The sequence below is a fragment of the Heloderma suspectum genome, chromosome 2, assembly GCF_057233095.1.
Source record: "Heloderma suspectum isolate Gila_16-S chromosome 2, 16-S_ref, whole genome shotgun sequence".
Taxonomy (NCBI): domain Eukaryota; kingdom Metazoa; phylum Chordata; class Lepidosauria; order Squamata; family Helodermatidae; genus Heloderma; species Heloderma suspectum.
The window spans coordinates 321,353,375-321,419,650 of record NC_139459.1 but is presented as its reverse complement, the minus strand read 5'-3'; the positions used below and the strand labels follow the sequence as shown (position 1 = coordinate 321,419,650).

General features: G+C 44.5%; 1 protein-coding gene and 2 long non-coding RNA genes across 5 annotated transcripts in view; 1 reads left to right on the top strand and 2 right to left on the bottom strand.

Annotated features, from left to right (window-relative positions):
- Positions 1-8,074: 8,074 nt before the first annotated feature.
- Positions 8,075-15,965, bottom strand: LOC146355003 (uncharacterized). Its single transcript, XR_014787439.1, has 3 exons — positions 15,683-15,965; positions 10,657-10,968; positions 8,075-9,005 (listed from the first exon to the last, which is right to left on the bottom strand). It is a non-coding gene; the product is annotated as an uncharacterized LOC146355003 (long non-coding RNA).
- Positions 15,966-16,158: 193 nt separating this feature from the next.
- On the top strand, positions 16,159-48,622 carry LOC146355002 (uncharacterized). Its single transcript, XR_014787438.1, has 4 exons — positions 16,159-16,246; positions 21,374-21,546; positions 40,288-40,490; positions 46,287-48,622. It is a non-coding gene; the product is annotated as an uncharacterized LOC146355002 (long non-coding RNA).
- Positions 48,623-60,735: 12,113 nt separating this feature from the next.
- The window catches only part of LOC146355001 (uncharacterized), a 13,059-nt gene continuing 7,518 nt past the window's right edge, over positions 60,736-66,276 (bottom strand). The window contains exons 2-4 of one of the 3 annotated variants that reach the window (XM_084832497.1): positions 65,259-65,350; positions 62,891-62,974; positions 60,736-61,844 (exon numbers count right to left, since the gene is read on the bottom strand). In XM_084832497.1, the coding sequence (XP_084688623.1) occupies positions 61,348-61,844; positions 62,891-62,954 (561 nt within the window). In that variant the 5' untranslated portion in view covers positions 62,955-62,974; positions 65,259-65,350 and the 3' untranslated portion in view covers positions 60,736-61,347. The remainder of the gene's footprint in view (positions 61,845-62,890; positions 62,975-65,258; positions 65,351-66,276) is intronic. The other 2 variants (XM_084832498.1, XM_084832496.1) reach the window with 2 other exon arrangements.

Genomic DNA, 66,276 nt, shown 5'->3' with positions numbered 1-66,276 from the left:
ACAATGGCTTGCGATTGGGTATATCACACATAGGCTATCACATTAGTCTGGATCAAATAATTTTTGTAGTCCTTTGAAAAAAGAGAGGTAGAAATGGGTTTTACTTAAGCAATTCACTCAACATTCCATGATGTATTGAATCAGAATGTTGCTTTCTAAGAGTTTAAGTAAAACTGTGGACTGCTTGTGACATTCAGCCCTGCCCTATCGAAGCTCAAATCTAAATTAGGGCAGTGTACTAGCAGAATTGCTGTTTTACATTTGAATATTTTTCTTATATGTCTACGTCTATGTCCAGTTTATTAAGCAAACCTTGCTTTATTTCTGTTTCTTTGTTTTGTCAAAGTATTTGGAATCTCTGATACCCACAAATGATTCAGCCTCTTGAAAATGTGATATATTTCATATAATACAGAGAAGAGATTAAAAGCTATGGTTGGAAACTGACCAGAATTGAATATGAAAGGTATATACGTATAGATGGAAATCTGGCTTGTCATTCCAAACATTACCTGCTGGAACTTAAAGAAAGGGGTGAGGTGGTAGCAGCTACACTGAATTTGGTGTTGTTTTGAAGCCTAGTTAACTTGTTGCCAGTTGTGAAAGGCGGATCATTGCAGCTCTGTTGATTTATATATGGAGCTTGGAGGCAAAGAGAAGATCTACGAGGAGTATAAAAATAATCAATACTCTTTGGCAATAAGGCACATGTGTTCAAAACTAGGGATGGACGAAAGGGACTTACCTTGTCCCGCAGCTTGCTTCGCGGTGGGGGGGAGGCGCTTCGGTTCTCCCCCCGAAGTTCAGGCAAGGAGGGGAGGCGCCCCGCCTCGCCCGGCCGAAATTCAGGCCGGGGAGGAGCGCCCCGTCTCCCCGGCCGTGAAAAAAAAGTAAAAACAAAACAAAACACACACACCCTTGATAGGCTACGTAACGATTTGCGTAGCCTATCACGGCTAGATTTCCAAAGTCAGCCGTGATAGGCTACATAAATCGTCATATAGCCTATCACGGGTGATTTTGGGGGAAAAAAAAGCGCGTACACAAATGGCAGCGCCCCATGGGCGCCGCCATTTGCGTTCCTTATTTTGGCACATCTAGTCTATGTAAAGATTTATGTAGACTACGGCGAAAATAAGGGCAACGCAAATAGTGTTCCCTTATTTTCGCCGTAGTCTACGTAAATCTTTACGCAGACTACCCCTGTCCAAATAAGGGACACAAATGGCGGCGCCCATGGGGCACTGCCATTTGTGTATGCTTTTTTTTTTCTTTCCCCAAAGTCACCTGTGATAGGCTACGTGACAATTTACATAGCCTATCATGGCTGACTTTGGAAATCTAGCCGTGATAGGCTACGTAAATCGTCACGTAGCCTATCACGGGTGTGTGTGTGTATTTTTTTACTGTACTTTTTTATTTTGTAATGGCGGCGGCGGCAGCTGGTTGGGAGACCGGCTGCTGCCCCCGCCCCTGCCGAACCGCCGCCGGGACCCGCTGCCGAGAGGGACATTCGCCGAAGGTAAGTCCCATCCCGGGGGGGGAGCAGGGGAATTTCCCAACACTTTCGGGGGGCCAAATGCGTCGGCACTCGGCCTCCCGAAGATTCGTGGAGAAATTCTCCGCCATCCCTATTCAAAACACAACATACTGCTGGAGTGTGTGCCTAAAAGAGTAATTGTTGTGAACCACCCAGAGAGCTTTGGCTATTGCGTGGTATAGAAATGTAATAAATCAATAATAAATAAATATAAGGAGTGAAGTCCAGAAATACTCATGTTCAGAGAAATATTTTTAGTAGATGCTCTGCATGACCATTCCCTTCGATTAGAGTGGATCAAACTGTTACATAAACATACCTCAATGAAGTTTCATTTTATAAAGTTTACTCTTTGGGTTATGATTGGAATTGAATGCGCAGTTTCTGGGGATATAGGTTTGAGAAGCGTGAACCTTTATTAAAAGGACACTTCTCAATTTAGGCTAAGTTAATCATAACCAGCAGAAAAATTAAATATAACCAACCTCATAAAAATGTGCCTTCAAGCAAGGCATGATGCTGAAGAAGCTGAAAAATGAAGCCCAGGTTACCAAGTACTTCCTGTACCATAAATCTTATTGTTATTCCCATACTTTGTTGTTGTCAACTTTCTACCTTAAAAGAATAAACTCTTAAAGGTGGGAAGAATTAAAGTGAAAGCTGAAACATCAGTAATGTTTTGTGTAATAGCTGTTGAAAATGTTCACCTGAATGACAAAACTTGAAACAAAGCTATGTCAGGAAATTAAGTATGGAAATTTCTGGTATTTAAAAGATTGATTAGCTGGCTAGATCTAAGGGGAGAGATGTACCCAAACATGTTTTGTTGCTCCTGGAAAGGAAATTAATGTTGAGTTTATTACAGGATGAACAACTTTTTGTTTTACTTTAGCAAAGAACCAGGTTGTGCATGGTTTATTAATTTATGCTTAAATTTTGTTTATATCACATTTTTCAGGTCATTCAGATTTGAAAATTGGAAATCACTTCCCAGAGTTGAGAATTTATTTTTTCATAATTAAGATTCTAACTCTGGCAATTTATTCAAGGGATAAGATATGAAATTCCACATTACAAATTGGATTATGTTCATTCAAAAACCTGACTCCAGGATTCACCAAAGGGTCTTGGTGTTATCTGTTGAGCTTGGGACAGTTGTACTAAATGAATTAATTTTTATGAGATTTTAAACTTTGAAAAACCATAATGTAACTGGAGGGCCACTATTTTTCTGTTTGAGATTCATCATCAGTCTTGCAGCCATTAAAAAATTTCCTACAAAACTGTGATGCATTGGATTAGTTACTGTTTTAATAGAGACTAGCATAACCATCTCCAGCAAAGGAGATTGTTACCTTGTTGTGGTGCTGGAGCTTGAGCACCTCAGTGATGCCAGGAGCTAAACCGTGAAGGGACACCCAAGACGGGAAGGTCATGGCAGAGAGGTCAGACTAAATACGATCCCTGGGGAAGGAAACGGCAACCCACTCCAGTATTCTTGCCATAAAAACTAGGAAGATGGTCAAAATGCTACTGGGGAGGAACAGAAGATAAGTTCAACTAGCCCCAGATGTGATGACGCAGCTAGCTCAAAGCCGAAAGGACGGCTAGCGGCCGATGGTGCTGGTGGTGAACAACGAATCCGATGTTCTAAAGATCAACACACCATAGGAACCTGGAATGTAAGATCTATGAGCCAGGGCAAATTGGATGTGGTTATTGGGGAGATGTCAAGATTAAATAAAGGCATTTTGGGTGTCAATGAACTGAAATGGACTGGAATGGGCCACTTCACATCAGATGACCACCAGGACAAGAGGACCACAGAAGAAATGGAGTAGCCTTCATAATTAATAATAAAGTGGCTAAAGCAGTGCTTGGATATAATCCAAAAAAAGCTTGAATGATCTCAATTCGAATTCAGGGTAAGCCATTTAACATCACAGTGATCCAAATATACACCCCAACCACAGATGCTGAAGGAGCAGAAGTAGATCAGTTCTATGAGGATCTGCAGCATCTACTGGATAATATGCCAAAAAGAGATGTTATTTTCATTACAGAAGACTGGGATGCTAACGTGGGTAGTCAAACGACACCTGGAATTACAGACAAGCATGGTCTGGGAGAACAAAATGCAGCAGGACATAGGCTGATAGAATTTTGTCAAGACAACTCACTGTTCATAACAAACACTTTCTTCCAACAACCTAAGAGACGACTTTATACATGGACTTCACCAGACGGTCGACACCGAAATCAGATTGACTACATCCTTTTTAGCCAAAGGTGGTGGACATCTATGCAGTCAGTAAAAACAAGACCTGGAGCTGATTGTAGTTCAGATCATGAACTTCTTATTGCACAATTTAGAATCAGACTAAAGAGAATAGGGAAGACCCACAGATCAGTTAGATATGAGCTCACGAATATTCCTCATGAATATGCAGTGGAGGTGAAGAATAGATTTAAGGGACTAGATTTAGTAGATAGGGTCCCGGAAGAACTATGGACAGAAGTTCGCAACATTGTTCAGGAGGTGGCAACAAAAAACGTCCCAAAGAAAAAGAAAAACAAGAAGGTAAGATGGCTGTCTGCTGAAACACTGGAAGTAGCCCAAGAAAGAAGGCAAGCAAAAGGCAACCGTGATAGGGGGAGATATGCCCAATTAAATGAAAAATTTCAGAGGTTAGCCAGAAGAGATAAGGAATTATTTTTAAACAAGCAATGCGCAGAAGCGGAAGAAGATAATAGAATAGGAAGGACAAGAGACCTCTTCCAGAAAATTAGCAACATCAGAAGTAAACAAAGATGGCAAGGACCTAACAGAACCAGAAGAGATCAAGAAAAGGTGGCAAGAATATGCAGAAGATCTGTATAGGAAGGATAATAATACTGGGGATAGATTTGATGGTGTGGTCAGTGAGCTAGAGCCAGACATCCTGAAGAATGAGGTTGAATGGGCTTCAAGAAGCATTGCTAATAACAAGGCAGCAGGAGATGATGGTATCCCAGCTGAACTGTTTAAAATCTTGCAAGATGATGCTGTCAAGGTGATGCATGCCATATGCCAGCAAATTTGGAAAGCCAAGAATGGCCATCAGATTGGAAAAGATCAACTTATATATCCCCATACCAAAAAAGGGAAGGACCAAAGAATGTTCAAACTATCGAACAGTGGCACTTATTTCACATGCCAGTAAGGTAATGCTCAAGATCTTGCAAGGTAGACTCCAGCAATTCATGGAATGAGAATTGCCAGATGTACAAGCTGGGTTTCGAAAAGGCAGAGGAACTAGAGACCAAATTGCCAATATCCGCTGGATAATGGAGAAAGCCAGGGAGTTTCAGAAAAACATCTATTTCTGTTTTATTGACTATTCTAAAGCCTTTGACTGTGTGGATCATAACAAATTGTGGCAAGTTCTTGGTGGTATGGGGATACCGAGTCATCTTGTCTGCCTCCTGAGGAATCTGTATAACGACCAAGTAGCAACGGTAAGCACAGATCACGGAACAATGGATGGTTTAAGATTGGGAAAGGAGTACAGCTGGGTTGTATACTTTCACCCTGCTTATTCAACCTGTACGCAGAACACATCATGCGACGTGCTGGGCTTGATGAATCCAAGGCTGGAGTTAAAATTGCTGGAAGAAACATTAACAATCTCAGATTTGCAGATGATACCACTTTGATGACTGAAAGAGAGAAGGAGCTGAGAAACCTTATGACGAAGGTGAAAGAAGAAAGTGCAAAAGCTGTGTTGCAGTTAAACCTCAAAAAAACCAAGATAATGGCAACCAGCTTGATTGATAACTGGCAAATAGAAGGAGAAAACGTGGAGGCAGTGACAGACTTTGTCTTTCTAGGTGCAAAGATTACTGTAGATGCTGACTGCAGCCAGGAAATCAGAAGATGTTTACTTCTTGGGAGGAGAGCAATGACAAATTTTGATAAAATAGTGAAGAGCAGAGACATCACACTGACAACAAAGGTCCGCATAGTTAAAGCAATGGTATTCCCCGGAGTAACCTATGGCTGTGAGAGCTGGACCATAAGGAAGGCTGAGCGAAGGAAGATAGATGCTTTTGAACTATGATGCTGGAGGAAAATTCTGAGAGTGCCTTGGACTTAGGGATGTACAAAACACTTACTTTGTTTCATGCTGGGCAATCTGCGGTGGGGGGGAGGCGCTCTGTCCCTCCCCCTGGAATCCTCCCCAATCAGCTCCGCTCTGCAGCGGCTCTGTGGAGCTTCCGGCTGGGGCCGGCCACAGCCAGAGTTCCGGCCGCGGCTGGGCTGTTGCAGCTGCAAATCGCAGCCATTGTAGTGGCCACCATTTGTGTCCTTGCAGCAGCCGTGATAGGCTACGTAAATACTTAAGTAGGCTATCATAGCAAAGAGCGAGGGCTCTTTGCCGTGATAGGCTACGTAAGTATCTATCATGGCTGCTGCAAGGACACAAATGGTGGCCGCTACAATGGCCGCCATTTGCGGCCACAGCAGCCCGGTAGCGGCCAACTGGGAGACCAGCTGGAGCGGCTGCAGCTGCCGCATCCACCACTGGAGCCACCGCCGCTGCCGCCGGAGCCACTGCCACCGCCACATCCGCTGCCAAGTAAGCTCCATCCTGGGGGGAATCCACAGGATGGTGGTGGGGGAGGCCGTTCCGCCACGGATTTCGGGGATTCTTTAGAATCCAGCCTCACTGGAGTCCATGGCGGAATTCTCTGACATCCCTACTTGGACTGCAAGAAGATCAAACCAGTCCATACTCCAGGAAATAAAGCCAGAATGCTCACTTGAGGGAATTATATTAAAGGCAAAACTGAAGTACTTTGGCCACATAATGAGAAGACAGGATACCCTGGAGAAGATGCTAATGCTAGGGAAAGTGGAAGGCAAAAGGAAGAGGGGCCGAACAAGGGCAAGGTGGATGGATGATATTCTGGAGGTGACAGACTTGACCCTTGCTGGGTCACCGCCACCGTCGCTGGGGGTGGCGACGGCCGACAGGAAGCTCTGGCGTGGGCTGGTCCATGAAGTCATTATGAGTTGGAAGCGACTGAACGAATAAACAACAACAAAAGCATAACCACTACTGGGAAAAAAAAAATCATATGGACAGTCCCAAGCATGAGTAAGAGGGCAATCCTATGGCCACTAGACAGTAGGGATGGTGGAGAATTCTGCCACGGATTTCAGTGAGGCCAAATGCACTGGCATTTGGCACCCGAAACCCGTGGCGGAATGGCCTCCCACCCCCGACCCCCTGCGGAATCCCCCCGGGACAAAGCTTACCTGGGGCGGATGTTCCGGCAGTGGTGGTTCCAGCGGTGGCGGCAGCTGGCCTCTTGGCCATTTGCGTCCGGCCAGGCTGCCGTGATAGGCTACGTAAGTATTTATGTAGCCTAACATGGCAAAGGCAGCCACGCAAATGGCGGCCACCACGCCATTTGCGTAGCTGCCTTTGCCGTGATAGGCTACGTAAATACTTACGTAGCCTATCACGGCAACAACAACAAAAAAACTGCGTACGCAAATGGAGGCGGCTATGGCGGCCGCCATTTGCGTTCCCTTTTTTTCGCTGTTTTAGCTTATTTATTAATAAATAAATAAAGACATAAATATTTATGTAAGCTATTACGGCGAAAAAAAGGGGAATGCAAATAGCGTAGTGGGAGCTATTTGCGTTCCCTTTTTTTCACTGTTTTAGCTTACGTAGATATTTACGTAGGCTAAAATGGCAAAAAAAAAAGAGGAACGCAAATAGCGCCCACTACGCTATTTGCGTTCCCCCTTTTTTCATAGTAATAGCTTATGTAAATATTTACATAGGCTAAAACAGCGAAAAAAAGGGAACGCAAATGGCGGCCAACGTAGCCGCCACCATTTGTGTATGCGGGTTTTTTTTTCTGGATGTCCGGCTGCGGGTGGCCCTGGCCAGCAGCTCCGCAGAATCTCTGCGGAGCGGAGCCGGCCGGATCAGGATTTCGGGGGGAGGTGCGGAGCGCCTTCCCCCCACCACGAATCACCCCGTTGAAAAGGTAAGTGACTTTCGTACATCCCTACTAGACAGTATCTAGAAGGCCACAGAATGTTTCAGTTTCTGGGAACCAAGCTCGCCTCCCCCTCCCCTGCCCCCTTGTAGCTGGTGTGGTTCTTGACGGTCTTCATGCTCTCAAATGGAGTGTGGAGAGGGCAAAAAGGGGGTGGTTCCGGGGAGGGGAGACCATGGAAGTCTCTTTACGAGGGTTCCTATGTGCCATGCAGCCTAACTTCCTGCTCCTATGCGCACCAGCTAGATGGTCGAAATCGTGCATCTAGCTGAAAATGCAGGGTGGCCAGAGCATGGAGGAGAGGATTCCCTCGGTGCTCTGCCCACCCTGCATTGGATAGGCATCAGCCTCTGGGTTTGGAGGCTGATGTCTATCTCCATAGGATTGTGCCCTAAACCTGTAGTCCTATACACACTTACTTGGCAGTAAATCTCATTGAACTCGTGTGGACTTATTTCTGAGTAGACATGCATAGGATTGCACTATTAGTTTATTTTTTCGATAAAAACATTGCTTATGTATCACTACACTACACCATCGGGTCAACAAAATTAAAGCGTCCTTTCTGATTAAATCCTGCCATTTCATTTTATTAAGTATTCGGCTTCACATCCACAGAAATCTGTGCATAAACTTCTATCAGTTTTATGGCATCAGGATTCCAACCTACTTGCTACTCATAATGTAACAATCCTCTTCTACCTTTTTCCAAACTTTGGCTCCTTTCAGAAGTGAACATGGAAATATTTATGGATATATAATCATTATGACCAGTAGCATAATCCCAAAGATTTGGACAAAGTAGTTTTTGCATTATCTGTCTGGAGATGTGGAAAGTCTTTTCAAACACTTTTCATGGTTGGAATCAAATCTCTTCAGATCCTTTTGACTGATTCTTTGATCACCATTTTTTTAAAAAAATGCCATGATACTGATGCATTTTATTTGTTTGATTTTCATCTGTTTTGTATTAACAACTGGAGAAAGCTGGAGCAAGACAAGGCGAATTTGCTGTATGATTTTGATCATGACTTGTGAGGGTTAGGAAGCAGATCCATCATACATGGGTGGTTAATTCAGCAGATCAGACAACATAAAGGCACATCTCTTGTTGTTGAAAGTGAGTTCAATTGCCATAGATTTCCAAGTGGATGAAGAAATGTAACTGTGTCCCTTTGCTGAAAGTAATATAGCGGCTCATTAGCAAAGATATCTGTGGGTGGCTTCAGTGAACTGTTCCCCCTTTCCTCTCTACCCCTTTTGTTATTCTTATTCATGGGGGCAGTAAGATTACCTCAGACACAGTCTGGAATATTCCCTGAGGGTTGCCTTGGGAAATGGGCACCTTTGTAAAAATAACAGGTGTATCTAGATAGTCTTGGTCATGATATCTTCAAAGGGTAACCTGCAAGGCAGAGAGGAAAAAATGACAAATCCTGGCTGCTGTAATTGTTTCCCTTCAATAAAAAAAGCATGGCTCGTCTATAGATTCTGTCTGGTATCTCTTTCCAAATTAGGGACTGGCCCTCTGTGCCTTATTATCTGATGTAGATAAAGCAGCCGTATCTTCAACTTCAAAGGACTGAGGGGGGAAAAGCTTTGGCACTGTCCATTTCAATTAATCACAAGAAACAAGCACTTAAGTGACTGGAAACATTTATGCTTATATATGAGAAGACTTCTTACAACTAAGCAATTTCCCCCCAAAATGCCAAGCCAGCATAAGTGCTTAGCAGAAATACTCCTTATCTTTTTATACACTTCTATTCTAACTTATCATCAGTAGCAAATAAATTGCTCATTTTAGAAGATTTATATTTAAATACCCCTCCTTGTCCCAGTATTATCCTTCATTTGCCTTTGAAAAAATATATAGAAAATGGCAGAACACAAAACTAGATTTTTTTTCCCCAGGAGAATCCATGTGCAGAGAATATAACTATGTATTGGCATAATACCTACACCCATGTTAAACTCTGGGGCAGACCAATTTGTGTCTGTGATCTGTTACCCTGTATCTAGTTGGTTTGCATTTACCTACGGCAACCAGGACAAATAATACGTCTATCATATTTCTTTCTATTATTTATAATATTTCTTTCTCTTTCACCCATGTTTACTCAACGTGTAAAAGGGTCACACCTACTGGCCCTGCCTGGGTGTTATTGTGGCTGCTGGCTCTGCCCCCAGCACCCACACTTTCAGCATTCATGTGAAAGAGATCTACACACACATATGGGGCCCTTTCACACTGATGCTGAACTGGCAGAGGTTGAGAGAAGGGGAGCATCAGTATACATGTGCAGATGATTTTTGCATATCACAATGTGTGTTTTATATGTGCTTGAGGCTCTAAGGACCAGGCTACATGTAACATGGAAAGATCTATCATTGGAGGTAGTTGTCGTCCTCTTCTTCCTCTTCTTCCTCTTCCTCCTCCTCCTCCTCCTTCTTCTTCTACTTCTACTTCTTCGTAACTTAAAAACAGTCACATGGGGCTCTAAACTGTGTGGTGAGAGCCAGTGTGGTGTAGTGGCGAGAGTGTTGGACTGGGAGCCAGGAGATTTGGGTTCTAGTCCCCACTCAGCCATGGAAGCTCACTGGGTGACTCTGGGCCAGTCACAGACTCTCAGCCCAACCTGCCTCACAGGGTTGTTGTTGTGAGGCTAAAATGCAGAGGAGGAGGATTATGTATGCCACCTTGGGTTCCTCGAAGAGGAAAAAAGGTGGGATATAAATGTAATAAACAAACAAACAAGCAAACTGGATTGGATAAGTAGTTCTGGGGGATGGAGTATTTAACCCTTTTCCCATGCTATTTTCCAAGTCTAACAGTGCAATCTTATGTTTACTCAGAAATCAGCCCCATTGAATACAGTGGGACTTACTCCCAGGTAACTGAGTATGGCTAATAGGAGGGTGGCTTAGAATGGAAAACCAGGGTTGACGATACTCCCTTCCCCAGCACTACTGCTCCAGTCCAATTCAGATACCTGCTCCTTTACCTACTAAAGTAAAACTTAATGTAAAAATGTTAAAAGTAAAAATTAATTTACTTTTTAAGTAAAAATTAAAGCATGGGGAGATCCAATCAGAAGTCTTCCACATCAGTAGGAGAAGCCCATTGTCTCCAAACTCTTGTTGGCTATATTTCTAGGGCTTTACACATTATGAGCTTCTCCACATCAGGCTTTACGTCCTGCAACTTTACTGGGGCTTCTGCTTCCAGATTGTTTGTGCGATTAACATCGGCTCCTTTATGCGCACTTCCACTCTCTTTTTCTTCCAGAGGTTGACTTGATCTTCAGGTTCTATATGTTACAGGAACTCTGGGGGAAAGCGACCATGTTGTACTTGAGTTCTTGGTTCTAAGGGAAGCAAAAGCAGAGTGTAGTCAAACGCGTACCCTGGATTTTAGGAAAGCTGATTTTAATAAACTCAGAACAATGATCAGAAAGGTCCCATGGCAAGTGACTCTAACGAGAAAAGGAGTCCAAGATGGGTGGAAGCTTTTAAAAAAGGAAATTCTCAAGGCACAATTACAAACAATTCCAACAAGAAGAAAAGGTGGAAGACAACAGAAGAAGCCAATGTGGCTTCACAAAAAGCTTAGAGATGACCTGAAAACAAAAATGCACACATATAGGATGTGGAAATAAGGCCAAGCAACAAAGGAAGAGTGCAGGCAGGTAGCACATAATTGCAGGGATGGCGTCAGGGAGGCTAAAGCTGAGAATGAGCTGAGGTTAGTGAGGGATGCTAAAAGCAACAAAAAGGCTTTCTTCAGCTACGTGCATAGTAAAAGGCAGAGGAAAGAAATGGTTGTTCAGATATTAAATAAGGATGGCAAAATGATAACAGATGGCAAAGAAAAGGCAGAGGTGCTCAATTCCTACTTTGGCTCAGTCTTCTCCCAAAAGAGGGTCTATGAGCCCCCTGGCAAAGGCGAAGTGCAGGCTGAAGGGGCAGGACTGCAGCTTGAGATCGATAGGCATATGGTCAAGGAACACCTAATTACTTTGAATGAGTTCATATCTCCAGGGCCAGATGAACTGCATCTTAGAGTAATAAAGGAACTGGCATAAGAACTCTCAGAACCACTGTCTATTCTCTTTGAGAAATCATGGAGGATGGGTGAAGTGCCAGATGACTGGAGGAGGGCTAATGTTGTCCCTATCTTCAAAAAGGGTAAAAAGGAGGAACCTGGGAATTACAGACCAGTCAATCTGACATCAATCCCTGGGAAAATTCTGGAGCAGATGATAAAGCAATCCATCAAGGTAAGCACCTTGAAAACAATGCAGTGATTACTTGAAGCCAACATGGATTTGTCAAGAACAAATCCTGCCAGAGGAAACTGATATCATTTTTTGATCAAGTAAACTCCCTTGTGGACTGTGGGAATGCTGTAGACATAATATACCTCGATGTCAGGAAAACGTTCGACAAAGTGCCCCATGATATCCTGATGAGCAAACTAGCTCAAAGTGAGCTAGATGAAACAACGATCTGGTGGATCAACAGTTGGGTACAGAATCGGACTCAAAGAGTGCTTATCAATGGGACCTTCTCAAACTGGGGCGAGGTAATGAGTGGGGTACCACAGGGCTCAGTCCTGGGACCAGTGCTCTTCAACATTTGTATTAATGACTTGGAGGAGGAGGTGCAGGGAATGCTGATCAAATTTGCAGATGACACAAAATTGGGTGGGATAATTAATACTTTGGAAGACAGAAACAATTCAAAGTGATCTTGATAGACTGGAGCGCTGGGCAGAAAACAACAGAATGACATTTAATAGTGATAAATGCCAAGTGCTGCACCTAGGAAAAAGAAACCAAAGGCACAGTTACAAGATGGGGGATAATGGTTCAACAACACTACAAGCGAGAAAGATATTGGAATTGTTGTCAATCACAAGGTGAATATGAGCCACCAATGTGATGTGGCTGCAAAAAAGGCAAATGCCATTTTGGGCTGTATTAATAGAAGCATAGCTTCCAAATCCTGGGAAGTACTAGTTCTCCTCTACTCAGTACTGGTTAGGCCTCATCTGGAGTACTGTGTCCAGTTCTGGGTCATCCAGCACTTTAAGAAGGATGCAGACAAACTGGAGAGGGTTCAGAGAAGGGCAACAAAGATGATCAGGGGACTGGAAACAAAGCCCTGTGAAGAGAGACTGAAAGAACTGGGCATGTTTAGCACTGAGAAGAGAAGACTGAAGGGAGATATGATAGTGCTCTTCAAGTACTTGAAAGGTTGTCACAGAGAGGAAGCCCAGGATCTCTTCTCAATCATCCCAGAGTGCAGGACACAGAATAATGGGCTCAAGTTACATGAAGCCAGATTCTGGCTGAACATCAGGAAAAACTTCCTGATTGTTAGAGCAATACGACAATAGAACCAGTTATCTAGGGAGATGGTGGTCTCTCCCACACTGGAGGCCTTCAAGACGAGGCTGGACAGCCATCTGCCAGGGATGCTCTGACTTGGATTCCTGGAGCAGGGGGTTGGACTTGATGACCTTGTAGGCCCCTTCCAACCCTACTATTCTATGATTCTGTGATTCTATGATTCATTATGCAGCCACTAGATGGTACTGCTGTTATAGCGCAACTCCCTCTTTACATGGACAAATTCAATTGTGTGTGTGTGTGTGTGTGTGTGGTTCAGCTCATTATCTCAGTTTCAAATAAAGCTGCAAAAATAGTCAGAAAGCATGGGAGAGGTGCTGGAGCTTGACAACATCATACAAAGGACCCACAAACGTCCGTGAGTAACCAATGTCAATTGCAGGATAAAAGCCCTGGAGAAGCTCTACATCAGTCAAATGCTAGCTGCTGAAAAATGCTTAGTTCTATGTGGGAAACTTCTAACTATGTGGAATCTCTTCATGTCTCACCACTCCATACATTCCTGCAGTGGCTAGCAGTGGTATGGAGACCTTTTGTGAGTACTTTTGGGCGGGCAGTGTCTCTATGCCAGCACTGGCCACCTCATGAATGTATAGCTCTAGCATGAAATGATGCCACATAATTCAGGGGATTCCCTATCTCTAGACATCTTCTGTTCAGCACGTGGCTGGTTTGCAATGGAAACAGGTCCCAAGAAAGACAGGCAGACAGACAGACAGACATGTTTGTTTATTATTATTTATCACATCTATATCCATCCTTTCCTCCAATTTGGTCAAGATGACTTACGTTGTGGTTTCCCCCCGTGCATCAACCCTGTGGATAGGCTAAGAATGGAAGTGACTGGCCCAGGGTCACCCAAGGGGATTCATGGCCACAAGCAGATTCACACACTGACATGCTTCTTCACATGCTAAAACTGATAGGCTTCATTTATGCTTCCGTAGACTAGTATTAGATCTGGAAAGCAAAAGGGGCTAACTAGCCTTACGCAGCCCTGGCTGGCTTCACAGTTTGCTAAAGGTTCCCACATTTCTATGCTGAGCCGAAAAGAAATGCTGTTTTACCCATTTGGAGGGTGATATACATAAGATACTTATTCCATACGTAAGGCATTTATTTAAGACAAGCTTTTTATGACTAAAGTCTTGGAACTGAATTAGGACAGAAGGGAAATGGCCATTGGCAGGTGGTACAGGGATCTTATGCACATGGCTAGAAGATTAGTTCATAACTGACCTGGCTGCATTAAGCATTAGAGGGAGAATACCATCATTTCACTACTGAACAATGAGGCCTTTTCCAGATTGTCAGAGGAAATATATTTTGGAACAGGGGTGTTCTGAGGAAATTGTTTCAAGATAACTATTATTTTTGAGGGAAAAACAAAATCTTTTGCTATGCATGTGCAGACAGGGCCTGAAAAGTATAGAGTGGCAACTCTAATGTGGATTTAGACAAAAACAATTACTTTAACAAAATAATTTGCATCATTAAATTCTGTTATGGGGCAGCTATATAAATACAGTAAGTATATAAATCATGTATCCAATAGAAAAATATTGCTTAATCTCACAGATGGTGCAAAAGATTTGAGATATAATCAATTATTCTTCAGACATCACTCTCTGAAAATGTATTCTTCAGATCTGGATATCACAATGTATGTGCTCAGCAGGGGAAAAAGGTGATCTGGGAAATCAGAAACGGTTCTGTTTGTCATGGGCAAGTCAGTGGGCTCCTTCACATGGAGCTTTTATCCTGCTATTGAGATGGCTCAATCACAGAAGTTTGCAGGCTCTTTAGATGATGCTGTGCGCCTCCAAGGCGTCTCCTGCACTAATTGTGCTTTGTTCCGTTTTTAAATAGATCGCAGATAATTAGCTATCAAATTACCCCATGAAATTGTGTTCCTCTTGAGTTTCCTCCGTGAAAAGAGGAAAAGCAGCAAGGACAGGAGTGAGATCAATGAAAGATATGGAAGACTCGGATATGGGGAGAAGGAGGGGGAAAGGGGAGGGGTTAAGGAAGCGGGTGAAAAAAGGGAGCCGTCGTGATCCTGCATTTAAAATGGAAGCAGAAAGTGCCATTTTAAATGCAGGATTTTAGGCTGGTGTAGAGATGCCCACTGTCTCATAAGGATTGAACTTAAAGCAGCACTTATCTTCTGCAGGGGTGAGTGCTTGAATTACAGAAGAAAAGGTGTGTGAGGATCTTTAATGAAATCTGATCACCCCCCCAACTCCCCAATTTTAGCCAAGTGCTGCTGCTTCCCCTGTAGTTTTCTAAAACCAGCCCAGATTCCTTCTGCCCCCCCCCCCCTACTTTGAGCATTACCTAGAGACCTGTGGATTCTGATCGTTTCCAGAGGTCTCTAGGGGATTTTCCTGGTCCCAGCTCCTGTCGATGTCTTAGCCAACTTCCAGAATGAAGAAATAAGTCAGACTGCAGACACAATTGCTTCTAAGTGTTCTCTCTCAAATAGTAGAGCTCACACAGCTCCTTGGTTTTCCAAGGTACTGGGGTCAATGAAATGGACTGAGTGCTGGCTAGAAGACACAAAGGTGAGAGGTGAAGATGAAGAACCTTACTTCTCTGCTACTACCACTGCAGCTGCAAGGTATCTTCCAGTAGAGCTGTTTTGAATAGGGATGTATGAACTATGTACCTTCTGTGCCGCTTGACTTCTGCACTTTGTGGCCAGTACTGTTCCACCGTTCACAAGCCCCCGGAATTCTCCTCTTTTTTTTCCGCTCCAAAAATTACGAAGTTAAATCCGTACTGACAACTGTAATTCCAGTGCCCAGCCATCTCCGTGAGTCTGCATAACTTCTATAAGAATTGCTATTTTTCGTAAATATTTATGTTTTCTTTTTAAATTGAAATCCTCCCTCTCCGTTTACTTTCAGCCAGAACACTTCCTCTTCCTAGGGGCTTCCCAAAAGAAGGCAGTCTTCGGTGTGCCTGAGCGATAAACTCTTTGTTTAAAGCAACACTGTTTTAAAGAAAGAAAAAACCTTGTAAAATGACCATGCTGGTCCTGGAGTGGCATGGTCATTTTAAAAGGTTTTTTCTTTCTTTAAAACAGCATTGCTTTAAACAAAGAGTGCATTGCTCAGGCACACCCAGCACAGCCTTCTTTTGGGAAGCCCCTAGAAGGAGGAAGTGTTTTGGCTGAAAGTAAATGGAGACGGAGGATTTCAATTTAAAAAGAATGCCCACAAACAAGGCGGTGAGCACAATTCATTTTTTTTAAAAAAACTTATGTATTTATTATCAGAATATACTACACTGCGTTTCTATTTACGAAAATTCCGTGAGTCTTTGCGGATGACGGAAAAAAAGCCACATGACTGCTGGCTCCGCAGGACCTCGTGGTGCCGTTCCGCAGAGGATTCCATGGCACGGACTGAAGGGAATCCGATCCCATTTCAGTCCGTGGCGGAATTCTCTGACATCCCTAGTTTTGAATGGTGAGCTGCCTATTCCATTCTGGGTAGCACTTGAGAGCTGAGCAGGATGAGGGGAGCCAGAAGCTGGGAACCAGGCTCTGTACCAGGGCATCAAAGCCAAGAAACAAAGGCCAGAGTCAGAGTGGAAGAACACACCTGAACACACTGAAAATTGTTGTTATTAAAGTCTGGGCCCAGATAGGAAGCATTTTATAGCCCATTCTGTCTGGCAGGGCCAAATTAACAGCCTGGGCAGAGCCAGTCCAAAACCTGAAAATCCTTCTCTGCTAAGGAAGATGTTTGAACCTGCAGTAACGGTGGCTCATCAGGTACACAGGGCAGGCCATACACAGGGTTTTAGCTTCTGAACACAGCAGGAAAGTTGGATAACTTGTTTCCCTCTTCAGTGAAAAGCAGATTTTGAACCACATAAATCCCAGCCCTAAGTCACAAACAGATGTTTCAAATTCTTTCCCTCTGACCATGGATGTGTTTGTACTTAATTCCTGGTGTTAGAATAGTGGAAGGTGAGTATGCTCCCTTTGTTTAGAAATGAGTCTGACACTGGATTGCTGGAAATTTGCACATTTTAAAAAGGGGAAGAGACATGATTTGGCCTAGGTTTATTCTCCTGCAAATCTTCACAATGTGAGATTTTCTGGAAGCCCTGTATAACCTGTCTTGAATATTGGAAAATACCCTAACAGATCATCCACTGGCTCTAGTAAATTCACTTAAAGGGTTATATTAAGCACAGTGTTGATTTCAACATGTGGAAATGATGTGTGACTCGGCACCATTTGCCGTTCTCATTAGCTGCCACTGCTTTTCCTTCCCATCCTTTTCCATCCAAGTTAAAACAGAGACAAGGGAGTTAACTGCCACAATCTGCCACAGCATCAGAAGATCAGATATATGATGGCCTTATTCCAGTAGAGCATGTATTAGTCTGAAAGTCCTGGAGAACATGAGCTCTGCCATAGACCATAATGGCTACTGAGAAGCTCCTTCAACAAATCCTGTGCCAGCTAATGAGTCTGAAAGTCTACAAAGGAAGCATCAGAAGGAGTCCTGTGGTATAGCAGGACACAACTCATTTGATGTAATATTATCTTTAACAAACGTTGGGTAGTTAAATTTAGATCCAGTGGAGAAACTGATGTGCTGACATTCGCTTTTTTCAGCCATCGTCTCATTTACTTTGCAAGCCTGGCAGGACTCCTTGCCAGTGAGGTGTGGCCAGAAACTCTGAAAAGCTTACAGCAATATTTTTAGATTTTGCATCAGATATACAGCAGCGCTAGATTAGTTAGGTCATTGAGAGCCAAAGACAAAGGAATAGATTTGGTGTATGAATTTGATTAACAATTAGTCCCTTCGAAAACTAAAGAAAACCGTTTGGTTAATTCATCCTGATAAATCTGCAAAAAAAACGAGGCAAAGCACTACTTGATTAATAGTGACTCAGATGACAATTAGGAGCATGAATATTGGTGGTTAGGCCTCAAACATTCTTCCCCATTGAGTATTAAGTAAAGCTGCTGAGCTTGCTGTAAGTAGGTCAACTCAGCATATGTTTTCTGATTGGGAACCAACATCTCAAATCGCTGTAAGATTGCAGGTCTTCGATATTTAAGTATGAAACTCACCGCCATGGTGATAGTTCAGAAGAGTCTGCACAACATAATCCGTAAGAGGCTTTTGGTGGGTTTGGGGGCAAAATGAAGGATTGGTCATTGTGAGTTGCTTCCCTTTATGTAGGCCAAACTAGATGTAATGGCAGAGAGGCATGGAAAACTCCATGGGGGTGTCTTTCCGTTGTGCAAATAGCAGTCATGTGTCTGTGTTTCAATTCAGATTAGGACCATAGTGCAGGGGGAGGGAGTTTAATTCCTTCCCCTGAGCCATTTGTTTGATGAAATGCTCCCCCCAGCTGCAGTTGGCCCCATGAGGGGAAATATATGCACAGGTATGTTTTCTTTAACCAGACAGCAGCTTTGGGTGATGGTGGTGGGTTCATCAGGAAAACGACTCAGGCGGGAAGAATTAAGAATCCTCCCTCTCATGACGGATTGGCCTCCCCTCTGCCCCGCCCCGTAGCTACTATTTGCAAATGTTTAATGAGACTGGAAAATTCTTCATACATTTCTGTCATCATGTTTTGTTTGGCCCTGAAACTTCTGTGGTACATACCTGGATCTGTTTTACTTTTAGATGATATTAATGCCTTAAACTAGGGCCAATTAATGCAGTAAAAAGCAGTGTTTTTTTAAACTAGGTAAATGCTAGCCCTAATTCACAAATAGAGATTCTGGAATTTCACAGTTTGGTTTTAATCTCCCTCTTCCTTTCTTTTTATACACAAACACAGAACAGTCTTACCATATGTATCTTCATAAGTATGTAGCATATATACTCAGCAGATTTGTTGGAGGGGAACCCATCCTGCCTTTTCCACCCACAACCCTGGGAAGCCCCACTTGCCCATGGAGGTGGTCCTGTACCTGTACCTCCCCGGTTAAGTGAGCATTTTCTCTCTGTGACTGTGGGTATGACTGTACTTGATGCCTGGTTTTGGAATATTGGAATTCCTGAGGAAGCATGATTTTCATATGCGAAAGAGCTATCAAAGATCAAACATTACAGTCAAATGTCACAGTCACTGAGGGCAGTATCCAATGGTGACATTCTGCAAACTCAAATAGCACTAGCGGAACTCTGCTGAATCTTTCCGTTGCACAAGTGGTTTCCCATTATTCTTGCTCAAGCAGTTGTGCAAGCAGTTGTGCAACTGGGGCAAAGCAGTTGAGCAATGGGGTGCACAACAAGTTGCACAATGAATTGCACAAGCATAATGCAAACCCGCTTGCACAACCACACTTGTGCAACCGTAAAGTTATGATTGTGCTAGTCCAGAAGCTAATTTCCGCTAGCGCAACGTCACTTGTACTAATGGAATGACACAGTTGGATACTTCCCTGAGTAATAAACATTTTGGTTTCATTCATCTAACTCAGCCTTCCCCAACCTGGTGATCTTCAAATGTGTTGGACTGCAACTCTCATGATCCCAACCCAGCACAGCCAATGACCCCGTCCAACATATCTGGGTTGAGGGAGGCAGATCTAGCTTATGCATTCGTATAATCACTTTATCACGTTAGTTATACTAAAAACCAATATAGGTAATAGCCACCATTAGATTGTTGAGAAGGCAAGTGCAACTCAGATTTCTCACTGCCTAATCCTGCCTTCTGACCTGGAAGCCCTTAACTCTAATCTTAGATATGGGGGGGGGGGGGGCTGATTGGGTTTACTCAGGGATGTGGGAAATGCATATGTATTCTATTATTTGTTCATATTTCTGGAACTGAGCCCTATTTTTAATCCATCCATCCATCCATTTAGATCCCTGCTTTCTGCCAGAAATGGTGCTCATGGCAGCTAACAATAATAAAATACAGATAAAAACAAAATCTTGATTAAAACATAAAAACAAAGCAATAAAAAACACAGCAATAAAAAGAAATAACAAGCACACAGCCAGTTTAAATCGCGTTCAGTAACAAACCAGCTTACATGCCAAAAGCCTTCCTGAATAGAAATGTATTTGCCACCTGTCGAAAGAACAAAGAGGGAGCTAACCTAGCCACCCTTGGCAGGGAGTTCTAGAGCCTGGGATCAGCCACTCAGAAGGCCCTGTCTTGCATCCCCACCAAATATGCCTCTGATGGTGGCGGGACTAAGAGAAAGACCTCGCCAGAAGATCTTTAAACCTCATATGGAAGAATACTTAGCTTTGCATGCCATTCATTATTTCATTTATATCCAGCCTTCCTGCCAAGGAGCACAAGACAATGTACATCATTCTCCACCGTCCCCTGATTTCTGTCCTTAGAGCAACAGAGGAAGGTTAGGCTGAAAGGTAGTGGCTGGTCCAAGGTAGTGGCTGGTCGAAGGTAGGGGTGTATTGGGGACCGCGGTGGCTTAGTGGTTAAGATGCTGAACTGCAGACCTGAGTGTCGGCAGGACAGCAGTTCGAGACCCGAGTTCCGCATGACTGAGTGAGCTCCCATCTACAGTTCCAGCTCCTGCCAACCTAGCAGTTCAAAAGCAAGAAATTGCAAGTAGATAAATAGGTACCGCTTCGGCGGGAAAGGTAACAGCGTTCCGTGCACCTCACGCCGTTCAGTCATGCCGGCCACATGACCATGGAAGTGTCTTCGGACAATGCTGGCTCTTCGGCTTAGAAATGGAGATGAGCACCACCCCCTAGAGTCAGACACGACTGGCTGGGGCCACCTTTACCTTTTTAGGGGTGTATTAGAAGTTTGCATCAGTTTGCTTTTGACCAGACTTTACCCAGTTCACACCTCCTGGAACTGAATGCGAACCTGACCACAATCTGCGGTCAAAGTCCGCAGTAACCCCCACCAACCCCCCAGGCTTTCTCTGTCCTTAAAATACCTCCCAACTGAATCCCCAGCAAGTCACTTACTGCTTTGTTTTAGCCTTCTTCTCCCCTCTCCATTGGAAACTTGCTGGCTACCACTGAGGTTGTGTAGTGGCTGCACATGCTCAAACCATTCCTCCAGACAGTGGTATTATTATCACTTGGTAGGGAAGGCAGGGTGTCTGAGAGCACCACTCTCCCTGCCTCCCAAATTTGGGCATACTTGGGTCTCCTGTGCCTGTACAGGTGGAAGATTTACACTGAGAACGTGGGCATCCACTAAGGCGCACAGAGCCAACAGGCTTTGTTACATTTAAAAACAAAGACAAAAAAACCTCTGCCAGCAGTCCGTTCCAGAAAGCAGTCACCGTTTTATCCATTCAGCAGTAAAAAAAGTAAGTGTGTGTATCAATCCTTTTCTCTCTTTCTCCCTCCTGCAATTTCATTTCCCCTAGTTTCCCTTTTCTGTGCAATAGGGGATGCTGCGATAGCAGACTGAGTGTTTTTGTGCTGCTGTTTGGATTCTCCCCTCTGCACTCTTGCATGCTGATGGGAGATGGGAGCTGTTCCCTGCTGGGGAGAGGGGGCAGCGGGATGAAGCTGCAGAATGAGTTTCTCCTGCTTACTGGTGAGTTTACATGCTGCTCATGCTTACTTCTGTGTTGGCTCGCAGAGGCTTGGTATTTGGGATGGTATTTGAAAGTGCTGCTGAGCGATTCAGTCCTGTGTACTTCTGATCTGACATGCCCAGACTTGTACTGCTTACTTGTGAGTAGGCCTACAAGTGGGAAGAACATTTTGGCCCTGCCCACTCTGCCTTTGGCACCACCCACAGATGGAATATGATCCCTGAGAGCTTTTCCAGAATGGATTTCTGTCCTTGGATTGAAAAAGGTTCCCCACCCCTATTGTAAGGGTGGTGGTGGTGGTGGTGGTGGTGATGGAAGGAGAACCCGGTGGTTTTCTGCTTCAAACACCCTTTTCTCCCTTTTTGTGTGTGCTCAAAACACCCCTTTCAAGGTTGAGATTTGCTGATTAGCTTCATATCAAAGACCTGGCAAGCTATGCTTCTGAAAGTCCTGAAGCCAAGCTCCTAGTTCAAGGAGTGGGATGTCTAACTGGAGGTTCCGGATGGCTGTAAAGGGTGGTGGAGGCCACGCAGCCTTTCTCTTAGCACAGAACAAGGTGTGACAGCACCCAACTCTTCCACACCTAGGTAGAACGCTGATTCATCACAGATGCTAGGTAGAAGAACGCTGATTCATCACAGATGCTATGTAATTGCAATGCATTGCTTAAGTGTCCTTTGGGTCTTTGCAAGTGAGAAGGATGGGGGAGAAAACTAAATTTAGTTAGCTCCGCCTACTGCGACTCCTTGGCTTTGCATACCTGTAGCTGCCCTGCCCTGCCCTCCACCCCACCAACACCACTGGGCACCAGCCACCCCTGGCATTTCTGACACGAGATACCAGGACCAGATCCAAAGTCTCAGTGTGGTGCAGTGATTAGAGTGATGGACGATAACTGGGTAGACACAGGTTTAAACCCCTGTTTAGCAATAAAGCTCACTGGGCAGTGCAGTGAGACCTGCCTTAGTCTCTCACAACCTAACCTACCTCATAATGTTGTTCTCAGGATAGAACGGGGGAAGGACCGCTATTCTGCCCTGAGTTTCTTGGAGGGAGAGTGAGAATAAAATTCAATTATTTGAAGAAAGGCAATAGTAAATACAAGGCAAGGTGACTTTCATTTAACATTGGGATGCCAAACAAAACTTTAACCGTTATTATAAGCCAAACTTTCATAGCACAGAAATTAACATTAAAAATGCTTTCTCGAAATTAAAATAATGCTGGACACTTATTCTGCCAGAAAAGGACGGGTAATCATTTAGGAGACAATGCAGTTTTCCTCCACAACTCCTCCTCCCACACTGCATATGAGATGTTTAAAATTAGACTTTATTTAGAAGTATACATTGGTTACCCACAAACACCGTTCGTGGAGAAAAATCAGATCTAACAAAAGGTTTCACTTAACTAATTGCATTTACTGAAATATTCAGGGTGCTACATCTTTTATCTTCACAAAACTTCCTTAAATACAGTGTTCTTGGTGAAAGCTCCAGGGTGGCCACTGTAATGTCCTTGTTCTGGTCTATGGACGACTTGAATCTTGAGGTTTGCCAATGAGTGCACCTGACTCATGACAATGTGGATCCCTTCATGATTTGTTAATAGGCCGTATGTTACTGGCATATCATTGTACTTTGGTCCGCACCTGTGTTTAAACAGGTGTACAGAGACGTTTTTGTGTTCATATTTCATTTTGCACCAATTTGCAATTGGCAGTATTGCAACTGAAACTCTCCCCACGACCTGAGTTCGATCCCAGCAGAAGCTGGGTCCCAGGTAGCCGGCTCAGGTCGACTCAGCCTTCCATCCTTCCGAGGTCGGTGAAATGAGGACCCAGCTTGCTGGGGGAAAGGTAGTCACGACTGGGGAAGGCAATGGCAAACCACCCCGCTACAGTCTGCCATGAAAACGCTAGCGAAAGTGGCGTCCCTCTAGGAGTCAGCAATGACTCGGTGCTTGCACAAGAGGAACCTTTCCTTTCCTTAATTAAAGTTGACATTTTTGATATTACAAATAAAACTTTATAGTGCCGTGTTTTAGATGATAGACTATTTTTTAAGCTTTATGGACATAAATAAACTCCCGACTTTGAACTATAGTGAAATCCGTTGTTGTTTGTGGAATCCGCGTGACAAGAGCTTTCCAAAGAAGTGTGTTTCATGAGAATCAGTCAACAGGAAGGCAGTCAAAAAGGGATGACCAACTAACTCCCAGCTTTAAATTATATATATAAGAGGTTTTGATACATCGCTCAAAGCCTTGTTTGTCCCTTTGTGTATGTGTGGCTGCAGACCTGCCCTTGTACAAGAGCTGAGAATGCATACTTTTAGCACAACACATGGACAGGAATGTGTCCATAATTAAGAGATCCATGTACCTAGGAAAGGTGCTTTGGCAGGTCTTTGGGTTTCTCCTCCTCAAGTGAAATGCCAGGAAAATATTCACCAGTTTTTAGACTGAGAAATGCTTCTAATTTGCAGTGGTACAGCTTGAGTCAAAATGTATCAGGTTAGCAAATTACGGTGATTTGATTGAAAAACTGTGCATAGCTTGGCCACTGGAGGGCAGCAACAGACAATACAACAAGGCCAGTACCCCCCCCCCCTTAAAATCCTCCTTCCATATTACTATAAAACGATCTGCTCATGCCGAGCTACTGCAAATATCTCCTCCCTGTGCAGATTAAACTGAATCTGCCTAGCCTTGCATAATTTGGAAATTCAAAAGACCAATTTCTGAGTGTAATTGAAAAGCACATTTCAGGATTATTCGCTGAATCAATAGTTCCAGCTAGAGTTCATATTAATCTATATACTGTTCAACAAGATAACAAGGGAGAGTAATATTTACTCAATATTCCAACAGTCCTATTTAAAAAAAAAGTTAGTAGTGTAGTGTGCATGTGCACACACACATGCACCTGACTATTAGAGTTATATGACTGGCATGTGCACATGAAAATTTTTGCTATGGATGGGTGGACTGCTGAGCATTTACTCTGAGAGAAATGTTTAGTGCTAATGAGTAAGTCATTTATTAGTGAGCTATTCAGGTATCATGGCTGCACAGGTAGCAGGTAGCACTAGCAGTAGACTAGTGTACCACACTGCTTAGAAAGGAGTGCACAAGCTTTTTGGCCCTGAGAGCCACACATTTGGGCACACACACATATTCATATGCGCACACGTGCACATACACCAGCATTCGGATAAAGATTGCTCTTTCCTTTCTTCTAGCAGAGCAAGAACACAGCAATTTGTATGAGGATCTCTGAGGAAGGGAGTCTACAGGTCATGGGGAAATCAGCAACAGGGTGTGTGTGTTCAGGGTGTCCATGGGGGCCTTAGTAAATGCCCCCTGGGGGGGCGTGTTGCATGTGTCTCCTGGGTAGCAGGTTTTGCATTCTTGGCTTAGAATGTTGGGATTAGTCATGTAACAGCCAAGTTCCAGTTCCTGCTCTGTCACAAAGCTCACTGGGCAACTCACTATTTTTCTACCTAACCCACCTCGAAGGGTTGATATGGGGATAAATGAGATAAGAATGGGAACTCCCTTAGTACAATCTGAGTCTTAGGGGATCTCCACATGGAGCTTTTATCCTGACCTGAGAACGAGATCGGTTACTCATGGAAGTTTATGGGTCCTTTACATGGTGTCATCACCCTCCAGGGCCTCTCCCATGCTTTGTGACCATTTCTGTGGCTTTATTTGCAACAGTGATAATGAGCTGTCAAAAAACTGCAGTTTGAATCAATTTGAATCTAAGTGTGTAATGATGGAGTTGCGCTGTAACAGCAGCACCATCTAGTGACTCTATAATGAAACATATAGAACTGGCAGATAAAGGCAATCCCGGGGGGGGGGGGGAGAAGAAGTGTGTGTGAAGGACAGGTGATGGCAAAGCACCAGCAGACTGCGCACCTGACCTTTGCACATGGATTAGAAAGTCTGACAAGATCTCACATGTGCAACTGCCTTTCCAGGCTCTCAAACTTATCAAGAGACTCCTCAGCGCATGCAGTTTTACACGTGGAACTCTTTTCAGTCCTTACAATGAACACGATGACAATGGGGTAGGACCTGCTGCTGCCGCCTGCCAGACCGTATCGTCAGATCTCCAAGGCATGTTCATTAGTCATGTGAAGAAAACCTGAAAAAAGATTCTGTTTCTATGATAACTCTTAGAATAAGGTTACCTGTTAGTTGACCTTCGATTAGATGAGGAAGGCTTTCTTTGTCTTTATATCCAGGCTGGGGATAATGTTGTGTCCATGAGCCTGGGACCCTTGGAATTAAGAATCTGGATTCATACAAAATTTAGGAGACGGGTAGTTTATTTATTGTTCCTTCCTTGCAGATTGGCCCTTGCCTTGCCAGTGTACTGTAAATCCTGGGGTTCATAGCCCAGGGCATTCAGAAATCCTGGCCTGGCTCACGGAATGGGCCTACCACACAGATACTATGAGCCAGTCTCTTCAGCATCACTCAGCGGGTGTTCTGTCCCCCTTCTGGGCATCCTCACTGAGTTGTCCAACAGGTTTCACGCTTCGCTGAGTATTGTGGCATGGTTCTCAGCTCAAAGTGTCAAAACGCATTTGAGATTAGAAATGGGCCTTTTGAGATAACATACTATTAAAAGTGCATTTTTTGAAAGCACGTAAAAATTCACATTTAAATGCAGATATCTACATGCAATTTTTTGTGGAAATTAATTCCTCCACATGAATAGATGAATGCAGAAGGAATGGACTTGTGAGTAAGGACATGTGAAAGTGGCACCAGCTGAAAATAGATTCGACTCAATGGGACTTAATTCTGACTAGTTATGCCTAGCACTGCATGGCAGTTCTTCCATCCCTTGCCACTGAGCAGTGTGCACCTCACTTGTGCAGAGCAGTCTGATTAGGGATGGGAGGCTCATGGCATATGGCACGTTTCTATATCAAAGCCTCCATCTGCCCTGGAACTGGTAAATCACAGGACTGCGAACTTGATGTCACTGTGTGTCATAGCCTGTTTTGGTTACAATCTAAAACAGAGATGATTTAAATTAGCCGAATGCTGTACTGAACTGCAGCCTTTGCATACAGTCTTCCACATGTGTTTTAGATATGTTTTTGCCCCATTTCTCTATCTCTGTATGGTGCCTTACCTCACTGTGCTCTGCTGTTCTTGAGCAGTTTCCCAGCCTGGCTCCAATACCAGAAGTAACCGAGGCAGGGAGAAAAAGTCTTTAAACTGACAGAGCCCAGTGAAAGAAAGCAGGGAGGGGGGCAGATTTTGCTCTCCTCCTCTCCACACTCTTTTTTGTGTGAAGAGATGGCCTCTCCATCCTCACTTTATTTGTGAATGAGATAAACGCATATTTAACAAATACACAGTTCCCCCCACATCAAGTGCAAGGCACACATTATTCCAGAATATAGTGGTCCCACCCTCAAAGGCAGCCTGAACATAATATTAAATAAATGAGTGGTTCTGTCTATCTATCTATCTATCTATCTATCTATCTATCTATCTATCCCAAAAGGCAAGGCAAAACCAAACCATGATTCTTCCTTGTCTATCTTGAGCAGCTTATCCCGGCAGCTGCCAGATAAGTTGGTGCTCAGTTGAATTCCTCCTAGGTCTAAAGTCTGGGCCAGTGACATAACTGTCAATTTCTTTATGAAGGATGCCAGAGATAAAAATCTTAATTGGTGACATTTTACCATTTCCTGGGGGAAAAACAGTGGGGCAGATTGCTCAATCCCAAAACATACTTTCAATTACCAAAGGGACAATGACCTCTCTTCTCTGCAGCTGTTACAGAGACACAGCTTTGGTGGACAAATTAGCTTTGGGAGCTAATTTCTAGTAAGATTAGCTTCTATTTTAAGATATCACAGACGTTCAGAGTTATGACCTATTACAGGAGACACTGCTCCCACCGCAGTTCTGAAAGGTTCCCTCTCCCTCATAGGTACGCTTGAGGAATTTGGGGCTGTCCACACTTGGAGTAAAATTATCTGGTCTGCAGCTCCCAATTTAACATGCATTTGACTATGGTATGCTCCAGAATCTGTACTCTTGCCAAACGCTGTCATATACCAATAGGGGCACTCATTTCTCTACCCCCCATACAATGCCTCAGGTAGCCTTCCAGGGACACTGTACATTTTCTGTACAATGCCTGTGGAATGGATTCTCTGTCTCTCTCTCTGTCTCTGTCTGTCTGTCTGTCTGTCTCTGTCTCTCTCTCTCTCTAAATTTGTATACCACCCAATAGCTGAAGCTGTCTGGGCAGTTCACAAAAATTAATATCATGACATACTGCCTCTCTCAGGGGCATTTTCAGATTCATTTTCAACGTGAACGGCAGGAGCTATGCTTTGTAGCTAGTCCAAGTGGCTAGAAACTGTAAAAGAAAGGAGGGGTAAAAAAACGACAACCCAAAAGGCACCCCTCAGATCATCTTGTCAACTTGTGATTTTTTAAAAAGAGAATTTTGTGGGGATTTTAAAAAAAAATCTACACATGCACTTCAAAACGTTATGGAACAGACTTTGGTATGTACAGAATTAAGACTGATCTGTCCATCTCAAGTCTCTTCTTCCCTCCATTGCTCAGTCTACCAGCTCACATCGCCTTGTATTGTAGCACCCATTCAAGCTCCCATATGATTTCTTCTGGCTTTCAGCATAACTCTGTCTGCACTGGTTAGATGAAGGATTGTTTCCTTATGCCATCCCTTACACAGAGACTGGTTTTTCTCAACCCTGAATGTGCTTATCTATGATAAGGTATGTTTTTAGCTATATGCAGAGTACATCATGAGAAATGCCGGGTTGGATGAATCAGAGGTCGGAATTAAGATTGCTGGGAGAATTATCAACAACCTCCGATATGCAGACGATACCACCCTAATGGCAGAAAGCGAAGAGGATCTCAAGAGCCTCTTGTTGAGGGTGAAAGAGGAGAGTGCAAAAGCTGGTTTGAAACTCAACATTAAAAAAACTCAGATCATGTCATCTGGCCCCATCACTTCCTGGCATATAGAAGGGGAAGAAATGGAAGCAGTGACAGATTTTACTTTCTTGGGCTCTAAGATCACCGCAGACGGTGACTGTAGCCATGAAATTAAAAGACGCTTGCTCCTTGGGAGGAAAGCTATGGCCAACCTAGACAGCATAGTAAGAAGCAGAGACATCACCTTGCCGACAAAGGTCCGTCTAATCAAAGCTATGGTTTTCCCAGTAGTAATGTATGGCTGTGAGAGCTGGACTATAAGGAAGGCTGAGCGCCGAAGAATCGATGCTTTCGAACTGTGGTGCTGGAGAAGACTCTTAACGAGTGCCCTGGACTGCAAGGAGGTCAAATCAGTCCATCCTAAAGGAAATCAACCCTGAGTGCTCATTGGAAGGACAGATAATGAAGCTGAAGCTCCAATATTTTGGCCACCTAATGTGAAGAGAAAACTCCCTGGAAAAGACCCTGATGCTGGGAAAGACTGAAGGCAAAAGGAGAAGGGGACGGCAGAGGATGAGATGGCTAGATAGCATCACGGATGCAATGAATATGAACTTGAGCACGCTCCGGGAGAGAGCGCAGGACAGGAAGGCCTGGCGTGCTATGGTCCGTGGGGTCATGAAGAGTCGGACACGACTGAACGACTGAACAACAACAACAACAATGTTTTTAGCTCTGTCATGATTCAGTGCCCTAGGCGTGTGCGGTGGTACCTGGACCACTTCAACTGGCTCACATGATGGAATGCTACCCCCCCCACACACAAATAACCCACTCAACAAAGAAAACTAAATGTAAAATTGAAGGGTTCTAGACTAGCCTTCTCCATGGCATTCCAGTTTTTAAAGTGCAGGAGCTGGGGATTTGTGTTTTTCTTTTTTACTTGGAGGAATATTTAATCAGGTGAGACTCCAACTGCCGTTTGAAGTGGTACATTTCAGACATAGGTTTATCTCTCCAACTACTGCTTAATATCAGGCACCACTGCTTTCAATACCGATGTGTGCATGCACAAGTTTACAAGGATACAAGTCTGGCTACTCGAAGACACAGCTACCAGGGTAGGGAGTTTCCAAACCACCTGCCCTGGTAGGCTTTCTGTAAAATCTCTACTTCCAGTATGCTTACTGTGCTGCTTGTAAGACTCAGGTGAATCCAGATATTTAAAGTGACTCAACTTCTCTCTCTCTCTCTCTCTCTCTCTCTCTCTCTGCCCTCTATAAGGTTTCAGGCAACTTTTGTCACCAGTATATAATGGGTTCTGTTCTGTGAAACGGGATCACACACACTGGCCCTGCCTCCAGTTTTTGCACATCGAGCAGGTCGGAAAGGGTTTCTGTGCGTCTGCAGCTATACATACATAGCCTCTTCCACACGACTGGAAACGCTGCACGATCAGGGATGCCAGACGCATGGAAGGGTCTGCACGTGTGCTTCCGATAAATGCACCTGCAGATCATCTTCTGAATGTGCATGTAACTGACTCCTTTGTCACAACCGCTTCACTGGCTGGTCTGTATCTGGGCACAATTCAAAGGCTGCTCCCAGGCACTGGAACTGAAGGAGGCTCAGTTGACCCCCTTTCCGTTGTCCTTCTGCTGGCAGGCAAAGATGTTGGTTGGTCACTGTGTGAGCAGAAGACTGGACTAGATGGATCCTTAGTCTGATCCACCATGGCTCTTCTTATGATGTTTTTATTCAGGCAGGCCTTTGGCACGCAAGCCTGTCTGCTGCTGAAGGGGGTCTCATTGGGTTGGATGGATGCTGTTTATTTCCTTTGTTGTTGTGCTTTTAATTGTGTTTTTAACTTATTTGTTTTATGTTATTTTTTATTAAGTCCAATTAAAATCTTTAATATTATCGAGCACCATTTTTTGGTGGAAAGGTGGGATATAACTCTAATAAATAATTTTTTAAAATGCATTTCAGAAACTTAACTTGGGTAAATGGAACTCTTTCATGAAGTGCACAAGACAATGCAGGAATGGTCAGGAAGGTAGCTACTCCAAAGGTACTTGTAAGCATTTCTAAAAATACTTCCCTCCGACAAGTCACTCCTTCACGTGCAAATAATTTTTTTATTGAGAAGATACTAAATCTTCCACCAGTTATGAATTGGATTTTGGAAGGGTTGAAAATTCCATTTATCACTGGCCTAGTTCATGGACCCCTTTTTTGCTATGCTGAAGGAGAAAGCAAAGGTAGCCAAGGAGGCATTTTAAAAGAATGTCTTGGGAAACCTTATTAATGAATGCAGCTTTGCGTTTTCATTCCCCTGTTTTCTTTTCTGCATAATGCTCCCTAGTTTGGAGAAAAGCAAATGTGTATGGGAGATACTTCTTAAAAAAAAATTTTTTTTTTAAGCTTCCTTTTCTTCAGTTTCCCACAGTCCATGACAGTGGTACTTTTTCTCTTATACTGAAAAAACAGACATATAATGTAGAAAAATTAATCACATGATTATCTGATTGTCTGCATGGCAGGGAACAATGTAGAGAAAAACAATGGGAAAACAAATGTACAAGGCAGTCCATTATTTCAAATTGAGATTATTAAAATGGTTGCTTCAATACTTATTTGGTTTCCAGAAATGCTTTTGCAGTTTCAGCTGCCACGTCTCCAAACTGAGTCTCCATATGATTACTGAGTAACCTGGAACATGCATATATGCATAATAAGCATGTATGTCAAATTCTCACAATGCTTCCCACCTCTTTGAGGAGCAAGGATTGCCTGAATTGGGCACATGAGTACACAGATATACAAGTGCGTGTGCAGAGGTATCCACATGATACAAGTGATTCCATTGCCCAGTCTTGTGGTCAGCAAGTATAGGAATAAATCTCATTAGGATTTATCCAACATTAGTCCTACTTAGAGTAGACCCATTGAAATGAATGGGACTTAAGTTTGACTAACATTGGATACAACCCATTGAAATCTATGTCCAAGAAAATTTCCCCAAATCTCTTTCTACAGATACTCATTCCCACCCACAGAATCACATAAACCAGTATTAGCTGTCTTCCCCTTGTTTTTAGTATGATACAAATCTATAACAGCCGTTTGAGCTTTATGGGTTTCTTTGTTTGTTTTCAAAGAATAAAAATGTTTTCATAAGTTACACATCCCTTGTCATGTTGTTAAAACTCTTGTCAAAAACATGTTAAGCACAATGACAGATCTTCCAATGTGCGGTTCCGCAAAGTGAGATTTCTTTTGTTCACCCACTTTAAGTTGATTGGAATTTAATCTGTTGCCCTATGTATCTTACTAACCTGTTCTCAGGGTTTCTTGTTTTGTTCCCTCCCTGTGTTTGAAAGTCTGTTTTGTCTTATTGAAATGGAAACTGTGGCTTGAAATGATAGAAGTGCATCATCCAGAATATGAATGCATCTATCTCTATACACGCACATACACACAGGCACATTCATTTTCTCCCCAACATTTCCCCCAATATCAAACAAAGGCTTCCTTGCTGCAGATGCATGGATGGCAGGGGGAGGAGCAAGCAGGCAGGCATGATTGACATTGGGAGCAGGGCCTTGCTGCCATGGCCCCGCTCCCTGCTCATGTGTTGATTCAACATGTGAGGGTTTGTTCTGAAGGCATCTTTTGTCTCATGAAATCATGATATTGGGATTCCAGCACACAGTTCAGTCCTGGGCAGACCAATCCTGTGGTCTCTAGGTGGACATCCCAGGGGCTGTAGGATACTATGGATTCCACCTCTCCCTCCAAGAGGCCAGAGACACACCTACAGCCTCGGGAAGGGGAAATCCAGGCGGGGGTGTCCCCTCCGCAGCAGCTGCTGAAAGCTCTCAAGCGGCTCCTCTTCTGCAACAATAACTTTGGAAAAGGGTCGGGACAGGGGAAAAGGGGGCGGGATGGTGGGCAGTGAGAGCAGTGGGAAGGAGAGACATGGATCTGCTGGAGCCAAGAGCCTCTCCACTCCCATACCTGCCCACTGAGAGGTAAGCCAGCTACATGGGCTCAGGGCCCCATCTAGCTGAAGGTAACAAATTCAGAGGAATGGGAGGCCATAAAAGCCTCCCTCCCTCCCTGGCTCGTGCTGGCAGGGCGCTGGATAGATGGAATGCTCTGAAGGCAGAGCCCTCTATCTCTCAAGAGGGCTAAGTGACATCCCATTGATTTCAATGGGACTTCTGCGTATGGACGTGGCTCTGGACTGAGCTCCACGATAGCTTGATGTTTGTTTACAGAGGAGATATGACTGGGAGGCAACATCCATTGCAGGCCATGTTCACCCTGGTCTACAAATGGAGGCTCCAGAAACCATCAAGCTGGAACACACGCTTGCTGGGCAGCTTTTCCCCAGGTCTCGTTTCTCGAGTTTGGCACAACCCATATCAAAGCATTTTCCCTTCCAGCCTCTGTCTGAAGCCCTGCGTATAGCTTTTGGTGGATCAGCCTCCCCTGCCATGCCTCTCTTTGCCCTGTTGCTGCAGGTACTTTCTCCTGGCCTATCTCCTTACCGAAAGTGAGCCAGGCTGGCTTACCTGCATACAAGAGACATAAAAGTAGCTGAGGAACTTCCACACTCACAATCACCAGGCTAGATAATGTAACCTTGGAAAGGTGTGTATGTGTGTGTGCGCGTGCGCGTGCGCGTGCGCGTGGGGGGGGGGGAGATCAAGAACACTGATGATTTTCAAATGAAAAGTTGGGCTTTGAAATGATTTCTGCCAAAGTTCAACAGCCAAGGTTAATTCATCAATGTCAAGGCAATGATGGAGTAAAGTGGAAATTTCAGGTGAGAAAATGAAAACTGAAGGAAATGAAGAAAAGAGGAGAACTAGTCAGAAGATGAATGACAGAACAACATAAATATTACAATGTCAAAAAGAATGCAGACCGATTTAACACATAAGTGGGACTGAATATTGTAATGGCTAGGAAAACAAATAATGTAAGGTCATACCCTTCTTCTATTATACTAGAAAAGGAGTGGTAGTGAGTACAGTTTCCCATTGAAATGTCTAGCTCCATATGCACTTCAGTTGCACTTATATTATAATGTCTAAAATATAAAGAGAACCAAATATATATTACACCACACCACCTTATACCTGGGCGCGCGCGCGCACACACACACACACACACACGACAAGCCCATTAGAAAAATGTTACAAGATGCCCAGAATAGGTCTTTAGCAAATTTCCAGTGGGACAACAAATAACAGCCATACTAACATAGCACACAGACAAGACATTCAGAAGGAAATTTTCATTTCAGTTTCGAGGTTGTCACGGAAGATGGAGGAGAATGTAGCCTCTGGGCAGTATCCAACACTGCTGCTCCGTGAACACAGTCGATGTAATGCTAGCGTCAGTGACCTCTAGCACTATGCAATAGTGTAAACTGGCATGACAGGTTCTCTGCGGGTTTTATGATATTGTGGAATTAATACCAGTTTGTGCTATTGGACTAGCTCTAGAGGTTGCTTTCGCTAGCGCTATGTCAATGGCGTGAGTGGAGCAGTGGTGTTGAATACTGCCCACTGTTTCATCCTGAACTTCTGGGGATAGCAGTGCATCTTGGAAAATGCAAGGCTACTAATGTGGCTGACCAGGCAGACTAAGGCTTGCCAATTATAATTTTTATCAGACTTACCTAATTTTATCTTCCTTTCACTCAGCTCTATAGAGACCTACAAAATGTTGAGACAGTGCAAATAACCACGTTTTGATCATAGAGATGGACAGATCTAGTGTGCCATAGATAGAAAGATAGATAGATAGATAGATAGATAGATAGATAGAGGTGTCAAGATCCCCCCTGCCCCGAAAAGCCAGAATGAGCTCCTGCATCTGTATCCCAGTTCCATCCCAGGCTCCCTGAACAACAGGCTGTGCCATCATGCAGTGGAAGCTGGTGGCTCCAATGTTTCAGTCAGAATCCACTCTGAAGGAGTGATCCAAGGTGTGAAGCTCCTTTAGAATTCTGACTGAAACTCAGAGCGGATTTACCACCCCACTGACATCAGAGCCACCAGCCTCCATCGGTGCGATGCCTACACTGCATGTGCAGTGTGCTTCTGCAATCTTCACTGAAGCGTTCCAGACTATGGCATTTCCCAGCTGGGTTCTCTTGAGTCCCCCTCCCAGTCTGGTGTGGCTTCTTAAAAAACAAACAAACCCCAAACCCATTACAATAACTTCCATACGTTTATAAAAAAAAGAATGAAGATGGTGCACGAAGTTAAGAAAATAAACATAGTGCATGAATAATGAAAATAAATAAATAACACCAATGAATGCTAAATGTTAATGTAAATTTGGCAACTTTGAGGATTCTACGGTTCTGTAGACGTAACAGATGTTTTTGAATAAGTAACTGAGAGGCCAAAAGCACAAAAGTGATGTGTATCATACAGAATGAAGAAATTGTAGTAACTTGCCAAAATGAAAGAGAGTCAAGGAGAAATATTAAAACTCATAGAGCAGAGACCATAAATCAGATTCAGTGAAATCTAATAATAGCCTAGTAAGCAAGTACAGTTTTTTTTAAAGGTGCATTATGATGGGGCTATCCTTAATCACCTTCCCAGCTCTGGCCTTGGACCATTTTATATTTGAAGTAAAAAGTCAAAATCACCCCCTCCCCCTTACAGTGGACTAGAGCTTGTTTTTAAACATGTCACACAGAGTCTGATATTAGAAGCAGGAAAATGGTGCTGACTCTGGACTCTGCTACCTAAAGTGGTTTCTTCCGGTTGTTTCATAAGACTGGCCCTGCACCTTGGTCCTGCTTTCTAATGGATCCTCCATGCACAACTCCACAATGTCAACTCTAGGTTTGAGGGTTCCCTTGGCAAAGTGCCCTGTGTATATTTGAACCATCTCCCTAGCTCTGGGGCCACCTGGTGGAAGTGGTGGTCAATTAACCTCAATTTTAAAGTTTCCACAATAAACTCATGTAGCACTGCTGTGTGGGAAATATGGCAGCTCATAGCTACTCACTACTCACTGCAGAGTGCCTAGTCAATGCTGGTGGACCCTGCCAGGGTGCTGTGCCCCCAGCTGCTGCATAAGGGTACTAGGTTCAGACTAGGGATGGTGCAGGTGCCCGACTGGATCTGTGAGTCTGGAGGACTCCCCCCCTACCCACACCCCTGAGCCGTGCCCATTTAGCCCCTGTCTCTGCTCGACCCCCCTACACTTGCCAAACTGTTGGCACTCACCTGAGACCTGTCCTCAAGCACTGCGCTCACCTTTTTGCAAAAAAATGGCAATTGTGTATATGTGCACATGTAGCTGTATGCAAAATGGTGCTGTGAATTGCCCATATACGCACGATTATAGGCGTAAATGGCCCATTTATGCCTGTAAACTTGCGTATATGGGCGATTCATGGTGCCTTTTGGGTGTAGTTAGATGTGTGCATATATGGAATCACCTTTCCCCCCCCCCCTTTTTTTTTTTTTTTTGCAAAATGGTGATAGTGATGCTGGAGGACAGGTCCTGGGTGAGTGCAGGCAGCTCAGTGAGTGGCAGCAAGCTTGAGTGTGGGTCTGGGGCTACGCAAGCAGAGGGCAGGGGCTGGGCGGGTGCCTGGAGAACCAGACAGGGGGGTGCCCGTCCATCCCTAGTTCATATATCAGCCTACTATTAGTTCATTTTGTCTTGATGATAGTATACCCTAAACTAGCCTTCCCCAAACTGATGCCCTCCAGATGTTTTGAACTACAACTCCCAGCATTCCTGACCATTGACCATGTTGGCTGAAGCTGTTGGGAGTGGAAATCCAAAACATCTGGAGGGCATCAGCTTGGGGAAGGCTGCCTTAAACACAGAGCAAGAACAACAAAGCAGGGAACAGACCAATAATAATTCCTGGTCCCAATCCACTGCTTGCTTAAATGTGTCCATACTATCTAAGCAGAAATTCAAATTACTTGTTTGTAGGGATGGCTAAATAAGCAATTTTCACAATCGGTCAGATCCTCCGAAAACCAATTTGAAGCTCATTTCACTTTGTTCCCATGTTCATTTCCACATTTTTCATTTAGGTCAAATGGGAAAAGTGCACATTTTGAACAGGAACATGGTAATTTTTAAGAGAGCGTACCAAAACTGTGCACTTCCCCCCATAGAATAAAGTGTAAAAAATAGCATTTTAAAAAATTGTGCACTTTTAAAAGTGAGCATTTAAAAATAACAACACATTTTTTTCCAAACGGAAGTTTGGGACTTTTGGAGCACATGCTCTCCTGCTTGCGTTTACGTTCAGGGTTGTGATCGTGGCATGTTTGCTTGATGTGCAAACATTAACGAAATTCTTGCACATCCCTGCTTGTATTTGAAGGTTTCCTAGCAATGGCTTCAGCCCTAAGATAAGTAAACAGGAGTAAGGAAATATTTATGTTTACATCCTCTCCTCCCCTCTGCAGTTGCCTTGAGCAAGCCAAAAGCCTGTCTGGAGCGTCAACCAACAATGCAGGATGGAGAGCAGGCGTGGGAGGAGTGCTGGGGAAGGGGAGGAATCACCCCAGATAAATGCTGTAAATGAAATCTATAAATAAAGCAATCAAATAAAAAGCGAAAAGGTCCACATTTGGACAAGTATACCCTTTTCTGTTGGTGGATGATTCCTTATGTCGTCATGTGCCTGATATTGAGACCCATTCTTATAAATTGGCTCAACATGAAACTTCTGCCCAGACAATGTGAATCGAGTGAGTTTGCTGGGCTTACGGTGGCAGGGCGTTTGCTTGTTTGTTATGACATTATAACCCACCTTTCTGGCATGGCACTCAAGGAGACATACATAGTTCTCCCTATTTTATCCTCACAAAAAACCCTGTGAGTTAGGGGTAGGCCGAGAGAGGATGACTGGCCCAAGGCCACCCAAGGAGCTTCATGGCCGAGTCTGTTAAACCCATAAGATTGGGTTGAGTGAAAATTGACACCAGGAGGGTGTGGTGAAAGTGTTGGGCTAGGACCAGGGAGATCCAGGTTCAAATCCCTGCCCAGTTATGAAGGGCTAAACACTATCTCTTCTCATCGTAAAATCTACCTCACAGGATTGTTGAGAGGATACTGTGGGAAGTGAGGAGAACCATGTACTTCTTGGAGGGAGAATGGAATACACACACAGACACACACACACACACACACATTTTATCGGTCTACTTTACTTTTCAGTTTTATCTACAGCCTTCTATCACATACTTTACTTTGTTCCCTCTACTTAAGCCCTGACTTTTGCACTTTGATTTTAACCTTTATACCTGCATCCTGCTGCATCATAAACCTAAGACATTTAACTTCATACACTTCTCGCAGTGGTTTATTTCTTCCCTTTAGACCTTTCCTCCTCTCTCTTCTCCCATACAAATAATATATTCTGTCTTCTCTGTATTGATTCTTAGCCCATTCTATTCTATTACCCTGAGACTCCTCTTTATGTACACCACAGCACACAATATCATCTGCAAATAACATCCCTGCCATAAGCACAGCACACCCATTATTGTGTGGAATGAGAATGGGCAAGGTTTAGTGACTAAGGGCACAATGCTATGCATGTTTAGACAGAAAAAAGTCCTACAGCTCCCAGCATGCCCCAGCCAGCATGTCTGGCTGGAGGATGCTGGAAGCTGTAGGACTTTTTTTTCTAGCTAAACATACATAGCATTGTGCCCTAAAGCATCTCACCCAATGATATTTTGAAGCAAAATGGAGCAGAGAAGTCAACCTGAGAGAAGTATTTTGGACTTTCATGAGGTGTTGTGTCTTGTGATGCCTGGATCTGAAATCAGAACTGATGCCTGGTTCTGAAATCCCTGTATTTTGCCTTTCATGTTTAAATGATTTCATATTAGTGCTGCTTACGTGATACATTACAGAATGGAATTTTCTCATAACACTGAGTTATTATTTTTTCCAAAGTTCCCAGCTATGATTTGGGGAATAATATATTTCCTTCAAAACTGGATGCTACCTGCTTCTCTTTTGTAGCTCTCTTGCATTGGACTATTTTCACCTCTTGGCCACGGATCACTGGGATTATGAATAAAAGTACTTTTGATACTGTTCCATGCTATGTTTAGGATTATTTATTCATTTCACCCTGCCTCACAGTGGTCATACCTACATAGAATTATGTATGTATGTCACAGTGACATACATAGAAGTATCCCACTTAGTACTCACAACAACCTGTGAAGGCTAAGAGATAACGACTTCCAAAAGTCTACTCAGTAAATGTGAACCTATAAAGTTGCCTTATACCCAATTAGACATTAGTTCATCTAGCCCGGTAATATCCACTGTAACTTGCAGCAGCCCACCGCCTTGCTCTCTGAAATCCTGCTAGGGACTGAAGCTGCATTTGCGGTGCATGCGAACCATTAGTTCTTCTACCACCAACCTACTGCCTTTCCCATAATGGCTCATGGCTGAGCCAGGATCTCAACCTAAGTTCACATTCAGCATTCTACCCAAGAAAACACAGCAGTCCTTATGCTTCATTGTGACAGCTAATTGGATCACCGGCTGTCTGATGTTGTAATTACCTTGGTACACCTTTCATTACAACAGTCCTTGATCTGGGATTGTTGTTGTTGTTGTTGTTGTTGGATGTAGAAAGATATAGCTAAGGACAAATTCCATATCTATTTACCCGTTAAAGCTGATTTAGCTCAGCTTTTCTGTTTTCCTCCAAAACAAAGGGTGCAATTTGAGCTTCTAAAGTTCCTGTCACATGGGCTTCTGTTGGATTTTCTTCACTGTCTGTGCAGGGTTGGCAGAAAGAAACAAAGAACGCACAAAAAAACCCTGTCAAATGATCAGATTTAGTACATTTGTCCTGCCCTTAACCCACAATATACTCAGAACTTTGAATTACACTAAATTCTACCTCTCACACCTGGAAAGACTATTTGCTGATGATAACAGGCTCTGTTATAGTGCTATGTTCTCTATCTTAAATTGTACTAGCTTTTCACCAGGAATTTCCTCTCTGAGGGAAACTTCATACAGTGAGTCTGGATGCATTCTGCCTCCAATTTATTGCTGCCTCTAATCTCTCTTTTTAAAGAGTTTTACTGTCTTATTTTTGGGCCAGGGAATGGGAGAAAAGTGAACTCTTTTTACAAAGGAAAAAGAAAAAGAATGAAAAAAAAATCCCCAAAGTATGGCACACAAATCATCATAGAAATCAATAAAACTAATCTGACGTTCATGCTAAAACATTTTAAGCACCTGGCAAGGATGTGAACCATGGAAAACTAGACCTCAAGAGTCCAGAATTAACTAGGATTCAAAATGAAGTAATCGCATGGCTATATCAAAGTCGTCAATTCCTTTTAGAGCTAGTTCTGATTTAGGACTTTCGATACGTCAGTGTCAACTATATATGCTTGCCTCCAATGCAGGCAAAATAGTTAAATGTCAGCATCACTTGCTATCTATTGCTCTAGCTGGTGTGGCATGGGGAGGGAGCAAAATGGGAAAGGATGCCGTGGCAGTTGCCATTAGGCATTGCAGCTTGACTGGGCTGCAAAGCAGCCTTTGGGTAATCTGGCGAAAGCTGCAAGAAGTGACAGCAGCTTGTCAGGCTGTTTAAGTGGGGTGCTTTTTTGGCTCATCTCGCATCTAAATTTAGATGTTCAAAAGTGACTTGGCTCCCTTTTCTCCTGAAATGTTCCATCTGCAGCCTGCTGTGCAAGTTTTTCTCTCATTCCCATTTTTTTCCCCAGACAGGAAAATGGGGCCAGAGCAAAGCGTGAGAGGGACGATGACGAATGGTAATAAAAAGCATAGTCACCGTATGTGCTTCTGAAATTCAATTACTGCCTGTGCTCCCTTCTCATATAACCACAGTTAAATCTGGCATAGTTTGACAGCAACTGTTCAAGAAGTTGGCTCCCTGAATCATAACGTTTTTGGCCTGAATATTTGGGTAAGTTGGAAATGTTTCCCTTCATGTTTTAGCTCAGTAATAACACCACTTTTGATATTACTGTTAACGGAAGAATTAAAGATGGAAACAGGGATGTTTGGAATTACGTCAACACATTTAGCTACAGAGAAGGTAAGAGGAAATTAGGTGAGCAGGAAAAAATACTGCCTAGTGTGGTAACCCATCTTCTCATGGACTTTGTCACTGACAGCATGTTATAAAATAGTGCTCTAAACTTTAAGTGCTCATTACAGATTGTTATAACAGTCTGCAATGAGCCTCATTTACCATGTATGAAAATGTTTTGTATCTTTTGTTATTCACTGGCACCCTAATTTATATTAGCCAAGCTGGACAACATTACAAAAATAGGTCATACGCCTGTTTGTCCAATTTCATTGCTTATTTTTAGTATTCCTATAGTTAAATAAATACATACAATAATCAAGGACATATTTCCTAAGTCACTTGAAGTCCTGAGTTTTAAGATAAGAATTCTAAGAGGAGTTGCCAAGCTCCTGTGAGTAGTAATGTGATGGTTAATTTGGAGAATCCTTTGGATACTTCCAGTTCCTCTAACTTGCAGCTGCATCTGGTGAGATGCCTTTGCATTTTCCACTCAAGTAGATCTAGACAGAATTTCCTGTGGTCCACCTGTTTCCTGGCCGCAGTGGCTTAGTGGTTAAGACGCTGAACTGCAGACTGGAAGGTCGGCAGGTCAGCAGTTCGAGACCCGACTGCTGCGTGACGGAGTGAGCTCCTGTCTTCAGTCCCAGCTTCTGCCAATCTAGCAGTTTGAAAGCAAGAAATTGCAAGTAGATAAATAGGTACCGCCTCGGCGGGAAAGGTAACAGCGTTCCATGCACCTCGGTGTTCAGTCATGCCGGCCACATGACCATGGAAGCATCTTCGGACAGCGCTGGCTCTTTGGCTTAGAAACGGGGATGAGCACCGCACCCTAGAGTCGGACACGACTGGTTGGGGACACCTTTACCTTTACCACCTGTTTCCTATTTAGGCTGAGTATCTAACTACTAAATCTTTGTTAATGTAGTAATTTTAGTTTTTTTCTCTTCAAGTTATCTACTGTCCTAAATGTATTTAATGCTTCTGCTAGCTATTTGGTATTGAGTATCCAACTTTTCAGCTGCATTTTAGTTCATGAAAACAAGTTTCTTTAAGGTTTTTAAATATTACATTTTTCATACGTAAGATTTTAAAATTATTGTTACCTTTAGCACTTCAATTTAAGTTATCAAAACTTTTAAAAGTCTATTGCATTGTCTCAGGCTTTACCAGTGTTGATTTAGTGAACAGTTACCAGCACTTCAGCTGGGATTACTTAGCCTTGTTGTTGTTGTCCACTCGTTAAGTTGTGTCCGACTCTTCGTGACCCCATGGACCATAGCACGCCAGGCCTCCCTGTCCTCTGCTCTCTCCTGGAGCGTGCTCAAGTTCATATTCATTGCATCATCGGTGATGCTATCTAGCCATCTCATCCTCTGCTGTCCCCTTCTCCTTTTGCCTTCAATCTTTCCCAGCATCAGGGTCTTTTCCAGGGAGTTTTCTCTTCGCATTAGGTGGCCAAAATATTTGAGCTTCAGCTTCAGTATCTGTCCTTCCAATGAGCGGTCAGGGTTGATTTCCTTTAGGATTGACTGATTTGACCTCCTTGCATAGGGGACTCATAAGAGTCTTCTCCAGCACCAGATTTTATTTGAAAGTCAAATAAAACCGGTCCTCAAATTCTGAAGATTGATGGGGGCGAGGGGAATGTGGGTAGGGACAAAACTATGGTCTCTCCAATTCCAGTTCAATGTCAGCTCTGACTTAATTTTACTGAATGGAGCCTTTGCACATTTTTTATATGCCAGCGTTGCACGATCTGGTGTGACCTGGCATACATCATGGCAACTATATTCTTAAAAATCTTCAAGAGCCATCCATGCCACTTTAAAGATCTATGAAAAAAGGGTCAGAACTAACGCAACTGAATCAGTTAGCAGACTCCAGATGGGATACAGTGTTCCGGCCTACATCAGAAGATGGACTGTGGTTTGAAACATAAATTCAGCACTTTCAAAGCAAAGTCAAATGCTTTCGGAGCTCAAAAGATGGCTAGAACCAGATTTTGCTATGAAATTTGTAGTGCTGTGCTGAACCCTGCCCCGTATTTTGAGGATTTTCTCTCTCCCTGAGAGAAAGGCATTATTTTTTCTGCCTCTTTTGCAGGGAGGAGGAGAATTTTGGAGAATTTTCTCCTTGGGGAGTGGGACAGGGTTTCCACCTACCTTTTTAAGTTTGGGAGGTGGCTGAAGGATCTTCCTGTGTTCTTGGTTTTTTATTTAAAAACACCCCCAGCATGAGAGGCTTCTCCAGCCCAGCAGGAGGAATATTTTAGTGTTGCTGCACTGATCTCTCCCCCAACCCTCTGCTTTCCATTCATGATCTCGAAATTATTTACATCAACTTGCCTTTTATATGCAATGGATTGCTGTTGTGCATTCAAAAAACTGTTTTGTGTGTTGCTGTGTTGATTCCCCCCCTTTGTTTCATTCCAAACATATTTCTCAAGGCATCCTTTCAAAGCTATGCTACTGAAAGCCCTGGGGCCAAAGTCCTTGTTCGAGGAGGGATGTGCCTAAGGAGAGGATTGGGGTGGTTGTAAGGGGTGGAGAAAGGCCACCCCTTTTATCCCAGCACAGCACCCAACCCTTCAGTACCAAGGCAAGACTTTTTTCTTCAGTTTAGTTAGATGCTACCTAATTGTAATGCACTGCTTAAGTGTTATGTGCATTGCAAAGGAGAAGAATGGAGAGGAAACAAGATCCGTTGGTGCAGCAAAAGGAAGTCACATGGTGTCATTCACTTTTGGTTGTATATTCCAGCAGTCAACTCGGTCTACCCCTTGGCTTCACTTACAATTAGCTGCCCTGTCCTCTGACCTGCTAGTCCCAATGGGCACAAGTCACCACTGACAGAAAGAAAAGACAAAACTACCTTTCTCTTGTGGGTCTTTCTGCACTTATTTGACATGTTCCTTTTTGTTTTCCTTTGGCTGTTGAGCTCTATGTTTGCCATTTAGGCCACAATATGCTCCTTCAAGTACAGTCATGCTTGTTCCTTTCCTCACAGCTCTTGATCCAAATCATCCTAAGCCTGAAGCAACCCTTTTTATACTGTGAAAGATATGACATTAAATCAGGATCTGTTGTAAGAAATGTGTTATCTTGTAGTTATCCCATAGTACGTGCAGTCAATATCGCTGGACACATGTTTTTGAACTAGACTGTCTACTTCCTATGAAATTTTCCCATCTGCTGCTGCCTCTGATTAATCCGACCCCCCTCTACTGAATAATGAAACCAGCAGGCATTACTTGGCCATTTGTTTAAAAGCAGCAGTTGTTTCTTCTTGTAGCCTGACCATGTTGTCTAACATGATTCATGCAAGATGCAAACAAAAATGGAGAGGTCAGGAAAAGCAAAACATCAGAAGAAAATATGTATGTGTAATCCTATCTTCAGTTGATGCAGCAAAAGGAACTCACACTGTGGCCATTCACTTTTGGCTGTATATTCCAGCAGGTTATTAGCCAGGGAGCTGGTAAATCTAGTGCCAGAGGAGTGAGGACATGAAGCAGTGATTCGTATGCTATCTAGTCTTTTTATTTTGGCAAGTTATATGAAAGACAGATTGTTTCATTAGTCTGTAAAAAGTCAGGAAATATACTTATACATACACCCTCCTCCTCTCAAAAAGGGATGTGCAAAAATCTACTTCTTTGAATATTTCTGCTTTACTGCATGCTGAGTACACTTGTGCATATATGATTCTCACAACGGAGATCTGAATCTTTCCTGTGCATTGCATGGAAGTTACGAATCCATAGCTGGGTTATTTGTGCGTAATATCCCATTAAACAGTCATAACACAGCAGTATAATACAGATAAGAACATAAGAAGAGCCATGCTGGGTCAGATCAAAGGTCCATCATGTCCAGCATTCTGTTCACACAGCGGTCCATAGGAAACCCACAAGTTATGACTGCTATAGACTCCTCCTGCTCACAGTCCCTAGCAACTGGTGTTCAGAGGCATATTGCCTCTGATACTGGAGGTAGCATATCAGTCATGACTAGTAGCCACTGGTAGCCTTCTCCTCCATGCATTTGTCTAATCCCCTTTTAAAGCCATCCAAATTGGTGGCATTATTACATCTTGTGGTAGTGAATTCTACAGTTTAACTACATGCTGTGTGAAGAAATACTTCCTTTATCTGTCCTGAATCTCCAACCAATCAGCTACATGGGATGACCCCGGGTTCTAGTATTATGTGAGAAGGAGAAAAATGTCTCCCAGTCCACTTTTTCTACACCATGAATAATTCTGTAAACCTCTATCATGTCTCCCCTCACTCTCCTTTTTTCTAAGCTAAACAGTTCCAGACATAACCTTTCCTCATAGGGGAGTTGCTCCAGTCCTTTGATCATTTTAGTGAATCAGCTCTGAAGCACAGTTTCACATCATGTGTGCTATTAGCTTTATTGCACAGCAACTTGGCCATTTGGTCATCGTTTTTATTTCCCATGACTCTGATGACAGTATTTTGAAACCTACTGCCTGTTCAGGAAACTTATTCATAACACTGAATATGTGGCCTTCTCACTTGGAGCAGAAAATCACAGACATTCATGTTATCCCTAACTCTGGGATATCCTTGCATTCACCACAGGAAACAAGCCAAATGAATTGCCCAGTCTGTGTAGGTCCTCATCAGCAGGATGAACCAGTGGAAGACTACCAGACATGCTTTGCCATAGATTCACCTTTCCTTCAGCTAATGGGGAATGTTTTCCTGCAACCCCCAACTCAGATCCTGAAAGGAAAAAGGAAAAAAGGCTAACTAGTTGAAATTCCTGTTGTGAGACAGAAAAATCCACAAATCAGGCCACCGTTGATCAACTTTCACAATCCAGATTGTAGTGTGCTACAAGCAGATGCTAGATGTTATGAACATTCTTGTAGAAGTCCAACCATACTGTAGGAGAAAACAGCAGCAGAAACAACAACACTCGGGTCACTAACCAGTCTAACTTGGGAAAACATTCTATTCTGACAGATTAGGTTACCCTTAATTGCTAATCAATTAGGTTACCCTTAAGGAAATGTTACTAGGTGCAACTATGTGTCCTCCGCCATGTTGTCTCTAGCTGTGACAATCCTTGATATTCTAGAAGAAATGGAACCCACTGCTAAAGTCATATGCTCACCCTGACCCAATGGTCCACACCGTCGGAATAGAATAGAAAGTGTCAGGAGTGGCACTAGATGTGCGATAAACTCATTTTTCTTTTTCTTTTTTTAAATTGAAGTTATTTATATCCCATCTTTTAAAATAAAACACTTTTCCAAGCACTTACAACTTTAAAATTGTGTATCAATAATACAACCAAAAGTTTTAAAAAATCATTTGGGGGTCAGTGGTAAAATACAGCAGCAATATATATAACCAGCATAAAATTTACTCATAAAGGCCTTGCTGAATAAAAAAGCTTTCAATGCCCACTTAAAGACAAGAAAAGTGGGGACATGATGTAACTTCCTGGGAAGTGAGTTACATAACCATGGGGCCATGACAGAAAAGGCCCTCACCCTGCCAATCTAACTGTACTGGTTTGAGGGGCTGGGGTAGCATTGGGTTACCAGGTGGTAGGAGGAGAAGTATTCAAAAAGCTCTTTGATCAGAAGACACAAATAAAGCTATTTTTTTTCATTTTTGTTTTGTGAATACAGGTCCAATGATGTTGCACTATTGTTAGTACATATCTGCTTATTCTCATCTACATCATAGGAACATAGAAAGCTCCTTTTCATTGAGGCAGACCGTTGGTCTATCTAGCCCAGTATTGTCGACTGACTGGCAGCAGCTTCCCAGGGTTTCAGGCAGGACATTTTTCAGCCCTATCTGGAGATGCTGGGGATGGAACCTGGGACCTTCTGCATGCAAAGCGGATGTTCTACCACTGAGCCACAGCCCCTCGTGGCCGCCTGGATGGACATGCTATGTTATGTCTACACAGTTCATATCACCTGGATCTTGTGTGTGAATTGAGAAGCCACCACTTTAAGGCCTAGAAGTTCGCTCAGCTCTAAGGCCAGTGGAATGATGTGAGCATAGAGCCTTTTGCCCATGATTCTGCTTGATGTGAATGAGAACAGTTGGCTGAATGGCTTGAGGGAAAACAAAACACAACATAATCAAGGCATTGATCATTTCCCCTGCTGCCTGGAGACAATGTTGTGATGACTATACATGGAAAACAGCTCCAGGCAAAGACCAGCATAAAAACTCCTAACTAGATCAGAGGTCTATTTAGGAGGTAATTATTGCCAATTGACAGAAGTAGACTGAAAATACAAAGGTTCCCTGTTGTCCAACAGTGTTGATCCCTCACCACCCCAGCCCTGGAATTAATCAAACACTCCCCCCCCCCCATGAAATTATGTTGCTGAATGTGCTGCTTTGTCCATGAATAATGAATTATATGCCATCGTTTGGATAGAAATCTCAGGATGAAGATACAGGCAGAGGCACATTGCAGTGGAGATCCAAGTGGAATGCTTTCATCTCCAGTTCAGTGTTATTAAGCAGCACATGTAAAATGTGACCTCGTGTGTTGAGAGGAGGTCATGTGATTCTGTCTGTCTCCCAATCAAGTGGGAGGTTCCTGATCCCCTGTGCATTTATATTTATATTTATTTGAGGGATGGAAACCTATTGTGGCAGTTCATTGCACTATGCCTCCCTAGGATCTGTTTAACCCCCATGCTGTCATCTCTCTTGACATTGCATCTCCTACCCATCCATATATATATATATATACAAAATCAGTTTTATGTCTGAAGGGTCCAGTATTTCCCACCCTGTCACTATTGTACGCCATCCAGAGCACTTGGGTTATTGGGTAGTTTAAATATATAATACATTCATAAATATATGTACATGCTCATTGTCAGTGTCTTCCAATCGAGTCTTGTTCATAGATGTTACATGTTGATAACATGCAATGTGTGACCTATTCATACAATTTAGCCTAGACATGATGAAGAGAGAGAAAAAAATCCTTACTTCAGCCTTTCCCAACCTGGTGGTTCCCTCCGCAAGTGTTGGACTACAACTCCTAGCATCCCTCAGTCAACCAAGTTGTATTCTAATACATCTGGAGAGCATCACATTGGGGAAGGGTGCCTTATTTCCTACAAGTGTATACATGTCAGTTCCTGTCTTGAGATGTAGCTCTGGAAGTATGGGTGTTGGGAGAGTAGAGCCTGCATGGCTTGGGAGTGGGGCCAGCAGGTATAATTTTGCGCCCCTTTCCATATGTAGACTAAAAACATGGAGGGGATCATCTGAACAGCCCTATGGTCTTAATTTTTTTTTAAATCCTTGGGTAGAATACAACTAAAGTCTACTTCAAGTAGACCTATTTAAATGAATGGGACTTAAGTTAGTCATGACTAACTTAAGTCCATTCATTTAAATGGGTCTATTCTAAGTAGGACTTTAGTTAAATTCTACCCCTTGTCACCATGATCAAAAACATAGAAGAGACTACCTGAGAGACATCCTTTGTTCTTAACTTTTAAAAAATCATTGTTACCATGTTGAAAAATATAAAACTAAAGTTCTTTGGGAATCAGATTTTCATCCTCTTGAAAAAGATGTATACTAAAAACAACACATTTTGACTTGGTACTAGTTTCTGACCGTTTCATGCCATAGGAACATGAAACAGATTTTCTGTGGAAACTAACCAGTTTTGGTCCTGTTAGCTGCCTGGATGGGAAGCCATGTCCTGCTGCGAGGACTGTGGAGGAAAAGAAAAATGGTCATAAATAAACGTTTCTGTATGTCTCCAGAAAAATTAAATCAATAGAAAAAATAATAAATATATATGAAATATTAATTTCAGTTGATCAAACTGTATAAACCTGGATGAAAAAGGGCCTTTCCGACTGAGCTCCCAGACTTTGACTGGAGCCTTTTTTGTTATTGTTTAAGCTTGTAATTTGGCTTCATCTCTACCAAAAATAAAAGTGTCATTGATCTCAATGACAAATTGAATCTTAGTGGCTGAAAATATACACCTTGGAGACGTGAGTGTGTGTGTGTGTGTGTGTGTGCGCGCGCGCGTTTCATTGGAACGATGACCTTGCCTCTATTGTAAATCATCAAGGACCAGGGCTTTCTGACTCTTGTTAAGAGCTACAAAAAATGTTATTATTGTAGAAATGCAGACTGTTTTGAAGATGAAAGAACCTTAAGGGCAGAACTTCTCAGTTTCATTAGGCTCACATTGGGATAAATTTAATTTTCTGTTTGTTCAGTAGTATGTATTGCACTTCTCCCTGAGGTATGCTCTGAAATGAGTAGCACTGGAGAATATGCTTTCTGTGTTGAAAGGAACATTCTTTTCTTAAGAATCGTGTGTGCGATCTGATTAACTGCCATGACAAAAGTGTCATTCATCTTAGTGGAACCCATTATACCTAGATCCCAAAATGAATCTTAAGCTTTGACTCCAGTTCTTAGTGCTACATTAACAATGCATTTCAGAGGTATTTCAGTCCCTCCTGAGCCAGCAGTGCACGATGCGCTGCTGTGGAATGTCACAGTAAGAGAATGATTTCAGTTATATACGCAGTGAACAAAACCATGGTCATTGATCCGTCTATCACTATTTCCAATTCCTGCATAACCAACCACAGATTCTGTCCCACCACAAGGTCTATTGAGGTGATAATTAGGGAGGCAGATTACACAATATTGCCATTTTTGGCTGGATGATGGGGACTGTTGGACTTCTGTAAACATGCACAGGATTACACTTTTACTCACCCCACAGAACTGATATTGCATTCCTACATTTGCAATGCTGTGGCCACCGGTATGTGCATGCACAGTTCCTTGCTGACGTATTTTACTTACTTACTTACTTACTTATTTATTTATTTATTTATTTATTTATTCTATTTATGTATTGCACAAATCCCACCTTTTTTCCTCATGCAAGGAACCCAAGGCGGCTTACATTATCCTCTTCCTCTCCATTTAACTCTCACAACAACAACCCTGTGGGGTAGGTTGGGTCTTTCTGACTGGCCCAAAGTCACCCAGTGAGCTTCCATGGCTGAGTGGACTATACCCAGAGATCTCCAAGCTCCCCGTTCAAGTCAACTGCTTATCAGTTGACTTGAGTGCCAATTTCTTGGTAGAAAGGTGGGGTGCAAAAATTCAGACATCACGAAATAAATAAGGATGACATGCACACACAGAGGCTGGTCCTGCTGCTGGTGGTGTCAGTCCTTCTCTGGGCACTGCACAGAGACCGGCGGCAGCAGCAGCAGCAGCAGCAGCAGCAGCATTTCACTGGAAATGGACAGTGTGTCAGTGTGTGTATCATTTGTAGCCAGGGCTGCATAATCCTATGCATGTTGTTGTACAGGAAAAAGGAATACAGTTCCCAGCATCCCTTCAACCAGCCAAAGTGGCTGGAAGATGATGGGAGTTGTAGGACCTTTTTCTGTCCAAACCAGCATAGGATTGCATGCTAAATGTCAGAATTTGTTTGTTTCCACATGACTGAGACCACAATGAGATAGCTTTATTTTTAGGTGGGGTGGCTGCAAAAAGGGCCAGGGCTGGAGGGACATGGGATGGAATAATAATAATAATAATAAGACTGGTGGTAGTGTCCAAGAGCTTTTGAACTGTGGTGCTGGAGAAGACTCTTATGAGTAGGGGTGGCGGAGAATTCCGCCATGGATTCCAGTGAGGCTGGATTCTTTACAATCTGGCCCCCCGGAATCCATGGCGGAACGGCCTCCTGCCCCCCGCCCCCCGCGGAATCCCCCCGGGACGGCACTTACCTGGGGCAGATGCGGTGGATTCAACAACAGCGGCTCCGGCGGTTGGTCTCCTGGCCGGCCGTGGCAGGGCTGCCGCAGCCGCCATTGCCGTCCTTGGACAGTGATAGGCTATGTAAGAATTTAGGTAGCCTATCACGGCTAACGTAAAAAAAAAAAACCCGCAGCGTACGCAAATGGCGGTGGCTACGGTGGCCGCCATTTACATTCCCTATTTTTTGCCGACTTGTCTTACGTAAATATTTATGTAAGACAAAATGGCGAAAAAAAGGGGAATGCAAATAGCGTAGTGGACGCTAGTGGACGTTCCTTTATTTTTCGCTGTTCTAGCCTACGTATATTTAAATTCTTACGTAGCCTATCATGGCTGTCTGGCTAGACGCAAATGGCGGCCGCTACAGCATTTGCGTCCGCACCAAACGTTACAGCATTTGCGTCCGCACCAGGCTGTCCACAGCCAGAAATCTGGCTGCGGACTGCCCTGGCCGGCTGCTCCGCGGCCTGGCCACGGAGTGGAGCCAGCTGTCGAGGATTCCGGGGGGGAGGAGCGGATTGCCTCCCCCCCATCGAGGATTCTGGGGGGAGGGATGGAGCGCCTCCCCCCCACTGCGAAAGATTCCACAAAAAGGTTAGTGACTTTCATACATCCCTACTTACGAGTCCCCTGGACTGCAAGGAGGTCAGATCAGTCCATCCTAAAGGAAATCAACCCTGAGTGCTCACTGGAAGGACAGATACTGAAGCTGAAGCTCCAATATTTTGGCCACCTAATGCGAAGAGAAAACTCTCTGGAAAAGACCCTGATGGGAAAGATCGAAGGCAAAAGGAGAAGGGAACGGCAGAGGATGAGATGGCTAGATAGCGTCACCGATGCAATGAATATGAACTTGAGCACGCTCCGGGAGAGAGCGCAGGACAGGAAGGCCTGGCGTGCTGTGGTCCATGGGGTCACGAAGAGTCGGACACGACTGAACGACTGAACAACAACAACAGTGTCCAGGAGGAGTGGCAGACCGTACATATCATTGTTTTCATATTCATTCAAGCTTGATGATGGGATAAATATAACTTACCAGGCAGGCATATGCCTCTGAGAAAATGCAGGCTTCTCTTCCGTGAGCCACACTGTCCTGACCCTCCAGTAGTATGGTGGTGGGTTTTGCAATGGTGCCCTTCATCCAGCCCTTCATTAATAAAGGAGCGCTTCAGGACTTTCCACTTGCAGTGCAATTGCCCCGTGGTGCACACATGCCTCACCTGCTCCATGCACCTCCTGATGCGCTCCCAATATGCTTCATTGCGGCAGGAGCTGCTCCCAAAGAGCACTGCCACCGCCTCACTATTTTAAATATTTATTATAAGGGCCTTGGTTTCCTCCCGCCCCCACCTCCTCCCTAGCACTGCTCTTTCTGCAGCCATTATGAGCAGACGACACTTCAAGAAAAACCAGACAGACAGCAGAACTGCAACCACAACAACCAGACCACCACCACCACCACACACACGCACACCACATTCTGTAAGTTACCAGGAAGTTTACGACAGATTTTGCAGAAGCGGAGCTGGAGCCCCATTATTTTTTTAATTTTTTTTTGCGAGACTCTGGTTTTTCTGAGGTTAACAAGAGCAGTAAACACAAGGAACATAAACAAGAAATACGCAGAAATTAATAAAATCACAGTCCGTGTCCGAGAAAACAAGACAGCGCTGGAGTGCACAGAGGGCAGGAAAAAATACGTAAACAATTACGAAAATAGCAGGAAAAATTCCCACCAAGGGAAAAAATACATAAACAATCACAGCAATGGCAAGTCTGGCGGAAGTCACATGGGAGGGGATTCCCACCACTGGGGAAAACGTAAACAGTTACATGGAGAGTTCTTGCCATGAGAAAAATATGTAAACATTTACAAAAAATAGTCTTTTTCCGGAAGTTACGTGGACTGGCAGAGACAGACGGCTGCTGGCGTGAAGGATTTTTTCGGCGGTTGGTATGTATTTATCTACACAATTTCCGGAGCGGAAAAAACCCGGAGAATTCTGGGGGCTTGCGGAACGAGGCACAGGATGCAAACTGCGGAAGTCAAGAGGGATGGTAGGAGCACAGTTCGTACATCCCTAATTCCGGCTTCCGGCTGAACATCAGGAGAAACTTCCTGACTGTTAGAGCAATATGACAATGGAACCAATGACCTAGGGAGGCGGTGGGCTCTCCCACACTGGAGGCATTCAAGACGAGGCTGGACAGCCATCTGTCGGGGATGCTCTGACTTGGATTCCTGCATTGAGCAGCGGGTTGGACTCAATGGCCTTGTAGGCCCCTTCCAACCCTACTGTTCTATGATTCTATGAAGATGTTGTAGCCCAGTGCCAATTTTGTCAGGTTTTGGTAGGAATATACACCCTGGTACAGAGAGAAGGTGGGGGGAACACTTATTTTAGTTTAGCATGGCATTTTGTTTTGTAACAAAGGTAAAGATACAGAAAACTAAAAGAACAAGAACACTGTTGAAAAGAAAAAGGAAACTCACTGATTAATCTTGTCAGACAAATAAAGTAAAATAATCTAAGAAGAAACTCACTAATTATTGAGAGAGTTTTGATGTGCAAATTATGTAGCCAAATAGTAGCAAACAATATATTACAAATATGTATTCCATTGGAATGTGATCAGAAGCTTTAAGGGCTTCCACACAGGAGATAAACAGAAACTACAGTGCCATAGTATCTTTTCAATAATTGGTATCCCTTGCTTATTGCACTTGCCAAGTAACTTTGTACATAATCATGGTCTTCCAAATATTGCTTGGGAGATTTCCAGTTACATGCTATCGTGGGAGAGATACCAAAGTATCAGGCCTGAACCAAAGTCTCCAAGATGGAAAAATACAGAGAATATTGTAAGGGAGTAGCTGAGGAAAACAAGACACAAGGAACTGGGCAAGAGGGTAGAATAAACTTTCTTGCACACAAATAAAGCAGGCTCCAACTCCTATCTCATGAGGGCATGGGCAAAAACCCATCACCAACTGAGATAAGGTACTGCCTAGATTTGCAGATAATTGTGTCCCAGCTGTTTAGGAGTGCATTCACAGTTAGGGAGCACTGATGCATACATGAGCACCCCCAACCCTAATGGATATAGATAACATATGTAACCTTTTAATTGGCTAAAGTCTTTCTCTTCATATTTTTACTATGTACTTTGTTTTCCCTTAAAAACCACATGTAACCTGTTCCCAAATTGTAGTTCCTTTGTGAATTACCCATGTATATTTCAGAACTCTGGCATTGTTGGGCATTTGCACTAGAGGTCTTCTTCTCAAAGTGAAGACAAAAGGTCAAGCAATGCAATACACAGTGGTGAGTGGAACATAGTACTATGAGTACAAGATCCAATCTAATCAATTCAATGCCACAATTCACATTGAGTGGATCTTGTTTTCATACGCCTGGATTCTCTATTCAAATCATTAAATGCTGTGATGACTTGAAAGAAGAAAGTTCTAACAGGCAGAATGAGTTTGAGGAAGGGAAAGACATTACTGTGTTCCGCACCTCTACAACCTGGAACCCTGCACACCCCTGAGCAGTGGTGGCCTAGAGCTCAATCCCATTTATGCTTGCTCAAAAGTGAGTCTCATTGTATTCCCTGGTAAGTGTGCAGCTTTAGGTTACTATAAGAACATAAGAAGAGCCCTGCTGGATCAGACCAAGGGTCCACCTAGTCCAGCATTCTGTTCACACAGTGGCCAACCAGCTGTCGACCAGGAACCCACAAGCAGGGCATGAGCGCAACAGCACCCTCCCACCCATGTTCCCCAGCAACTGGTGTGCATAGGCTCACTGCCTCTGGTACTAGTGGTAGCCCATAGGACTAGTCCATCAGGACTAGTACCCACTGATAGCCTTTTCCTCCAGGAATTTGTCTAACCCCCCCGTTAAAGCCATCCAGATCGGTGGCCATCACTACATCCTGTGGTAGTGAATTCCATAGTTTATGCACAGTGTGAAGAAGTACTTCCTTTGATTTGTCCTGAACCTCCCACCAATCAGCTTCATGGGATGGCCCTAAGCTCTAGTATTATGAGAGAGGGAGAAAAAATTCCCACACTTAACTGGGAATAAATCCCATTGAATCTTCTAAGGAAAAACATGCATAAGATTGTGCTGCTGCTGGCTCTGCCATGTCATCTGTGTGAGACTTGTTTGTTTCTTGTTCTGTTTTCTTAAACTGAGTCTGAATCCTGGCAAGATGAAGACTCTGTGGGCGAGTGGCTTCCATGTTCAGGAACTAGGTCTGTTGCCTGCTCCGTATGGGGTGATGCATCCCCTGAAGGAGCAGGTGTGTCATTGATCCTGTGCTGTCACTGTACGCACAGATGTCTTTAGTGGCTAGGAGTGCCTTTTACCAGTTCTGGTAGGTAGGACAGTTACAGAAACTCCTGGACATGGATAACTTATTCAGTCTTCACAGTGGGATTCTGAAATCCTAGATGCTCTAGATGGCAGTGTTGAGCCACATCACAATATGTGACATGTACTTTGTCCTTTATGGTCGAACTCAAATGGCATATGTGCATTGCCCTTTCATCTGTGGCCAAAGCTACACCTTCACTACTGTTTCGACTACTGCACTATACCACCCACTTCCTTAATGATTTTTTTTCCAGCAGGGCACATTTCCCTGTCTGTAACGTTTCTGGTTTTTTGTTGTAATGGCATGGGAAGGCACACTGCAGTATTTCTAGTATTTGAAACATGAGCTTCAGGCTGCTCTGACTGCTCCCATTGGTTGCTCCATTACTCGTTCCTTGGACGAGGCACCACCCCCTTTTTTCCTTCTTCTCAGTTTTCCTCACATGTGCGCTCCTGCGCTCCACAGCGGGCCTTCCATTCTCAATTGTTTCTAGTATTCGAAACACAACCTGCCCCCATTGGTTTCCCCTGTACTCATTGCATGGATGAGGAACCACTTCCCTTTTTTCTCTCTTTTCACTCTTCTGTGCATGCGCATTCCTGCGCACCCTGGAGGGCATTCCATTCTCAAGCCTCCATTGTAAATTTCATGCTAGATCAATTTCATTTAGGGCTGTACGAAACCCACTTACCGTTCCAGTTGGGGGCGTCCGTGGTGGTGGGGAGGCGATCCGTCCCAGCCCCTGGAATCCTGCCCAGCCAGCACCACTCCGCGGCGAGTCCGCAGAGCCGCTGGCCGGGCCCGTCCACAGCCAGACTTCCGTCCGCTGCTGGGCTGTGGCTGCAAATGGCGTCTGGCATAGGGGATGCCATTTGCCTCCCTGCTCTTGTTGGTGATAGGCTACGTAAATATTTATGTAACCTATCATGGCAAAGAGCAGGGACGCAAATGCATCCCCTACGCTGGACGCCATTTGCAGCCACAGTCCGGGGCAGCGGATGGACGGCAGCAGCGGATGGACTCGGACTGGCTGGAAGCAGGTAGGGTCCATCCAGGGAGGATTTGGCGGGGGGGAGTAGTCAGTTCCACCACAGACTCCAGATTCTTTAGAATCTGGCCTCATTGGAGTCCGTGGCAGATTTCTCCACCATTCCTAATTTCATTTCCCTCTTAACACCATGGATCCTGCCAGCAACTCAAGCACCATCATCGGGAACACGGAACTAGTTGTACTCCTTCTGAGTTGTATATGTTCCACTCATCGCGCCTTGACTCTCATTGAGGCTCAGTGAGCAAAGAGGAGACGATCTTGTTTGCTCATGCTCAGATTTCTCATGAGGAGCCGAGGTTATTTTTCCGTTAGACTGCAAACTAACCTGAACATGATGGCCAACTGTATTGCCCACATGAAAATGCCCTCAATCTTGCACCATTACTGGGTTCGACCTTCCAGCAAGGGCCGGTGGGAGAACTTGGTCTTCAAGGTCTGGAACGATGCATGCTGGATAGAGCACTTTAGGATGTCTCGAGGGATCCTCTTTGAGATTGTGGCTGAGTTGATCCCAGCACTACAAAGGGAGTGGACAGCGATGCGGATTCCGGTCAGTGTTGAGAAAAGGGTTGCTGTAACCATTTGGAAGCTTGCCAACCCTTGCTTCTTCAAGAATGCCACTGAACAGTTTGGGCTTGGAAGATCAATGGTGGTCGAGATTTTTGTAGAGGTTGGTCTGGCAATGGAACACATCCTCCTTCTACGTTCAGTTTTCCTTGGAGATGCCATGAAAGTGATTCATACCGATGTCCTTACTCCTTCTCCAGCTCTAAACTTGCCCCTGCTTGTGCGTTCTTGTGTCTGTGTCTGTCCTTCCCCATGTGTGTGTGTCTGCGCACACGCGCTTTCTGGACTTGTCTTCTTGCTCCAAATATGTTTCCTATTAAGTCAACCCTAAGCTGACAATTTTCTCATTTTATTTCACCCCCTTCCACCCCGCCTACAAACAACGCCGGCACAACACAGATCATGGATGGCTTTGAAGCCCTTGGATTCCCTCATTGTGTGGCTGCGGTGGATGGAACACATGTTTGTGTCAAATCCCCAGTTCGGCAAGGTGGTGATTTCATAAATAGGAAGAACTACTACTCCATGCTACTCCAAGAAATAACAGATCATTCTGGGCGCTTTGTGGATGTTGAGATTGGCTGGAGTGGAAGAAATCATGATGCCTACATTTTCAGAGACTCCGTGCTGTTCGAGGCGATGGAGGCTGGAGCTTTCATTACAGGAAACCTCACCTGGACTGTGGGGGATGTAGAGGTACCCCCCCTCATTGTTGCGGATAGAGCATACCCCATTCGTCCCTGGCTGATGAGATCTTATGGTGGTCATCTGGATGGAAAGAAGTCTTACTTCAACTACTGCTTTAGCAGGGCAAGGGATGTTGTTGAAAGAGCATTTGGAAGGCTGAAAAGCAGATGGCGGTGCCTTTCGAGACGATTGGAGGTTGCAGAGGAGAATGTGCCCTCAGTCATCTGTGCCTGTGTTATACTGCACAACATCTGCGAGACCAAGGGACATGCCCTTTCCAAAAATCTCCAGGAAGACAACACCATTGTTCTTCCAACGTTGGGTCTGCCCTACCCGGAAGATTGCAATGTCCAGTCTGAACGTGGTAAAGCGGTCAGGGATGCAATTAAGGATTACCTGTGGGACAACAGGAGGCCAGTTGCGCGATGATTGTTTTTCTCTGCCAGAAGCGGTCTGTGATTTTTTCACAGAACCAAAATGTTTGCTCCAGTTCGCATATCTCGAAATATGTATGTGTGCCTGCTTACAGAGTGTTAATAATAAATATCGCTTTCCCCTTGCTTCCGACTGCTGTCTCGTTTGAGTGCTGATGCACATGTATGCATGCTCATCAGGAGGTGGCGCTGTGGTCAATTTTAAAAGATCTGTACTCTATGGTTCCTACCTCTCTAGGACCATTTGTCACCAAAAAATGGCTCCCCCCTCCCCCCTGTTGCATACTAGCAGGACAGGGGGATAGCTATCCTTCTCGCCTCCTTGTGACAGAGCAGGGAGGCAGAGAGGATCATGAACAGCTCTGGCCTGGCAACTATCCATATCTTCAAGAGCGCTGCGAGAGCACTCACAGAGAAGGGCTACTGGAGGACTGCATTGCAGGTGAGAACTAGGGATGTCAGAGAATTCCACCACAGATCTCAGTGAAGCCCCCCCCCCCGTGAAATGGGCCCGGAACGGAGCACTTACTTGCTGCCGTCCGTGCTGACTTGCGAATGGCGGCCGCATCTGCATCCGCCATTCGCTTCTTCCATGTAGCCATGATAGGCTACGTAAATACTTACGTAGCCTATCACAGCTAACGCAGGGACGCCATTTGCTTCCCTGTGGAAGCCGTGATAGGCTACGTAAGTATTTACGTAGCCTACCATGGCTTAACTAAGGGAATGCAAATGGCGGCAGCTACGGCAGCCGCCATTTGCGTTCCTTTTTTTTTTTTTAGCCGTTTTAGCCTATGAAAATATTTACGTGGGCTATTACGGAAAAAAAAAAGGAACGCAAATGGCGGCCACTACGCCATTTGCATTCCTTCCCCCCCCCCCGTAATAGCCTACGTAAACATTTACGTAGGCTAAAACGGCAAAAAAAAGGGAACGCAAATGGTGGCTGCCATAGCCGCCGCCATTTGCGTCTGCTTTTTTTTTTTTTTGCCGTTATAGGCTACGTAAATATTTACGTAGCCTATCACGGCAAAATACAGGGACGCAAATGGCAGTGGCTACGGCAGCCACCATTTGCATCCTTGCAAGCTGCCCAGCAGACAGATGTCTGGCTGCGGACGGCCCTGGCTGGTGGCTCCATGGAATCTTCGCGGAGTGGAACCAGCTGGAGACAATTTCAGGGGGAGGGACGGAGCGCCTCCCGCCCACCATGAATGTCACCCTTTGAAAAGGTAAGTGACTTTTGTACATCCTTAGTGAGAACAAAGTTCAAAACTTTAAAGGCGGGGTTCTTTGAAGCTATGGAGAAGTTCTCTGGGGCCCCTCCGAGCAAACAAGAGCCACCCTACTTTGGCAGGTTGAATGAATTGTGGGTCAGGGCAGGAAAGCCAAGTTGGTTTGAGAGATGACCTGCAGGGAGTGCTCTCTCTACTGGTTTTAGAGAACAGGAGATGCAACTGCCTTGGGTCTACAGGGCTGTCTTTACAATACTGGCCCCTCTAACTCTTGACTTCCCCAGTCTTTGAGAATAAAAGGAAAGGGGCGTTACACTGCATTCTCAGCTTCCGAGCAATGTGGGGTATGGAAGTGATCATAGGGGGTATTGGAGTTGGTGGAAATGTCTTTGCAGCAACACAGCACATATAAAGCTGGGGAGCATGGTCTTGCAGGGTGGATCTTTATGGTGATCAGCAGTTTCTGTGTGCTACGGAGTAACAGCTGTACGAGTCTAGGTAGAGCCCTATAGCAAACGGCTTCACATCATCCGCCACACATTTTGGGAGTGGGCGCAGTGATGCACCTTTTCCCTGCGCATTATGTTGTCTGCTGTGTGATCAGCATTGGGTGTGTTGTGTGTTGGGGCCTCTTGAAACAGATGTGAACCACAAGGACACCCATTTAAGGCGGGCTCCTGTTGAGATACGTGTTCGACAGTTTCCTGGATAGCGCAATGCGTGGGGAAAGGTGTTCTTGTTGTTCTTTTGATAAGTAATGTTTGAAGAGTGCATTGCCCTCACCACTGGAACCAAACTCTATGGAAACATTACCTGTTTCTCTTTCACACCTAAGGTTGCGCGGATTGCGTGCACGCGCATGGCCTCACTCTGTGGAAGGCAGTCACCTTGAGGAGGTGCCAGGGTGTGCCAAGGAGGGGACTGAGGACACTGCCCCTTCCTCCTTGGAGGAAGGACCGCATGAAACTATGTGTGCCTAGTCAGCTCCAAAAGAAACTGCAGCACAGGGACATGGGGGAGGTGAGCAACCTTACCCTGTTTAAGTACTTACGTGGTAGTGCCCCCATAAAGCCCTCTCTCTTCCTCTAAATCAGGGCACAGCAAACACACTGTTTCTGAAGAAAGATTCCTTAGGGTGTGTGTGGGTGTCTTTCCGGAGCATGTGTGAACACACGCTCCCCTGAACCTGTCCCTGACTTTCCCCCCAGGGGCATTCATAAGCTCCATGGTGAGCACTGCAGTGACGTGATCATAGCAGGCTTTGCCTGGAAAATCAACAAGGAGGAGAGAGCCCCACCTAGATCAATACTAGGGTTTTTTCCCCCCAAGGGACAGTAGAGGAGTGAAATTCCACTGAGCACATCACTGAAAGTCATTTAATCTCCCCCCACAGGTGTGCCTCGGGGACGGCTTGGGAGAGCCCCCCCCCGCCTGGGAAAAGGATGGTGTTGTCACCCGCGATGCATGAGAGAACAGGGAAGCCCCAGCAGAGGCCTGGCGACGCGGTTCTGGATAGCATCAATGCGCTCAAGCCTCTGTCACCAAGACATGTAAGTGTTGTGATGCCACAAGCCTGACACCATGCTTCCCTTGGGACTATTGACCAGCGGTACAACTCCAGTGTGCAACAGCAATCTCGGCTGGGTGGGTCATGTGTGGAGTTATGCCCCTTTTATCTCTGTGTAATCATGACTTGGGGAGCAGGCTGAATGTTTTGTACTACATTGCAGCGTGCAGCATCGAACAAAGACTCACCAGGGTGGAGAGGCATGTCTTCCTCGAGAAAAAAAAGAACAACAAAGCTTGAACTTTTGGGGGGAACCCAAGGCAGGTGGACAGAACGTCAGCGGCCTGGGATTTGCCGCTTGGTGTACTTTTGAAAGGGGCTACTTGAAATTGTTTTTCCGTTTCCACATTTAAATAATGGGGGGAGTTGCAGGGAGAGCGTTTATTTTTTTAATCTGTAAATACAAAGCTCTTGTTCTATTCTTTAATGTAACACTAACATGAATGCTGAGAATAAGCCAAAACCAGATATAAAGAAGGTTGTTATCCACATGAAATGTCTTGAGTACATATGTACATGCAAACAAGGTTAATGCAGATTAGGTTTGCAGAAACGACGGTGCACCAATACAGAGAGACACCTCCTGCCCCAAATCACCACATAGTGGTTGTGCCATTGTCATACCAATACAAATGCTATTGGTGCCCATCGCTGTCACGTGCACAAACAGTTATGCTAATGGCATGCCAAGGGTGTAACTGCTATGTGTGGATTTGGCCTAACTTAGGGCTCTTTATGGTCTTGATGCCCGGGAGCAGAAATAGTGTAACACAACAAACCGCAATAGATGACTAGCTAGAGAAAGTGCTCAAAGATAGACACATCAAACTGGGGTTGTCTCTAGAACATGGTCTCAAGAGGAAGATTATACCTTAACTTTGGCGGAGCATGGCAGTTTGCACCACTACGGTGGCGGAACATGGCAGTTTGCACCACTACGGTGGCGGAGCATGGCAGTTTGCACCACTACGGTGAAAACTGCTGTGGGCACTTGAGCCTACGAGCAGGTCTGACCCGAACGACACCCCATCTCTTTGGAGTGCTCATCATCGCATCCATCAGCTCTGCTCTCTTAGGGCTGATCCTGGCATCACATGATGCCCCGGGATGCATGGGCGAGTACTGCTGAGCGATACTTACAATCTCATGTCCCAGTTCTGGTCTTGGGGGATTGTTCGCATCAGGGAGCTTGGCCAAAAGAGTTTTGAGCACCGCTGTCTCGGTGTCCACGCATTTCGGTGTCCTGCCAGTACTCTCATCTTCCGTCTCTGATCTTCTCATGTACTCCACCAAAATTTCAGAATCCCTTTCCATCGCTGAGAAGATGCAGCCGTTCTCCTTGTTGCAGCGATGCATGATCCTATCAGCGATGTCATTTGCCCCATGACGTTTCTTCCTGTTTCTGATTATTGCCATGCGGGTGGCTGGCGACAGAGTGGCCAAAGGGTTCACTATTGAAGGGTCTGCGAAGAGAAAGGGAGAAGACATGCTGCTAGGTATCGCATTACTGGATGCCAGACCTACGGGGGAAGTTTATACTTCCTTGGAGTTCAGAGCTGTCTTCCAGCAGACAAGTGATGCCTTCCCGCTGGACCAACCGTGGTCAGCTGTTGATCGATATTGTATAAACACCACACCAGCATGGCCTTACATTCTCCACCAGTGCTCACAGCACCAAAGGCATTAATGGCCCTTAAATGCGATGGTGCGTTCATCCCAAGTGAGGCCTACTGAAATTCCCTTTGCCGGAGCTGGGACATGGTGGCAAGGCAAGTCCACCACGAAAGAGCCCCGGGCAACCGCACATGTCATCCCAGGACAAGGGTGGAGGTGGGAATGGGCGGGCAAGGTGTTACTGGAGTCCTCCCCAGTGGCTGACGGAATGGGAAGCCAGTGGCAACTGGCGTGTTGCAGATGTCCCGCACAGCCATTCCTCTCCCTGTCCCTATATGCCCGCGCATAACAACACATGGGGGAAGCTTATGCCACTCTGTAAAGAGTGGTACCGTCTATTGCTCAGAAAGAAGTACTTGTCTTGCCCACAAATCTTCCTTCGTCCCCGACGAGGCTTTCAATCATGGAGGCGCTTTGTGCTTCTATCCCTGAGAGAATGACAGGACAGCACCTTGGTCATTCTCAACTGTGGTTCGATTCTTGAGCCCATCAGTGGGTTTCCAACCCCACCATGAACATGGTTGCACACTCCCCTTATAAGAGCTGTGAACCCGCAGCAATCCCTTTTGGGAATGTTTTGGTTTCAGGGCAAACTGCGGATGTTGGCAGGGGACTTTAAAACCTGCTTCCAGCAGGCGGGGGGGGGGGGATTTGCAATACACGCACACCAAACCTGGACATCCAACACTGAGGTCTGACCTGATCTCTGCTTTGAATTGCACTGATAGAGAGGGCGCTGCCATAGATACATGTGATCGAGCATGGAGAGCCCTCGATCATGTGTATCCAGACAGGGCACCATGGGTCAATGCATGCTGAGCATGGGAGTACTCACCTTCTCCCTCGACCGCATCTTCTGGCAGTGCTGGGTTGTCTTCCGCCATGTTCTCCTCTTCCATGTTGTTTTGGCAGAGCTGACCTGGAAGGAGAAGATGGAACATGCTAGTCACAGAGTGTACGGCATATATCAAGCCAAAAGATTTACATGACAACTGCCATCTTGGGGTGGGGAAGCAGAGCATAGCTCTTGCTGCGGCTGCCGCCTGCATCCGCTCGTAGGCAGATGTTGTGTTGGTGGTCAGTGTGGTCAGTGAGGAGATATCAGAGCACCGGGAACCATATGCGTTTCAGGAAATAGCATTCAAACGATGTCCAGGGCATGCAATGTGGGCGTGTGGAAAGACACCCTCCAAATCACCACCACGGAGTAGGTGGTCCTGACATAGCTTTCACAGGACTGGAGAAAGAAGCATGGGCAAGATCCTCACATCCCAGGTATCGCTCCACATTGGTGGAGCGTAGGTCCTGAAATGTGTGGGCACTGAGACGAAACTTGTTTTCTGCTGGAGTGCTCTCTTCTGACGTCTCACTGCAAACTTCTGTACGTGTAATCTGTATACTGCTGGAGACACGTTTTGGTCTAATAGTTGCGTCTCCATGCAGAATGCTATGCAGTTCTTGGAAATAAGGACAGGTTGCTGCATGTAAAAAGCAATTTACCGTACTCGGAGAGGGGCTTTGCGCAGCACGGCACATTTGATATGCTTTAAGTGAAAACGCTGCAACAGACCTGCACGGATGACGCCAGTGAAAATTTTTTAAAAGGAGAGGATGCCAGGTGGTGAGTAGCAGGCTCGAGAGTGGCGACGGCGATGCGAGCGAATACCCGGAAAAACAGAAGCAGCCGGAAAAGGATAAATCCCGCCCGCGACTCTGCTATTGGCTGCTCTCTGTAATGTGGGTGAGGGGAGAAGAGGGTTACACCAGCAACTGAAACGGAAGAAGAGCCACATCGTGCAAAATACGATGAGGAAAGAATGGCATTGGGGAAGTTACGCCAGAGGTTTTGAGACGGGTCTCAACTCTTCCAAAACGGGGTAAAAAAGGGGGCAATGTGACGGTAAGAGTTATGAAAAATACTTGAAAACAGCTTATTTCTGCTTGTGTAGCTTCGGTCTTTGTCTTTTCAAAATTATGAATGTTATTTTCTGAACTGATTTAGGTATGCAAAGATTTAATTGTATATGAGACAACAGGCAGGAAAGAACATGCTGAATTACAATCTTCAAGATGTTGAGCTGTAGGCATGGATATTTTCAGGGAAGAGAGATGCAAATAATTCATTCAGCTTTTCTGCAATCTCCTCATCTTCTTTTAGTACTCCTTTAACCTCACTGTCATTAGGGATGTGGGAACCCATCTCAGCTCAGGTTCTCCAGGCGCCCATAGAAGTGCGCCCCCTGCTCACCCCCCCGGGACCTGCACTCGGGCTGCCCACAAGCTCAGCAAGTTGCCTGGACTCACCGCAATCCCGTCTGGTGAGTGCCTCTAATGTTGTACAAATTAAGCTTTCCTGGCCCCAAACGGCGCATATTTAAATATGCACATTTTTAACTTCCTTTTTGCACACACAAACAAGGCGGGAAAATGGTGGGCGCTCACCGGACGGGATTGTGGTGAGTCCTGGAGGATGTGAGCGGGGCGCGAGAGGGAGCGAGCTGGGGGCAAGCAAGGACAGCGTCTCAGCGGGCACAGTCCGGGAGTCGCGGGCAGGGGTACGTGTGCCTGACAGACTCCCAGACCCAGTCGGGTGCCTGCTACATCCCTAATTGTCATCAAATGGCCAAACACCTCCATAACTGGTTGTTGGGGAACATGACTGGGAGGGTAATATTGCATTCATAAGCTATTGTGAGCTTCCCATAGGCATCTGGTTGTCCTCTCTGTGAACAAAAGACTGGACTAGATGGGCCCTTTGTCTGATTCAGCATGGCTCCTCTCATGTTCTTATGAAGTCATGTATAGATCAGCTGCAATTACGGCTTCAGTTTCTTTTAAAGTACAAACTAAACAATCCAAATACTTCATGCTGCCATCTCAAGGTCTTGTTTCTTGGGTGATGGGGTTCACTGTTATATTTATTTCAAGTGAATAAAGTTTTTTTTTTTTTAAAGAAATCTGCAATTCCATGATAAGGAATAATAAGAAACAAGATTGCTAATGCCGAAGAACGGGATGTGTCTCTCATTCTCCCAGTATTAGCACATCTGCCAGCAATGCCCTACTGAATTCCAGGACAAACAAGCCAGTCTCTATGCAAAAGGAAAAACAGACACAGATCTGACATAAAAAAAAATGTCAATACGCAAAAAACAGTGGCGGAGTATTTCAGCCTCCTAGGACACTCTGCAACTTAAACTCACCATGCCTGAGCAAAGAAACTTCAAAGGGAGACTGCACTGAGTTGCTGCTCAATTACAATTCATCAAGAGGTTCATCTCTATATCTCCTGTGGCTTGAATTGGGACAAAAGTTGTTAGTTGTTGGATTTTTAAAAAATCACACTACATGTGTTAATTAGCTCCCCAATGGCAGGATGTCTGTGTTATCACCCAGCAACTGTTTTGGGTATGATCATTGTTAGCAAGGTAATTATCACTGTCTGTACTTTCTGCATTTCATTTCCCTGACCTCACTGTTTACAAACTCACGCACCCCAAACTGTATCTATATAGACTCAGGATAACACTTCATACATCTCATACCAGGGCCTTAGTACACAAAAGCCTGTGCTATAATAAATGTGTTAGTCTTGAAGATGCCACAAGACTCTTTATTGTTTTTGCAACAGGAGTGTGGGTCTGTACACAGCCGGAGGTACAACTATGCAAAAGAAAGTGTCATAATTAGAGGTTTCTATGTGCTTGAAGCTGCAGAACATTATAGCCCCATGCAGGCATTCAAACTGTATGGACTGTGGAGAATTACAATTGTGCCGTCCTGCTCCACCTTCCCTGGCACAGCCCCCTGCCCCCTGTCTCTGCACACTGTTTGTGCATTCACACAGTTAACGTGTGCAAAGGTGCCTGTATGTACAGCACTGCCAAGCTAGGCCCTATCCATGCAAGTGTACTGCATAAAATTGAGGTGTACATATTTTGTAAACTGAGCATATTTAGTGCATGTGCTGCCGAAGCAAGCACCAGTTGAACATATGTGCACTGAACATAGTTGAACATTCGAAGAACAAGTGGGGACAACAGTGCAAATGGGGAAGGGGAGGCCAAGCAGGTGCAGTTCTGATCTTCTACGGCAGGCACAGTTTGAATATCTGTATAGGGCTTATGTTAAAAGTTGGCTACTGCAGCAAGGAAATTTCTTAGAAGAAATGTAAAAAATACTTTACTCATTTATACTGTTTCTGACCATAGCTTTAAAACT